At 39.3% G+C, this 72,089-nt stretch overlaps 2 long non-coding RNA genes across 2 annotated transcripts; both read left to right on the top strand.

Moving 5' to 3' along the window:
• The first annotated feature begins 12,881 nt into the window (after nucleotides 1-12,881).
• LOC114143932 (uncharacterized) lies at nucleotides 12,882-35,802 on the top strand. Its single transcript, XR_003595357.1, has 3 exons — nucleotides 12,882-13,386; nucleotides 22,159-22,162; nucleotides 35,791-35,802. It is a non-coding gene; the product is annotated as an uncharacterized LOC114143932 (long non-coding RNA).
• Nucleotides 35,803-66,195: 30,393 nt separating this feature from the next.
• Nucleotides 66,196-66,894, top strand: LOC114145320 (uncharacterized). Its single transcript, XR_003595659.1, has 3 exons — nucleotides 66,196-66,489; nucleotides 66,563-66,660; nucleotides 66,761-66,894. It is a non-coding gene; the product is annotated as an uncharacterized LOC114145320 (long non-coding RNA).
• The last annotated feature ends 5,195 nt before the right edge of the window (nucleotides 66,895-72,089 follow it).

Raw genomic sequence — 72,089 nt, 5'->3', positions numbered from 1 at the left:
TATGTTCTTTTGTAGGTTTACAAAAAGGACAGCACTGCAGACGTGCATCCAGGTCAGTAAATGCAATGTTAAAACCAAACTTTCTTCCATTCACGTGTAAGAAAAGTTCAATATTTCATGTCAAACTTGTTCATTTGAGGAAGCATCGGTCAAAGGCAGAGAGGATATCACTGTGACATCATTCCTGTCAGCCACAACAGCTGTCATGGTAGCATTTTTTTTTTTTTACTTCAATATATTCTGCTTATTTATTCCGCTCTTCAACTCCTCCCCTCCTCCTCCTTCCAGACTTATCGGTGCCTTTGTTCCTGAATTCAGCCCATTGGCCCATCAATACACTATCAGAGAAGGTAGACTAGATAAGAATTCTGCTGCTATCTGTCTGCGGTGAATAAGCTGTCTAGAGGTCTGAATGGTCCAGGTCAACACACGTACACACACACACACACACACACACACACTGAAGAAGATGTCTACAGCGTTTCTTTTTTGTGTGTGCGTGTGCGTGTAATCCGGCACATGCGCGGCGTTATCTGTGAGAGAGAAAGGATTCAATGCAGCAAGAAAGATATTGCTGCATCTTGTGTATCTCAACTCACACATTGTGTTACTTTAATACTTAACTTGGTGTAAAAGAAAAGTTGTCTCTGAGATAACACACAGCGTGACTGGAGGCGCCGCCCTGCTGGTGCTGAAGATGGGGAAAATCCACGAGTTTCCAGCGGCAGCTGCCAACAGACATTTATTTCAATTCACACCAAATATGGTCTTATTGGGGTTTTTTCATGTTTGCTAAAACTGTGGCCATGTCGTGACAGAATGTTACGAGACAGATGATCTGCGAATACATCTGTTATTGAATAATCTGAAGAAATGCAACCAATCGGAGCCAGGAGGAGGGTCCTAGCGCTGTTAACCATGCTTGAGTATGCGCTGCTCAATGTGCTACTGGCAGAGATACAACTTGTTGTTGTAGTCGGTGGCCATGCTAGCTAGCCTGAACGAAGTCTGTGTGGATGCATAGTCAGAACCAGGAGTGGTGCGACTGTGATGTGCTTCAGTGGAACAATCTTCTTTCATAATTTCATAATTATGATTTTCAGTCAGTCCTTGCATCCAGATTTACCAGGTTACCTTGTTTCTTCTGGTACAGAAGTATGATGCATGTCTCATGTCAACAATATTAAAAGTCCGATAAAATGTGACGTGACCGTTCAGACTGCAGAAGCTTTTAACACATTAGGATACATATTCAGTCCAGTACACATAAAGAACCGGCACACATCTGATTTTTTTAGGGGTGAAAAGATCAGAATTAGACCGTTGGGGATGCTGTGAAAAAGTTGATACGAGTGACATGAATGCAGCTGACGTATATAAGTGCAAAAAAAAAAAAGGCAGTGAAGAAAAGATGTAGCTGCTAATCTTTCCCCTGACACCTTATCCAAACAGTTAGTTGTTCCTTAAACATATAAAAGTAATAGTAGAAGATAATCCATCCATCCATTTTCTCTACACTCTTGTCCCTAGTGAGGTTGGGAGGGCTGCTGGTGCCTATCGCCAGCGAATGTTTCGGGCGAGAGGCGGGGTCACCCTGGACAGGTTGCCAGTCTTTTGCATACTAAAAGATGTCAAAGAAAAAGTGACATACCCCAACCTGATGCAGTTGAATTCTCTGAATTCCACACCATTGATCCCAATACACACACACACTCTGTTTAAAGACAGAGTGTAACAAAAGTCAAACACGCTTCTAAGACATGAAAAGACTTGTGCCATAAAATCCCCTTCATGTCCTCAAGCGCAGACCTGCTTAACATGGCTTTCAACCTGCAAACATACATGACACATATGAAAAATAGTGGAACAGCAGCCAAATAAAGTAAATAAGCACAAGCATTGTGGATTGCCCCCCCCCGCCATATTATTAAACATTTTAGAAACATTTGTGCTAATTCTTTATTTTTTTATTTTTTATTTTTGAAACTTCTAGAACTTTCCGTTTTTGAAATTCCTTTTGGAAACCATAGAACAAAAAACAAAGGTCACAGAGCGCCGGTCCAAGTATGTTATTTATTACCTCCAGCTATACAACGTAACCCCCTTAGGCTAAGGAAAAACATGCAACGTAAAGGTCGTTTTCCTGAATTATTCTGGACCCGTTCCCAGATGTTGAGAGCGTCTTTTATTTTAGCTGCTAATTTTAAGCTTAGTCATCAATGTGTCCCATCTGTGCTGCGTTAAACAAACATCCTGGGACTGTGAAGGTGAAGAAGAGATGAGAACTCTGCCGCTACAGCCACAGAACGGGAAGAGAAAGAAGGATCAGTAGTTAAACAGACGGCAAGACACTGACTGAAGACGGTCAGATGGGGAGCTTGAAAATGTGCAGGAGGAAAGAAAAGGAGCGAGGATGAAAGGAGGGAGAGGAAGAGGAAGAGGAAGAGGAGGGAGGATATTGTTCGCTCTGACCTGAAACAGCTGTTTCTCTGCGGTGCGTTGAAGATGGATCCTTGCTCATTTCCTCTCCATCTTGCAACTCTATTTATGTTGCCAGATTATGGTCTTTGGTGGGACAGAGACCTACTTCTTTCAAGAGAGAGAGAAAGAAAATCAATTTGACTGAGCAGAGAGCCGCCGCAGATTTACACGGATGCAATCCTGCGAAGAGTTTCTGCTGGTGAGAGAGCTTCTTCTGCACGGAGGTGCCCTCACCAGGATGCGGCTTTGACGTTGAAGATTTGACATTGGTCTGAAAGACTTTTTCCAGACTGGTTTTACTGGCAGCGAGGAGGCTTGTGGCCTGACTTCAGCAGATGAAGACTCCCTCCTGTTCACCACAGCTGTCACCCTGAAAGCACCGGAGGACCAGCAGAGGCAGAGGAACCCAAAGCCACTGGATCTGTCTCACTGCTAGGCTCAGAGGTTAATGGGAGGTACACCTGAAGTAACTAGAACACATTCTTTTCTTCATTCTGAACATGTTTCTCACGTCTTTATCCACCAAAGTTCTACTATTAAAAGTGGGGCACGTTAATAAGAAAGGAATTACCACCTAAACAATAATAAATGGTGGATTTAAACTAAATCAGCTGAAACTAGTCAGAACTCGTATCAACTTACTTGATTAGCCGGATTTAGTAAAACTACACCCTATTGTGAAAAGTTTTCTTGCTAAGATATTTTGGGATAGAAAGTCTAACAGTAGTTTATTTATAATTTTATGATTTGAAAAACTTTTATTTGGTTTTTGGTAGATGATATAGGTTTGTGTTTGTGACCTACACAGACTAAAGAAATTGCAACGTTCTAGATATAAACACTAATTTTAATGAAAAGGGATAATCAGACATTACTTTTTGTTAGACCAAACTGCACACTGTTTGCATTATTATAACACAAGAAGATTTTAAATTTAATTTAACTCAGGTTTGAGACAGTTAGCTTTAGTCGGAATGATTGTAAATCTAAGGGCATTAGAGTTGGTGTGTCTCCAAAAACACGTTTCAGGTCACAAACAGGGTTGCCAGGTTTGACTGACAGTTTCCAGCCTAACCACATAAAACCTGCCCAACTCCAAAAAACAAAAAAAAAAACAGCCCTAACCTCAACTTCTAATGAAATATTTTACGTCGCCTTTTATTATGTACTGACTCTTTGAACACAATGAGACTTGAGTTTTTGGTGCTGATATGTCCTTCTATAATGATGTTGCCCTGGGATTTCTGTTTTACAAAACTAACACATAGTGGCAGGTGATTAACCAATGACTAATCATTCATAATGTCACATTTAACAGATTCTAGAGATTTCAAAATGTATTAACTAATCAGATAAGTTCAATAGCATGTCATTTCATTAAAAGTTTTGTGCTTTCCCGCCACACAATGAAGACTTTTTCAAAATAATTTTTTCTCTGAACACTTTATAAAAACCCAACAAATGCAAAAAGCCGCCCAAATTTTAACAACCCACCCAAAGTTTTTTATTTTTTCCAACCAAACGTGTTCAAAAGCAGCCCAGTTGGCAACAGCGGTAAAAAAAACAACCCCAAAACAAACAAAAAAAACTATCAAAAGCACTGACTATAAAAACAGATCAGTGATTAAATTGATTCTAGAGAGCGTATGTAGTGAAGTAAGAGCAACAAAGCAAGGAGAGATACCGACGAGGGAAGGAGGTTTGAAGGACGGTGTTGAAGAGCGGGTAGAGGACACAGCGTCAAAGAGGACTGGGCTGAGCGGCTCATCACCGGCCGTCTATGGAGGTTGATGACCGGCCTCTGTCAGTCAAGCTCACACAGAGAGAGCAGGGCCCTGCCATCTGCTCCAAAGTTAAAAGGAAGGAGACAAGGTGGGTGGGTTAGGTGTGGCAACGCAGACCAGGAGGGTTGGAGCTGGAGAAGAGGGGACAGTAAGAGGATGAAGGCCTGGTTCCAGTAGGGAGAGTGAGGGCTGAACTGGGTGAAGACAAACTGTTCTGTAGGGAAATAAAAACACCAGATACTCATTTTGTAACTGTTCAAATAAAAGAAATTGTATTTTGTGAAAGGAAAACAGACCAGTTATGATCTGTGAAATAGAAAACGTTGATATGTCCATTAGTGGATGATGACAGGATTCTGACCAATCAGGAAAATCAGGACGTCCTTACAGACAACCAGACAAAGGTTTTTAAGATTTCTGCGGTCAGACTTTGTGTTATGTTACTATTATTATGCAAGATTATTTACTGCATCAATAAATAACACATCCATCCATCCATTTTCTGTACACCCTTGTCGGGAGGTGCCGGTGCCTATCTCCAGCTACGTTCCAGGCGAGAGGCGGGGTTCACCCTGGACAGGTCACCAGTCTGTCGCAGGGCAACACAGAGACAGACAGGACAATAGATAATACATTTCTCTGCAATTTATGTATGTTAGAAACACATTTGTAAAGAAACGTTGCACGTTATGTTGTGTGCTGCTGATTTAATGAGCCACAAACCAACAGATACACAGATATAAATAAACAGTTTGTCACTGCAACTTTTACTATATTTTACACAAACAGCAGACATATTGGATTTTGATGAGATGACTAACTCCTTCCTATGCATGCATGTCTTTGTTGCTGTTATTAAGATTAGAAAAAAAAACATTACATGGAGATTAGAACGAAAGATCTTCTCATACTGTTTAATATCTCGCCACATATGTTAAGGGTTCAGAAGACATGTTACGCAGGTCTAAACTTTCTGGTTTTCAGTTTGATTGTCACAATGCTTATTATGGTTATCATGAAGTGAGAGCCACTGAAATTCAAGGTAGATAGCTACAGAATGGAGCACGGTGATGGCGGGGGTCTACAGCCCATTACTCGGGTACAGTAGAGTCCCGGCCCGTTGACCTTTGCTGCATGTCTTCCTCCTCTCTAACAACCTTGTTTCTTGTCAACTCACTGTCAAATAAAGGCCACTAAAGATGAAAATATCCTTAAAAAGAGACAGATGCACAATGATTTGATGGAGGTATACGTTCTAAGAGTGTTCACACCAGCCCTGTTTAGTTCACTTCAATCCATTTGGAGACGTGTTAATGTGTCTCTGATGTGGACCATAAAAGGAAAACTCTGGTCTACATAAACCCTAAGTTTTTGTTTAGTTGACGTGAACTCTGCAGTTCAAATGCATATGCAAATACAAAGCAGACCCGACAACGCTCCAAAAGCAGGAAGTGAACTACAGCACAGGGCATTCTGGGTAAATGCAACCAAAACAAAGATATGAGTCTAGATGTGAGGAGAAATGCCTTGTGGTCTTTTACCACAGACTAAACAGAAATCCTACAACGGCTAAAGTTCCATGCCACCCATTTTACATTTTGTGAGAAAGGAAGCTGTGCTCAGTGTCTTCTTTCTTCAGAGGTTTTCATGTTGTTTCATTCAGTGGTTTTTGGTGCAGTGCCACCACAGGCGAGGAGGGGAGCAGGTTTCTCAAAGGGTTTGGTTGGTTGGACACAGTGCAGTGTGAAAGCAATACGCAGCATCGGAAAATGTAACAAATGTTGCAACTTTGGACCCTGACTGAACCGAGTCTACCAGACTCTCATGTGAGAGACTTTATGGATGGAGTCCAGGAAGTAGGCCACAGCTACACAAAGTCACAGGCAGTCAAAGTCAGAAAGCCCTGGGTTAGAATCCAGGTCTGAGTCCAAGGCTTCCCTCTCAGTCATCCAAAACCCTCCACCCCCTGCTGTTGGACATGAGCAATACCGGGAGTGTTTTCTCACAGGTTCACTCCCCCCTCAGGTTAACCTCCTGACTGGGCAGCAGATGGACAGAGGTGGAGCCCAGACATCAGCACCACCTCCTGCCCTTGTGTGTTCATGTTTATGTTTATGTCTGTGTGCCCTGCTGGCTAGCTGGCTGTGTGTTGTCAGGTCACACATGGATGCAGGTGCAGGTGTGATCCTTCATGTCGGTTGCTGACACCGTCATCACTCATTAAACATGGACGGTCCAGTTTGCCTTTCTTTCTACTGAAACTTTTTTTTTCCAGAGATAGCTCAACAGTGAGCCCAACAAGCTGAGTACTAAAGCGAACTAGATTTCTGAAAATAAAAAGAATCGGCTTATTTCCCTTAGCATCCAGTCAGAGAAATATGGCAGAATTGTTTTTCCCTTTTTTTAATCTCAGTGGAAATCCATTTCCCTTCATTTCTAAAATCAAACGTTCATTGAATTAATCAGTTTTACTGGATTTAGATGGAACAATGTTCTCATGCTGTTAGCACTGCATAAGAGGGCCCGACACGTGAAGGCTTTCCGCTGTTTTCTATAATAGTACAATCATGATCAGGTATGGATAAAAATGGGTTTGAAAACAATGAAACACATCAGGTATTATGAACTTAGCATTTAAGTTAGCTGCATTATAGAAAGTAAAAACTACATGAGATTAAGAACATCTCAAACCCAGAGCACGTCCCAGGTGGGTAGATCATTTTTATTGACAACAGTTTGAATGATCAAAATGATCTGTGATGTTTTCAGGCAGAAAGGTGAGACTGGGAGGAGAAACAGGAAGTAATGTGTAAACAGGAAGTAAAACTGTCATGTTCTGTGTTGTCTGTGTATTTATTTAGAGTTTTCCTTGTCCTTGAGTCTCTTCGTTGTCCTGTCTTCCCCTCGATTGTTCCCAGGTGTGTCTCGTTTCTGTGATTACCCTCCCGTGTATTTAACTCCACCTGTGTTCCTTGTTCCTCGTCGGGTCCTTGTCGTCGTCAATCTCTGTGCTATTCGTTGTAAGTGTGTCCTTGTGCCTGCTGCTCGTTGTTTGGACTGTGTTGTTCTGGACTTTATCCATTAAATCATCATATTCCTCTTACCTGGGTCCGCTGCGTCTGCCTCACCACCAACACCGAACTTCATGACAAAAACTGATGCAGTTTCCTGGACCTCAGTAAACTGAGATGCTTAGAATAGATTTGACATGTCAACCAGCAACCAATAAATTTCCATTATAATAAAGCTGACATGACTTAAAATTTTGTACATACAGAATACTTTAAACAATTGTTCTCAAACATCTTAAAGCAAATCCCATAATACCCGAGTACCATCGTACTACAACATGATTTTAACTTTTCAGTTCATTGTGTGATGTCATAAAATGACAAAAACAAACAAAATTGACTCACTTATCCGAGGATGCTGCTTAATCAGTTGAATGATGACGTTTAGTTATACTTTCCTTTCTAATCAGAGGTTAAAACTCTCTTGTTTGTGGTTTTAATGCCTGACAGACGTCAGGATTAGATGTCGCAAAGTCGCCAACTCTAACCTCAAACTCTAATATGTGTGAAGTGAGAAAGGATGAAACTGTGATGTGTGGGTGTGAACGGAGTTCGAAGTGACAAAACCTGTCTGCACCCAGAAATCACAGAATAATGTGAATAAAAAATGGCAACATACTGTTTAACCTTGAGTTTTATTATTTTATCGCCCTTAAATTGGAAGGAACTGGCTGGGAAAACAAGACCATTAACAACGAGGCTGGCAATTTATTATTGACTTTCCTACATTTCTAAACTATAAAGACAATATTTCTATTGTTGTATTGCTTTCCTTTTTATTGTTTTATTGCTTTGCTATTTATTGTCTAAAAAGCAAAGCAACTTTGCTACTTTTTTTTTTTTTGTCATGCTGTAATACTGGATTGAGTTGGTTCCTCCGTGGCTGTGATAATGAGCTTTGTATGTAACATAAGATTATGTTAAAACAACTCACTTTGATATAACATTATACGTTTTACAAATAAAGACAGATGACAGCCATTGTACATGATAAATGGAGACACTGACTGTTAGATATAGCAGCTGCCTATCCATCAGTCACTGTCAGTGAGTTCATCCTCCTGCTGGGTGCATGCTTAAAGTTGAGAATATTTGCCATTTGGAGCCTCTGTAATGAGGGAAACAGTCTTCCTCAGTTCGCCATGCATAATCAGCACTCAGCAGCTGAAGACATGCATATGTTGTGGCAACAAATTAGACATTCAGAAGAACAACAAACATTTAGCACCTCGTCAAACGGAGCAGCTCTGTCTGCCGTGGCTCACGCTGCACGCTGCTGCTGTTCGCAGGCTGCTGTACATACACTGCTCAACATACGCACAGGGAAACATGCTTAAAGAGTGATGTTGCAGTTGCAAAAAATAAATAAATAAATAAATAAAAAAATGTGTGCACATACACACAGAGACAAATGCAAACACTCCCACACAGACTGGTCTCCAACCGCGGTGAGAGTCTATCAGCACTTGGTGACATCTGGCAGGGATGCTGCTTGTGAAGACGGGATCTGCTGAGCCCGCTTCGTTGTCACTTTGTGCATGGGTGTTCATGCAAGTGTTATGGTGCGTGTGTGTGTGTGTGTGTGTGTGTGTGTGTGTAGGTGGTTGAGTGGGTGAGTAAATGCTGGGTTATGTTTTTGCCAACATCTGGAGTCTAGACTAAGAGACTCTGGCACAGGGGGTAGAAGGGTGGCTGCCTATCCCCACGATGTGCTGACACAGTGGGGGTCCAGGGGGCCCAACGCTGTCAAAGGTTGTGTATTTGTCTTGTGTTTCAATGGCATAGGAAGACAAACTGCCTCAATATTAGTAAGTAATGCTCCATCAGCACCTCCACACCTCCTCTCTGCATGTTTGACAGTGTAGCATTCATAATTTGATCACCAGGAAAGCAAAATTCCCAAACATTTTTAGGAGCGGTTAAAGAATTCTGCAACTACATCAAACATGCACCACTGCTTCAGCATTTACACAACCGCAACTCAAATATTGCAGCAATGTCCCTATAAAAAAATATATATATATATATATGGTTATTTATATATATATATATATTTAATTATTTTAACTTCTGATCCAAAGTGGTGGAAAGACTGCTTTCTGATTAATCGGGCTGATAATTATCTGGCTACTTAGGGGGAACAAATAAAATATTTTTTATTCCATGCTGGTCAGTTGATCCTTCAATATGAAAAATTTTTAAAAAAGTACAAGAAGGTGATGCCAAAGCAAAAGTATCAAAACTGTCCTGATAAAAGCCACAGATTTCACACCCTTCATCCCAAAGCACATGCCCTATTCAACACCAACACCTGCAAAGAAAAGAACAAGGAGAAAGTTTCATTACCCGTCGTACAACTGTAAAAAAGTACAAATCAGAAACATTACAGCAGTTTTACTGCAATGCATTTTTATTAAATTTTTGCTCCCTGTTATTTTTACCACAGTTTATTCTTGAAAACTATTCCTACACATTAATTCAGTTCCACTAAGTTTATTTGCGTCTCGCCAATTCACAACAAATGTGGTCTCAAGGCCCTTTTCAAAAAGTCAATCCAATCATACAGAGATTCTAAGTGAAGTAACTTCCACTCAGGTTTGATCCTAGTTATCAGACAACGCAGTCAAGTTCAGTTTATTACTCACGTTGGTTAAAAAGTCTCTAATCCAGCAGATTGCATGGAGTCACTAACTTCACTCCTCCTGAATGAACATGCAGTGACTGTTTATTGCTGCAAGTATCTGTTTACATGCAGAAATGCACAATATGCAAAAGTAATGAATGAATTTGATTCTGAAGTTTATTCCAGTAAATCAATTCACCAAGTAACGTATACCGTAGATTTTTTTCAACCTTTTATTTAATTAAGATGATTTTACACTTGCAGTTAATTAAAACACAACATTTATTATTAGAATATTACATAAGACCAATAGAAAATGTTAAACTAAAATGTGGCGTAAGGTTTATTTTCAAAACATACTTTTAATCTGACAAACTCGCCTCATCGGAATACACACCTTGTGTTACTAAATATGACATTATTGCTGGGTCTGACTGTACTTTGTGGGACCTGTTTGAAGTTACATTATTATAGAATCTTTCAGCTCATTTTTGTTAAATCCATAATCTATAAATCACAAATCAGAATTTCAGAATCTGACGAGTTATTTCCAGGATTTTTGAAGTTGCCTTCAGGGTGCCGCTGTAGTTTCAGAAACTTAAGGTAAAATATGTAAATATGAACACCATTTTAAAACTATTGCTAAAAGTTATTGCCACAATGTACAGTCTTATTACTGTTTTGTCCCTTCCTAGTTCCATTTCCTAGCCATAAATGTACTTAATCAATTATTAGTTCAACATTATATACAGAAAACAAAAACAGTAATAAACAAACCCATAATTTACCAAAAGAAGGAAAAAGGCTGAAGCCAAAACGTATTCTTGCCTGCCTTGTTCATATACTCAGCAGCCTGTCGCAATTATTACTTAAGTGTTTAATCATTTTGCGTCTCTAATTTCATGAAATACAGAGAAAATTTGCAAAATTACAGACATGGTTAATCTAATTTTGAGTTTAGATTGTTTGATGATCCCAAAGTCCTGGAGATTTGGTCGACAATTTAAACCAACAAGTCGCCAACGAGTCATTCTACAGAACTCTAGGTTATACATTATGTTGTTGGGTTTCACCTGAACAAAAGGTTTAATCAGACTTTGCTCTGTTTTCATATGGACTACAACAAATAATTTTATAAACAATGCATTTTGAGACACGACCAAGCAGTGGAGGAACATTCGTCTCTGATAAAAATCTATAATGTACTGAAGATCAAAGCTAAAACAAACTCGGCCAGGAAATAAAAAGACTTAATTGCAGCCCTGAAGGCCGCTATTATTGACATTCTGCTCGTGAAATTCATTTGTAAAACAACAGTCCTCAAAAAGAGCCATTTACTGTGGCATTTAAAACGAGCATGTCACTGACAAGAGCTCGCTATGCTAATGACACGAAAAGAAGCGACGTTAAAGACAAAGTGAAAATAAATTAGCATAAATTATTTTAAAATGCATCTTTTTTTTTATTAATATCTTTTAAGCAAAGCTGGAAGCACTTAAACGACATGTGTAACTGTCGCACACACACACACACACACCCACACACACGCGCAAAAAGTCACACATTGATACCCTACAGAATCAGCAGGAGAACCTCTCTGACTTTGGTCTTTCCGTCCCCGTGTTCCAGTGAGGCACTTGAGTTAATTAAGTCTGTAATTACGCAGGATTGTGTTTGTTTACTCTTCCAAATACCAGAATGAGCAAGTGGTTTCAGGGGCGCTCTCTCAAATGTCATGTAATGAACAGGCCAGTTGACATTTGGCCATCCACTTCTTTTCTTCAACCTGACTGTCTTAGTTCTTGTATTAGTTTCAGATTTCACATATTTGGCCAATTAATGTTTTTGAGGTTTAAGTGTCTTCTGGTTGTAGCCTTTGGAAAAATGTGAGAACCATTAGTCTGTGACTTAATGATCAGTTGGAAAAAGTGCAGAAACGCGGTGGTGAGATGCCTCATTATCCCAAGGTTCATCAAAATCCAATCAGCAGTCCTGGATTTCTCTGTGACACATGTGACAAATAGAAGCGTGAGTCATGGGGGGTGTTTTCCTCCTGTCACTTTGATTTCTTGCACACTGTTCCGAAGGTTTGCGTACTACTCTTTCATTATTTTTCTTCCTGTCATTGGAGTTTCACTGTGGGGGATGACATATGCTAATTCTTTAGCGAATAACTGAGGACTGAAGGCAGAAAAAGCTGTCTGAATCGTGCAACATGAACCCCATTGTTCAAGCCTTTCAAATGAATAAAAGCAGGGTTTCTTCCTATTTCCATGGGAACAATTTGCACTTGACAGAGAGCAAAGACGCTGCAAAGGAGGAGGACGGTGAGCGGGGGTAGAGCCAGCCGCAGGGTCTGCCTCCAGAATGCCTCCACATGCTCCAGGTCTGTGGATTTATGGCCGTGCCACTGCTGGCCCAGATCCCCCACTGGCTGGGGGTCAGAGGGCGCTGCAGTGCCCTGTACACTTAGCCAGCTGGTCCTGCTAACCCCTGCCACCCACCATCTGAAAGTGAAAATCACACACACACACACACACACGCCTACACACACACACAGGGCATACAGTAAACAAACACATACATGTATACACTGGGGGAGTGCCCAAAAAAAAAAAAGAATCCTCATTCTCATGAACTACAATTCAGGAGAGATTGAAAAAGATTCAAATAAATCCGGGGTCCACTTTGTGGGTACGCGGGACAATCTGACGTCACCAAGCAGACGGTCCTGGAACGAACAAACGCCACAATACAGAGGAAACAACTAAAGCAAAAGACAGAGAGATCCAATTGACTCGTCTTAGTTGAAGACAAATACTTGGAATTTCACTGTGGTTTTTGTCTTGACTTTGGTTTTCGTTTTTTTACCAATTGCCCAGGAAGATTGAGCTTGACATGTGGAGACCAACCATTAGGTAGTGTGGAATAAAATAATTATTTACAGTGTGTTTACTTTTATTAGAAGTTTATTTAATATTAATCTTACAATGTTTAATCATTTATTATGTCTCACTCAGTCTTACAGAGTCATTGTTTCTCTTTTTAGCCTTCACAGTTTGCCTCAGTGTGTCAGAAGCTTAGCAACAGGCGATAAGTAAATAGTTGTCATACCTTGCGGAGGGACAAGACCAGACCGACGGCGGAGCGATTATTATTAGACACAGAATATTCTGTCTGAAACCCATTTTTAACTGAAAGTTGCATTTTTCTCTGTGTGTGTATTAATTTGATTAGCTCCTTGGGAATGTTGGTGGTGACACTCTGTCTGCGGGAGAAGGACAGTATACAGTATATATAGAGAGGTGATTCCTTTGTCTAGTTAGATCTCTTCTGAGTTCTCCATCTGTGCAGATGTGAAATAAAGCTGTGTTTTGTTCTTTCTCTTTAACAAGGTTTGGACTTTGTTAATTTTTCTCGCTCCACAGTAGCACTCACACATATAAGCTAATAAAGTGACATTATAGCGTAACCAACCAAACTTTGGCTGGAAGACTGAGGCACTCTGATGCTGAACACATTGGTGCAAAGCAGACCTGCCTTTACTCTTCATTCAGTACCTTCAAGTATAATCGAATCTCTCTACCAGACAGAAACTATGACAACCAATCATCCAGAATCGTAATGTTGTGAAGTGACCTTCACGTCATGCAACTCTCCAACACGGAGAACGCGCCGCCACGAAATAATATCAAGCTGTCGATAAACACACAAAAACATGCTTCTTCAGGTCAGCTCTACATGTCCCAGATAGTAAATGAGTTTCCCTCAGTGATAAACCTTCTCTAATGGTGTGTGTGTGTGTGTGTGTGTGTGTGTGTGTGTGTGTGTATTTCTCTGTCTGGCTGAAGGGGTGTACGTGAGTCACCAGCACACCCTGCTTGTCCTCTGGCTCCGGCAGGTCAGCGTCTTAAACCTGGCATGATGAACGCTGACTGTATGCATCCCTGTTATAACATGACACTCCCCATTTACAGTGCTGTCATCATGGACCCAGTTATCGCCTCCCGTAGCGTTTTGCTGACAGACATTTTAAATTAGACTAATAAATTGCCTAGCGCTCTGCCTGGCTCTTTCTAAGAGCTCTGTTACCCGGAGACAAATTAGCGAGCCGCAGGTATCGAGGCCGGGACCGGCACGAAGCGCCACGATGCTTTTATGAGGCAAAGAGCAGATCTGATTGGAAATGTAAGGGTCATCTGAGAAGGTCGCAGCTAACAGAGAGGACTGGTGATAAAAACAAGGAAACAGACTTTCAAACAAACATTCAGGACCAATCACAGGGCAACGAGCACGCAGCCGGCACCTTGCAGAAATACAGTTCCTCCTCTCAGGTGGTTAGTTAAGTTTTAAACCTTAATGTTCTTTTTAAGTTTAATTTTCTTTAGACATATTTAAATGTGTTTGTTTCCTAAGTCATAAACTACAGCTTATAAAGTAATCAAATTGCATTGTTGCATAGGTTTTTTGAAATGCAGCAAAATTAGACATTGTATTGTATCATTACAACAAAGCATTAGGCAATGCTAAGGAGATATAAAAAGAATTATAAGAATAAAGTCATAAAACTACCACAACGAAGTCATAACATTACGAAAATAAATTTGTATTATTATGACTTTATGCTCATATTATTTTGATTTTATTCATGTAATATTCCTGAAATTTCATTACTTTATTTTCTTTATGTGACCCTAATACTCCATCGTGTTTTATTGATCCAGATGCATTTACACGTATGGACACCTTGAATGCAGCATTCATTATAAAAACCAGGAAAAAAAAAACAGTTATATGTTCAGAGAAACGCTGAGGTTTGTGATGTAAATGAAGGTAACAGCTAATTTATCCAGTGTGTCTACATCTGCACAGCAATAACAATGACTGGGAAAAGTATGTAGAAATATGTACACTAGTATATTATATTTATGTATATGTATAAATACATATAGTTACATCTGGTTAAAAAATCTGGTCTTTGCCCTGTTTTAGTTTAAGATATCTTGGTAAACAACCTGGTTCTTACAGTTAGTGAACTCTAACCTCAAATATATAAAAACACAGAACAGATCAAACAAGTTCACTGAATTCAACTGAGTTTATTTGTAGTACTGTCAGTTGAGTAAAAAACATTTTAGCACTATGCCTCACTTTGTAAAGCTTGAAATATAAAAATGCACACGGTTGTGGTTCTTGCAGGAATGGAGCCCTGGACAAGCCCCGCCTTCTCCTTTCTAACTGAAAGCCACACATCAACTAAGGGAAACGTACTTCACAACATATGTAGAAAACATGTTCAAGAGACAATTTACAGATAAAATACATTTTATTTTCTAGTTCTTGGGTGCCCCACCCCTTTCTGATGCCACCCCGGGCAACTGCCCATACCAAAAAGCGCCGCTGCAGTGAATATTTTCAAAAAAACGCTTTATTGTCTCAAACGAAACACGCCTGAAGATTCTCCGTTTTTTAGGTTTTTATATTCAGGAAGGCTAACAGGAAGTCATTCAGTCATTTAAACATTCATTTAGAAATGTCCCTCTAAATTCATTTCCTATAGAATTTGTGTGCTGAGGTGACGGTCTCTTGTCCTCACCCAGCCCAGCGAACGGCCTAAATTCAGGCACATGAAACTTTTAGCTCGTACACGTAGATGTGCACACGCGGGCTAACGAACAAGAAAGTTGAAAAATGTTCAACTTTTGTTGCTGTTGTGGAAAACTTTCACTTTTCGCTGCCATTCGTCGTGCCCATGTGTGGAGTCCATAACGCTCTGCTGTGAACTAGGAGAGAGAATTTTAATAGGTTTAATAGGTCAAAATAGGTAGTTAGGTTCAACTGTGTTATGACATAAGGAGTTTAAATGTTCAGGTTAATCGAATGTGTTAAAGTTGACAGCTCTAGTTTTTTTATATCCTCACATCGCATGTAATCTCATTCAGCTGATTTTATCACTTCCTCGTCAGAATTTCTATGTTCCAACTCCAAATGTAAAACACCATAATTCAAGACGTCTTCGTCCAATATGAGGAGATAATATTCAAAACATGGTTGCAAAACCAGAAACATAAACCAGGAACAGAGACACGAATTCTGTTCATTAAACCAGAGTAGATATACATTAGGAGGTGAAGTGATGAAGTGGAAGCTGCTAAATATGGAACAAAGAAAATGGTGGATTCTAACAGGAGGCTGAATAGAAAGTAAGGCAAATAAACCAGAAAACAAAATAATAACCAAATATAACATAACCTAACATGAGAACGGTTCACCATACAGAAAGACTAGGGAGGGAAACTTAGAAACACAACTGGCAAGAAGAAAGCAAAGGATTCTGTAAAGAGGAGCAGCAGGACTATATGAAGAAATACTGAAGAAAAGCTCCAAACCATCACAGAGAACTGCAGACCATCACAGAGAACTGCAGACCAGCACAGAGAACTGCAGACCAGCACAGAGAACTGCAGACCAGCACAGAGAACTGCAGACCAGCACAGAGAACTGCAGACCATCACAGAGAACTGCAGACCATCACAGAGAACTGCAGACCAGCACAGAGAACTGCAGACCAGCACAGAGAACTGCAGACCAGCACAGAGAACTGCAGACCAGCACAGAGAACTGCAGACCATCACAGAGAACTGCAGACCATCACAGAGAACTGCAGACCAGCACAGAGAACTGCAGACCAGCACAGAGAACTGCAGACCAGCACAGAGAACTGCAGACCAGCACAGAGAACTGCAGACCAGCACAGAGAACTGCAGACCAGCACAGAGAACTGCAGACCATCACAGAGAACTGCAGACCAGCACAGAGAACTGCAGACCAGCACAGAGAACTGCAGACCAGCACAGAGAACTGCAGACCAGCATAGAGAACTGCAGACCATCACAATGCAGCACAAGTTTTAAATGGATGAGAAATAAGCTGAAAATATTACTGTTGAAAATGACATTTCACCCAGTCATTTAACCAGCTTTACCAGCTGCCAGTAAACGCTTATTTTATGTTGTTTTAAATTTTTTGCGTATATCATTTTTGCAATACTTCAGGTAAAATGGATTGTTTCCCTCTGAACGTTCTATTTGTGATGATTTGTATTCGCGTGTCTTACTTGAACTGAACTGAAGTCAGTGCAGGCAACGAAGCTGCTACTTGTGATTCTGATTTATGGAAGAACAAACCTGTGAAATCAACTGATACTCGGCTGCAGTGAACTTCACCAGCCAATAAAGAATCTATATTTAAAGGTGCCATTACAAAAGGTCCCATCGCGTCACTTTCACTCCAGACTCTATTGATAAAATATACATAGAGGATGAAGTGCTGCTTCAGGTGTGGTGAGCTGTGTGTTTGTGTTGATGGGATTGATGTGACGCTAAGACGACTGTGTGTGGAGGAGGAAAAAAAGAAAGAAAGAAACAGCTTTAATACGTGATGAGAAGTTTGTTGAAGAGAAACGTGTTAATGAAACGTGAGGAACCGTTTCAAGTCTCATTCTATAGAGCAGGTCCGTTTCTGTGCTCTCATTCTTTCAGCTCCCAGAGCCGAGCCTTAAAATGTCCTCTCCTCTCCAGATGAATTGAGTCGCACTTAGAGAGGAGAGGAGAGGAGAGGAACGGAGCGCGTGGGCAGCGCTGCCAGGCACATGACAAAGTGGAAAGTGTTGTCTTTAAAACCGTGTAATGCTCCTCAAATGTGTGGCGACGCAGCCAAAAGCTCAGAAAGAAAGCGTGAGAAGCAAAAAGAAAAAAGAAAATGAAAGCTGAAGAGAGTGGAGGTTGGTGGGGGGACGAGACGCAGAGAGAGCAATACAGTCAGCTGAGATAATTGACACTCTCAGAGAGCGAGCCAGCACTTCTCCTCTTCCTCTCGTCGTTTAAGTGCCGCGCTGTGGTTTAAGTTATTGCCCCCATTGTAAGTCACAAAGCGGGGAGGAATGTTTGGCCGGCGCTCTGGGAAACGCCACTCCGGGCCCCGCAGCTGTCACAGCTCCGGGAACTTGAATTCTGCCACGGAGAGCTCAATGTCGGGGAGCTGGCAGACCAACATGTGCTGCTTCTTTTTTTTTTTTTTTTTTTTTTTCTGGTGGACTTTATGTGAATCTGAAAACGCGCAGCCGTGTAGCTTCGCTACCGTGACCACGCCGCGCTCCGACAGCCACAAGAGTTCAGAGTGAGTCTATGTCGGTTTTATTCACTCGTGACGTTTCTCCTCTTCCGTCCTCTTTTCAGCGGCTCTGCTTTGTGCCTAAACCTGAATGAACAATCGGTCACTGTTCAGAAAACTCCCCGTCCCGCCAAAACAGTTCACTGGGAATCAAGAGTCATATTTTATACGGAGGGAGCAGACGCTCAAAATCTCCAAAGATGGATCAACTGTTTTTTTTTTCTCTTTACTAAAACTCATTAATATTGTGTGTAAATATATATGTATTTTATAGAAGGCTACATTTATTCATCTACTGCATTCATTTCCGGTTGAAAATGAATATGTCACATGTTGACATAAGCAAACAATTTGAATGAAAAGGAGTAGTTGGGGAAAAAAAAGTCTACTCCTCTCAAAAGTCAATATTTCTAAACAGCTAAGCGTCAAGCAACCATCTTTAAACACAAAACAGGCAATGTGTATTTATAAAAATAATCAACAAAGAAAAAATGCATATTTTCTGTGCAGTGATACAGCACTCTACTGAATCAATATACTTCATTATACCGTGATAAAACGTTATATTTTATTATTTTACTAAAAGTAAATTTGAGCTACTCTCGACAGATTTGTTCCATAAACAGAAATCCAGCTCTCCGCTTGTTAAGTTGTGACTTTGGGTTTTTTCCTCATGTTTGAGATATATGCAAAAATAAAAAAATTCAAACGTGCAGAGATCATCTGGCATCATTTTACCAGCAAGAAAAAATTGATTTCACTAAAGCCGTTTTCTGAGTCTGTCACATTAATAATCCGCTTCAAACATCTGCTTTCTTAATGAAGTGATAAGGACTTTACAGCACCGCGGATAAACGGCCGCATCGTGCATCATAAAATAAACATTTGCTACAATCAGCCTGATTATACTCACATTATTTTGTATTTTCTGCTTACAGGAAAAACTATCAAATGTAAATTTTATTTATTATGTGTTTTAATTATGCCGGAAAACATGAACCCTTCAAGAAAAACTATGCTAATTTAAAGATATTTTTTCCATGCCTATTTAATGACCTGTTTTTGATCGGTTTTTGTGCTAGAAACTGCATTAATTACAGACTTGTGAGCCTTTCAAATAAAACCTTGAAATGGAATCATACTGACATTTTGAGTCGGTCACTGTAATTGAAACACTTCAGCCTTGCTTTAGGCCAGACTGTTGAAGCTTTAGCTTGTGCTGCACGGCTCTTCCTCTCACGATCATCTTATTATGATAATCAGCCTCACATTTTCCTGCAGTTATCTCGCTTTGTGGCACAACAACGCCTAAGAAAAACTATGCAGAGGAACCCAAAGGCCTTAATCAACAACAAGCGCTCTGCCCGCTGGGAGGTTCTCAAACCTCGGGAGATTAGAGAGGAAGCTAACTCCGTGTAGCCTCTGTTGTGCTGTTTTCTTCTGATGTGACATCATCGGCTGCAGCTTTAATGACCATGCGAGGTTCCTTCCCTGCAACGCTCTCCACCTCCGACAATTACAGCCCTGCAGTTTGATGTCACGCATTGTGCTGCGCGCCGCATGCATCAAGAACCGATAGAATTCATAATTAGACACGAGCTACATGTGCACCTTTGGGTTTAATACGCATGAACAAGCGGGAAAATGTACAGAAAAGGACGTGTGTGATTGTTGTCAGCTTTTGATGAAGCAACAGCAACGGCGGTGATAATGGCTCAGTAGTTCATTTTATTTTATTTGACCCTGACAAAATGTACTCCCTCAACATTTGGGAAATTTTTTAGCCAATTAATGTGCTAGCTGAGAATTACACACATTCATTGGAAGGGGCAGCATTTAGAAGATTTGACTTTTTTGAGCAGAACCTGAGTAACATACTCGCTCATCAAAAACAGACCTGGAGTGTTGCCTTGATTCTTTCCTGCATGTTTAAGAAATCCTTTCGTCTCCATGGCAACCATTCAGTTCTACAAAACGCCTGGGTGGACCTAGCTCCGCCTTCGAGACACAGCTCCTCCTCTGAGCTCCTCTCAGCTCCCTCAGACTAGCCAGTAGCAATTAGCAAACACCTGGTGGAACTGCTCATCTGCTGAGCTCATTATAGGAGCTACTTCTCAGTGAAACGCTGGTAAAAACGTTGTTAAATGGTTAATAGAGGAGCCATAATGTGACAACTTCCTAAAGACGGAGTCTCAGAACAAGTGTTCCTTAAAGAGACAGAGGCCCAATTTAAGTAAAATTTCTTTTAAGTCATATTTGATATACAGCAATTTTCTAACAACTGAAGGTAGCATAGTTAATTGATGCTATACTACTGCAAATTTAATAATTAAATACACTTTATTAATCCCAAAGGGTAAAAAAATAAACCTTTATAACTGACAATCCAAGTTTCTATGGTGATTGCTGTGGATAGGAAGGATTACCTGCAGCAGTCTGTAATTCAGCAGCTCTGTAAAAAAAAAAAAAACCTCTGACAATAGAATCTCTATTATTGCATTGCTGTCTTATGGAGATGATGCAGTCTGTTATTTTCTTCATTTTATGAATCATTCTTCTTCTCACAATCACCTTCAGACTCCACTTCTTCTCCCATGATGTAAATAAAGAAAGTTGAATATGTTTCTGTTTCTCCTTGAAGCTCACAGCAGGCAGACGGGGGACAGAACCAGAGCCAGGCCAACAGTCAGACCTCCGTCAGAACCTCTGTTCAGCTGAAGAACCCAAGACTTTTTATTCCACTTTCATTTCCAGCATTTCTGTCTTACATCAGAGTTAACATCAGAATTCAGATTTATGCCATAAAATATTTTGCAATAAGCTTTTTTTTCCCCAGTCTCACTGTTGTTGTTGGTATATTTTGTTTATTTGTTATTATTATGTGTGAATCAAAAGTAAAGCCGTTTTGATTCTGTTAATAGCTACTGTATGTTTTGATTATTTGGCTACTTTGGTTTTAGTTCATTATCAATATGAAGTTATTGATTAGTAACTAATAAATGTGATTTTACTGATTATCGGCTGTTATTAATTTTCTAATTTTCAATCCAGTGCTTTTTCCTGCATTGATTTGAAATAAAACGTTGAATCTTGGAACATATGCAGACTTTCACTTCTGCTTCTTCCGGTGTGATAAAGAAACCTCTCTCAAATGGAAACGCGTTCTCACTCTTCAGAGTGATTTTGACAGATTGTGACTCAGAGTTTTCTGTGTTTTACCTTCTCTGTAGCGTTAACGCTGAAATAATGAATTCAGGGCGAAGTGAAATACAAACTCAGAAATCTGAAGGAGCCCCCGTCCTCCCCCCTCGTGCAAACACATACATATTTCTCTTGCAAAAATGCTAATTTAATTTTGTGCACTTCCATCTTCCAACATGTCCTCACCTGCACACCCACCTTGATAACACACACACACACCCGCACGCCTTATACACATGCACACCTCTTCTCCTGCCCTTCCTCCCCCTGTGCTCTACTGTAGCTTTGCCATTAGAGCTATTTGCATCTGACTGAGAGTCCATTAGAATAATAATTAGCCTGACCCACCAAAGAGGGACGGCCTTTCGGCAGCTCAGAACTAGACACCAAACTGCAGCCACACACACACACGCACACACACACACCCCGTCAATCCAAAGAGACCCTTTCACATTCCATTTCATCTAAGGACTTCTATGCAATCCATTTGAACAAACAATGGGGGGTTTTTTTGCCCACATGGGCTTCTGAATGTTTAAACTCGAGGATTTTACGTCTTTTTTTTCTCTTCCTTGCTTGAAAAATCAGTAAGCGTGAAACCTTTGAAGTAGACTAAAGGGAATAGCACAAAAAAAAAAAAGTTGGGTTACTTGTTTTAGAATTTGTCTAAAACGGCACTCAAATTACAGAGCAGAGCTCTCTTCTCCTTTTTTTAAAAATTTTATTTTATTTTTGTAACTGAATTGTAAAACCAATAGTACTCCATGCTAGGAAAATGTTTTTCTGGCAAATGAAATGAAAAATGGATATCACATGCTTTTAGCAGATATGTGTTAATGTGTCTAATTTCCAGGGTCATTATGGTGGTAATGTACGAATCACTGGCCTGGGTGGAGATTCTTCATGTTGAAGGCAGAAATAATGACTAATAATTAGCCGGGCTTGAGCACAGCTGAGGTATTTTATGATATATATATATATATATATATATATATATATATACAATATGAAGCATGGCTAGCTGTACTTTTTGTTGTAATTACCGGTGAATTTTGAACAGATATTTGAAAGGAAACCTGCTCATTTATTCATGTTTTATTTATAGTATTCAATTAATGGTTTTATGCAAGCCAAGCAGCTGGTTTTACAGTATGATCTTGTGGAGGTGACAATGTGACCTCCACAAGGACTGCTGCAAATTTACTGCAAAAAGACAAACAAAGAAAACAGGAAACTCCTTGATTATTTGTAATTGAATCAAACAACAAACTCCACTGTAGTTTTTCTTCTCATGAGAAGTCAGTGTTTGCATGCAAGAAATGTGGAATAGAATACAATAGAGTTTATTGTCCCCCATAGGGGCAATTTGTCATGAACTCAATGGTGTACATTGCATAGTAGCAGCTGCCCAAAGAGATAATAAATAGCTATAAATGTAGACAAACACAAGAGTTTGAAAACAACAACAGAACAACTGGAAAACTTCCTTTAGTGTGAAGGAAGTCATGACTTTTTAACACATAGTTCTCAGATTAAGGGTTTTTTATATCTGGCAGTTTCCCTCTTCCTGTAGACACTCTCCAGTAAAAGTTACAGTATTTGTCCGCATCACGTTTCTATGATGATTCTACCCATGATTGAGCCTCTGCGTCTCCAAGTGCCATGACTCCCTCAGACTGAAAGCAGCTGTGAACATAGAAGCTCAGGCTCCACGGTGAGAATCACTTTGGATATCCTGCCTTAGATTTTTCCATAAAGCTGCGTTGGTGCATGCAGACTGCAGGTCAGTGATGTGTTAAAACTGCACAGAACTCAGATTTACTGCCATTAAGCACAGGAATCAACACAGTCTCTCACAACAGACTTTTTTTTGGTGCTCAAAACCTTTGGGGAACTCTCCAGAAAATGTCACCAACTCCTTGGAAAGAACATTGGTCTGATTTCACTAGGATTTTAAAGACTTACAGTGAGTTTCTTTATTTAGATATGTGGCTGGCAGATTTAGATTCAAAGAAATGTTTTACTCTTTATAACATGTCTCATGTAACCGGAAGCCCAGCCATGAGTCTCTACTCTGATTGGCTGTGCCATCACCAACACCCATCACCCATACTGCTTCACAAAGCTGCAGTATGTCACTTTTATAAAAGAAAATGATTTTTTACATATTTTTTTAAACTGTCACTGTGTTGTGACAGCATGTTATGAAACCGATAATCTGTGGAAAAGGTCTAACTCCTCTGCTTTCTCCCAGTGCTAACTAGAAACAAATCAGAGCTAGAAGGCGGGTCTTTGCGCTGTCAGTCACCCCTACCTGTGAAGCTGCTCAACCCCTCTGGCTCTCACCTTGCTCTAATGCTAAGGCTAGTTAGCACGGCCACCGATGACAGTGGATAAAAGGTTTCCCTGTAATGGTAAGTTGTCTCTCCGCCTTTAGCACATTTAGCAGTGAGTACATGAGCCTGACTGACAGCGCAGAGACCCTCCTCCTGGCTCTGACTGGTTGGTTGTTTTGGTGTAAGAAGTCAATAGTATGTCAAGGAGGAGAGCCAACTTAAAAAAAAACATTATGTGCCTCATGTATTATACTGTCAGGACATGGTGACAGTTTTAATATGGAGAAAAAAGGTTTTTTTTATATAAAAGTTACATGCATCTTTAATAGATCAACTGTTAGTCTTTAACTGGTAAATGCAACAAATTAAAAATAAAAATATAAAACACCCGATCGCCTTTCTTTACATCTCTTGTTGAAATGATCTATTAATTCGTCCTGTTCTTCCAGCCTCCCTCTGTTGACCAAAGTTTCTTCTCCACTCACAACAAAGCGTGTCTGAATCCGTACACATGTTCGGGGCTGCGCGGCTACGTTTACACCTCCTGCGTCTGAGGCGCAGCCATGAATTGTTTTCCGTACCGCGCGCGCCCGCTCGCTCGTGTGAAACCTGCGTGCGCGTCGCGAGCGTAACACCGGCAAAAGCCACAACTTCCAGTATCAGCATCAAGCTCCGCCCGCGCAGAGCAGACTGCTGGGCGGATGTGTGGCTGCTGCAGGCAGGTTGAAGATTGTCTCCCCCCCGAGGGCCCTCTCTCTCCCTGCAGCATGTGGGAAACCGTGGCGCGTTGCCAGGATACAAGCCCCTCGTCTGTACTGACAAGAAGACATGAAGAGCAAAGATTAATTATTTACAAGCAGACCCCTGTACGCCGCGTCTGGCTTGGCACTTCTCCTGCATTTAATGTCACTATCCATGAAGCCATCCGTTTTATTGCTTATTCTATTCAAAGCATTTGGGGGAAAAATCTGTTGCATCACTCCGCCCACCGTCTCATGTCCTTTCGATGTAAGAGCCAGGATACTTTTCTTTGCAGTAAAGCTGTTTTATGTGGGGGGAAATAAGGAGCTCCGACCGCGCACAACCCTAAACTCCGTTTAAAATAAAATGTAAAAAGCTGCTGTGAGCTCTCCGTAGCGGTCCCCTGAATGCATGCAGCTATTTGTTTTTGGTGTGTTTTCAAGCTGGGATCAGCCGCGTCCTCTGGGCTGCATCATCTAATATTTATGGCTCTACACTCAGCTGACTGACGAGCATATGCGCTCAGTGAGGGAGCAGGGAGCGGAAACAGAGGAAGCCGATTCATTTAGAGCCACAGACAGTCAGACCGGACATTAACTCAGCCTCAGTGATTCAGACACATCAACAAAAAAAAAACTAAACTAAAAACACCGCCCCCACACACACACACACACACACACACTCCATCAGCTTCCAATACAGTTTGGTTGAAGATCATTTAAATTCGCAGCTCCTGTTTGTGACTGTGATATCTGGCAGTGAAGGCATCTCCGCAGCCTTTCCCTGGACTACTGCTCCTTTGTTCTGCTTTCCTTCCACCTCTTCTCTTTGTTATGCCGTCTGTCTGTCTGTCTGCTCCTCTCTCTCTCTCTCTCTCTCTCTCTCTCTCTCTCTCTCTCTCTCTCTCTCTCTCTCTCTCTTTCTAGCCGGCCGGGGTTTATTTGCATTCCTCCAACGCATCCATATTCATGATGGAAGCGGGTCACTCCGCGTGAATATACGCGTCTGTGTGCGTGTGTGTGTGTGTGTGTGTGCGCGCGCGTTTCGTTTAGAAGCGCGTGCGCGCAGGATTTAATTGGGCCGTGGTCAGAGGGGATTCTCGGGCAGCGAGTCCCAGGTGGAGAGGGGAGCAGAGAGCCCACCGTTCTGAGCATTATGCATTCTCCATTGTTTCTCCTCCTCCACCCTCCTCCACCCTCCACTCCCCCCCAGCTCCATCCTGTGGCGCCTTCTCATCAGGCTAAATTCGCTCTGATCCGGCACTAATTCTGTTCATATCGGGCTGAATTATTTTGAGGACCACATGCTGGGAAGAATGTTGCAGTGTTTTTTTTTTTTGATGGAGGAAAATAACATGCGCAACCGTCCATATATATATATATATATATATATATATATATATATATATAACAGTTTAACAGTTTATAACAGTCTAACAGTTTTGATGTCGATTTCTTTTTCTCTGAAAGTGGTGAATATATTGAAGAAAAAAACAACTTTCAATGTGAAATCTTTGAAATTACATTTAAATGTGTAATTTCAAAGATTCAAAGCAGCAGTGGCTTTTGATTATAGTCAGAAATGTAATTGCTCTGTTGTTGTTGTTGTTGTCTTCACAAGCTCCACATATAAAAAGCATTAATACACAGTCCACTTCTTCCCATTATATTCCCTCTGACTTCCTTACATGACGGAGCCATTGTGTCCCCTTAACCCCCCTGTATGTCACATATCAGAGAACACAATGACTACTGCAGCCTCCTTCACCCCCAAAGTGGAAATGAGCTGCGGCGGATAGAGATTGTGAGGCAGAGCGGGGCTTGTGACAGAGGTCAACGGCTTGGATAACACCGCTGCTGCAGCAGCAGCAGCAGCAGCAGCAGTCCAAGGCAGAAGAGACGATGTTTTCTCTTAGTCCAAATTTCTCCAACCAAAAATGGATGGAGAGATTTACTGTTTAATAATCTATTTGATGCAGGGAGACAATAAAACTTGTGTTCTGTAGAGCTGAAAACTGAAATACAGGGGGGAAAATGAGAGCAAAATAAATGATCCATGTTTGTTTGTCTCTATTCCTTCTTTATGCATTTATTATTATGCATTGTTTTTTAGCAGTCAGCCTGCATCCAAAGTTATTGTTCATCCAGATTAAATATATATATACATATACATTTATTCACATCTACAACATTAAGCAGGTGAGAATGGAAAAGCAGTCTTTTTTATATACTTCCTTTTGAACATTGAAAGTGTATTTGTAATATCTAAAATTATAATTGCTCCATTCTGCATAATTCATATGTTTTTGTACCCTTTTTGGAAAAACAAAAATCTTGGGAAGAAAAGATGTGTTGTAATATTAAAAGAAAAAAAGCCATTTACTTTGGAGATATTTGCCAAATTATTCCTTATTACTTTATAACTGTAAAGAAAAGCTGTATGATAACGTAATATTAAATATGATTCAATGCTATGTTGTCTAATTGTTGCAGAACTGTTGATTCCTAATGTACAGTATATTGGTGGTTCAAAAATTGTGTGTTTTTTATCAGTTGTGAAAATTTTGTTTATTTAGTTGGAAAATGTACTTTTAATAAAATGAGCAGTTCATTGGTCTAAAGTTGCTTCTGTCTGGTGCAGGATAAACAAAAAGAAAAGCTTCCAAGTGGAAATTATGACATTTTATGATACGACTAGTAACAATTATCCTGTTATATTTGTAGAAGAAACAAGACGAACAGTATTACAGGGGAAAAGTTGACACTATGCTCACTTTGATGGCTAAAAATAGAGTAAAAGCTGAGTTTCTGTTTTTATTATTATTATGAATAACCAGACTGAGTTTTTCTCTCGCTGGTGTTTTAACAACGTGTGTTCTGTAGTTGATGGACGGTTAGTTTGTAACTCTGTGTTAACGTAAATCTTTTGCTCCATTTTCCATCTTTTTCTTTATTTTTAAGGAAAATCTTGTGTAACTTTTAGGCGACTGACATTCAATTTTCAATTTTTTTAATTCGGAACATTCCAAGGAGAGCAGATCTGAACACACATTTTACAGCGTCATTGAAGCTGTTTATTCAGATGTGCAGACAAAAGAAGTCTCATGAAAAGAAAACTATTTTCTGAACAGACTTTACAGAATCTAAAACACACGATTGATTTTGCGATTTGTGATTGTTTGCCGATAATTATCTCAAGTGCAGAAACACACAAATGATTCAAACCAGATAGCAAGAAAGACGGGGAAGAAAAACATTATTTCTTACATATTAGCATTACATGAATCTGGGAAAAACAAAATTCTCAAATTGTGCCCTCACTCTCAGACTGGTATGTAGCTTTCAAAATGTCTTGCTTGATAGTTTTCATAGATGTAAACTATCCATGCAGCAATAATACATTGCTGGCCTGTTCTCTGGCCTCTGGGGAACTACTGCATCTAAAAATCTGGACCAAACTTCCAGAAAACCGCAAAGATGCTGAAACACTGATTTCCTTTAAATCAAGGCTAAAAAAGCCACCTGGTTAGAGCTGCCTTTGATTGATAGCATCTGGATCATTGATGAATATATTGGATGTATAGTTGCTTGATGATTTTGATGATTGTTTTTGACAAATTGCTTGTTTCTTATCTGATTGCTGTGGGATGTTTTTATCATGTTCAGCATTATGAACTGTCGTTCTGATGCTGTATGAATAAACTTGATTTGGTTTGGATTTGAACAACAACTCATAATGAATCAGGACACAGTTTTTGAAACAATTAAAGCATTTCTGTCTTTTTTTTCTTTTCCTAACCTGAACTCAAACATCTGTAATCCTAAACCATCACACTTTTTGTCCCATAAACTCTTAACTGTAGGAAACTGCAGGCTAAAAATGTAAAGTTTCAGACTGGAAAGAAACTGAAACGATTCTTCTGATGACAACACGTTTGTTTCTATTCTATGAACAGCCGATGAAGCTGGTAGCAAGCATTCTTCGATGTAGGCTTTAACTTTGAAATGCAATTACAATTATGGTTTCTTACTCCCAAAGACACAAACACGTGACATTTTTCCCTCTAAACCGTTTCCCTTTTTTTTTAAACCATGAAACTAGATATTAAATTGATGAGCTGAAACTGCAGCTTTTTTGTTGTTGTTGCTTCTCCTGCCAAATGCTCAAGCTGTGTATATTATTACATAGACTCAAGGTAATTTCACTAAAATGCTCACAATGGCTGTTAAAAAAAAACAATTAACATTTTTGGTTTGACGGGAGGGCAACGACAGAGTCTCCGTGAACTGATTATTGTGGCGGGACTTCATATTGCTTTTTAAAAACCAATTAACTCTTGAGAGCTTTGTGTGTTTGCGGCAAAATGGCACGTGGTTAAAGTATTGTGAAGAAACATTGTTGGGCGTGATAATTGACATCCATTCAGAGCCGCCCTGGCAGACTCTTAGAAAGGAGTTGATTGTTGAACAATCAGACTCTTGGAGGCAAAAGCCTGACTTGGCACTTTCTCTGGCTTTTCCCCTTCGTCGGCGTCTCACTCAGAGCCAGCAGTAAAACACTCGCATTCAACACGACGCGCTCAGTAAGCAGAATGGTGGACATCAAGTGCCATCTATTGCTCATTCCTTCTCTATGACGATGACAAAATAGACCTGCTTATTGTTTAGCTGCACTGCAAAAACACAGAATCTTACCAAGTCATTTTGGTCTGGTTTCTAGTGTAAATATCTTGTTGCACTTGAAATGAGACAAAACTATTTTAAAAGTGACTTTTCAGCAAGATATAGAGGCTTTTGTTTCAAGTAAATAATTCCTTAATATTGATGAAAAATTACTTGTTCTACTGGCGGACAAATTAACTTAAGTGGGGAAAAATGTCTTTCTATAAGTTAAAAAAAATCTGCCAATAGAACTACAACCCTTTCACCAATATTAAGAAATTATTTACTTAAAACAAGTCTCTATACCTTGCTGAGAAGTTATTGTAAGTTAGTTTTGTCTTATTTTGAGTTTACTAAGATATTTGAACTGGAAACTAGACAAAAAAACACTTGGTAAGATTTGGTGTTTTTGCTGCGTAAACTAAAAAGTGATCATTTTCCCCTTTTGACTAGGTCAACATGTTCTCAGAATAGAATAGAATAGAATAGAATAGAATAGAATAGAAAGTGCAACATGGCAACTCCTGAATCAGGGTTTCATGAGCAGAGGTGTGTAACCAAAACGTTTACACACCTCTGTTAAATTGACTGGTTTTTATTTTTGCTTTTAGTCTCATAAAAATAAAGTTGTCTCTTACTATGGGCGGATTTAGCTGGGGGCCAACAGGGACCAGTCCCCCCATTGTACTGGTTCTGGCCCTTCTCATCCGCACTGCACTGAAGAGCTAATACTGAATCAGTTTCTTATTGTGACATGAGTTGGCACAGAAATGAATTAAAGTCTGAAAGCCTGAAGTGTCTCTTTGACTCACTTACTATATTAAATAGGGCCTTGTTTTGATCCTCTTTACTTCCTGCTTTTGCTCATTCTTTTGCTCTGTGACCCCATGAAAAGACACAGTCTCCACTCCATGAGAACAAAATGAAAGCTTCAGAATTACCAAGCCAGAGTCAAGAACTAAATTTGACAGAGAACCTTTTTTGTGACTTTTGTAATGTAAAGTGGGCAAACATTGTCGAGTGAAGATGAGGGTTTGTGGTAAACTCCTTCCAAAAGTGCTGAATGCTGAAAAGTATTGTGACCTACTGTATATGACTTGATTATTGGTTTCCTTTTCTCCTTCGGGCAGATTTCTTTACCAGGGAAAACGTACAAGGTCACTCTCACTTTGACTGTGGAAAAGGTTGTTAAATCATTTTTTGGTTTTCATTTTTCAGCATCGCAAAAACTTGCTATTGTTTCAATTTTTGAAACCCACTCAATTCTGATTCTGTGAGTTTTTCGTCTCATTCATTGTATCCGACCCCATTTCACCCTTTGTAGCAATTTATTCTGAAATAAAGAATATGTAATAAAAGAACAAAAACTAATATGTATACATAAAAATGTATGAGAGCCTGTATCTGTTGAAAAGACGGAGGTAAATAAAAAATGGATTATGAGTGGGAAGTTATTTTGAAAAGATATTTATTGTCTAATAAATCATTGATCCACACAAACTTTCTATTATTTAAGACTTAAAGTTATCAAAAGAACGTTGCTTTGTGCTACAAGAACAAAGTAATAATTTAAATGTTTTTTTTGGGGGGGGGGGGGTTATTTTGCTAGTGGCTGAATCAACGGAGAAAAACAAAATGAATAAAACATTAAGAAACAAAAATGCAAACCACTTTCAGCAGAACAAAAGTTTGGATTTAAGATTCTTGCATTAAATAGACATGAAACAAAAAAAACCCCAACAACTCTTGTTTACTCAAAGAAATGAGCTTCTCTTTTCATCACCGCTTTGATCAGAGTGACACACACGGATCCGGAGAGAGAAAAATAGAAGAAGAAAAAAAACCCCAACATGTCAGAGTGCTGATTGACAGCTTTAATTAACAAAAGCAGAGCAGGTTCTGTGTATTTCCTCTCGCAGCCTCTGGGGCCTGTGCTGTGATAACTGGGAAATGCCAAAAGAAGAAGTAGAGAAAAAAAAACACCTGACTTTACAAACACTTTTTCTATTCTCTCAGTAGATGCATTCATTATGTTCACACCGGGTTTGTTTTAATGAGGGTTTTCACTCTGGTAGTGTCGGGGAGAGAGCTGAAAACTGTCCACAGACACTTAGGAAAATGCGTTATGTTTTTTTTTGTTTGTTTAATGGTTCATGCTTCACAGCTGAATCAAGAGTTTTTTATAAAATTAGAATTTTCACCTCCACATTCTAATGTAACGTAATAATGTAAAAAGTGCAATTTGGAAGCTGCTTAACAAGCACCATTCTAAAAGTTAAAAACTAATTATTTAAGCATCTCTTATATATATATATATTAAAAAAACAAAAAAACAATGACCATTCTGGATTTTATATTTTAATTTTGGAAGTTTCTATTTAAAGATGATTTTAATCATTGTGACGAGTCTTTTTGAACCGAGTCGTAATCAAAACCGCCATAATGAATGATGTATGGCTGAATGGAGGACATAATTGCTGGTTTAGACACAGGAGGGAGGCAGATAAGGCGGCTGACTGACTTTATTTAATTTAGAAACTTAAAAAAAACACACTAAAAAAGTTAACTCAGACGGGTTTAAATTTGATTCCTCAGACATAACACTGTGAATAAGCAGCAGAAAATATAACAGGGACATAAACTGAACGAAACAGAGTTAAGAGTAAGAAATGTAACTTTGACAGTGACTAACTCCAATGTCCACCTGGTTCATGGCAGTGTTGTTGTAGGACCGATCATGTCTGCAACGTCTGGCAATGTGGATGCTGCATGAAGTTCATGTTTTGTGTATCTGTATCTCTGGGAAAAAAAACAGATCTACTAGCTGGTTTGTAAAAGATGATGAAAGCTTAAAGAGAGGCTCATCTTTCCCAATATAGAGCAGAAAGAACTTCAAATTGATCTGAATCACTGCTTGGCTTATTAGCCTAAGAATACCTTTTATATTCAAAATCCACCATAATTGAACTCCAGCTCAGTTACAGAGAAAGCCTGGTGAGTTTGGGGAGGTGTGAATGTGAACCAAACCAGCAAAAGCTGGTCCCCATACAAACCAAGGTCTCGGTTTGGTTGAAGTGGACTCTGGTGTGGTTCAAATGCAAATGTGAATGTCAAACCGACTGGAGCAGACAGCAGGAAGTGAACTAGAGTGAAGGGCCTTCTGACTCACACATTTGCTCACACAAAGCAAATGTGTGAGTCTAGCGCTAGTGGGAGAAATGCCTTGTGGTATTTTGCCAAAGACAAAAGAGAAATCCTACAACCACTAAAATCAGTTTGTGAAGAAGGAAGTTGAGCTGAGTGTCATCTTCAGAGCTTTTCATGTTGTTTCCTGGTTCTTGGTGAAGCGCCACCACAGGTAAGGAGGGGAAACAGGTTTTTCAAGGTTTTGTTTGACAAAGTGCATGTCACGATTTGCGGGTGAGGGGTGGTGAGGCAGACGCAGCAGACCCAAGTAAGATGAATAATTGATTTTAATAAAGGAAAACACAGTCCAACCAACGGGCAGCACGGCCGAGCAGAAGCCAGGGCTGGACGCCGGTAGCAACCGTTAAAACGAATGACGAACACGAAGGACTCGGAACACATTAGACGAGGACCCGGCAGAGACACAGAGACACAGGTGACACTAAATACACTGGGGGTAATTAGGGAATGAGACACACCTGGGAGTAATCAAGGGGAGAACAGGACAACAAGGAGCCACAGAGACACAGAAAACTCTAAATAAACACAGAAAAACACAGATCCTGACAGTGCATTGCAAAAGTGAACCGCACAGCTGAAAATGGAACAAATGTAGCAACTTTGATCCCCAGTCAAACCGAATCTACTGACTATCAGGTGGGAAAACACCCAAGCTTTGATCAGAGAACAAATGACTTGTCATTGATATCATGAGTAATGACAGCTTTCTGAGATAATCGAGTTAAAAAGACGTGAACTTTTCATGATCTTTGTCCATGATATGTCGCACATGTTGCAGGAACCAGGAAAGTAAAATAAAAACTGAATACAAAGTAACATTTTGACTGCTTTAAAGCCACATAAGCAGAAACATCCAGTATTTTGTGCATGTAAATTGCCCATGAAAGCAATAAAAACAGTTTAATTGAAACACAAAGTAACTTTGTGGTCATAGTGAAAAAGCAGGTAAACATGCTGATTTGAAGCGGTTAGAGTGAGTTCTCATTCATGTGAATGTACTTAAACTGTCTGAACCATTATGAGCAGAGAAGAGGGGCGGGTGCAGCCTCTGCGGTGTAGAGGAGCAGAAATGGCAACCAGGCATTAGCACAGCGACATTAGCGTTGTCCCGACAGCCTGTTAGCTGAAGTGGGCTTTAATTAGCTATTTTCCAGTTAGTAAATGGAGGAATTATCGGTGGCCCAAAAGCAAGAGTGAAACTAGGCATGCATGCACTCCGAACACAAACACACACACACACACTAATCTGCTGAGTACAAAAACAAACACTCCAAATAAATGGCAGATACAGGCATATCACATTAGCATAATACGTGGCTCACAAATGGGAAAAGCCATTATCAGGTTTTAGGAAGTGGAGGTTTTCTCATAGTCATGCTGCCTAACAAATCCCAGCCTGTAGGTGATTCTGAATGCCAGGCTGCTCTTACCTTCCATCACTTATTTATGGCCAAGTCCTGAGCTGTCATGGCTGCAGCCGCCACATTAGGACTGTTAACAGAATGTGAAGGTTATTAGCCAGCTTTTTAATTAGTTTCTCCCCTACCACACGTGACCCCGGTTATTTCTTTTCTTCTCTTTTCGTTTTTTTTTTTTGCATGTGTGTACACACCATCAAGGCATTATTAATATTTAGATTAGAAACACCCGTTCCTGCCTTCCAGGTTGCTGGTAACGGCAGCCTCTCCCCACTGGGGCCATGTGGATGGATGGATGGATGGATGGATGGATGGATGGATGGATGGATGGAATAATTCCCCTGATGGTCCTTCATCTCTTTGGCTGCCACAGCTATGCAGCCCTGCTAAAACAAGAGACAAGGGACACAAGGGACACAAGGGACAAGAGACAAGGGACACAGCTTTTCGTAGGGTACAATAACATGTTGTGTTGGCCGTATAGCCAATCTCTGAGCTTTCTGATAATACGAAACAACATTGGTATGTATTCTGATGAGACTGTATTTATGCTGAAATACAGAAAATCACTGTGTAGAATATAATATATAGTAATGTCTAACTAAAGTGAGCAAGGCTTGAGTAATGTCTATATGCTATATGTTTATAGGTGAACATGTTCAAAGAATGATGTGCAGACAACAGTAACATTAATATTTTGAGTAAAGTTTGACTTTAGTTACAGTGAGAGCAGATATTTGGACAAAAGTAATCTGCATACAACCATGGAATGCATGCATGCATTTTCTGACCTTCCTTCCAAAAATAAAGCAAAATCAATTTAGCAGCGTTATAACTGAGTTAATTGCAGAGTTTGTAATAATTAATTGCAGTTGATCACATTTTAAACACGAACTATACATGTTCAAAATATATCTTATCTTCAGCTGAAAATCCATTTTGCTGCCAAATTATTGAATAAATAGACAGATGAGCTCAACAACAAATATATTTATTGTTTTTAATCTGTCATTCAGGTTATTAAAGCATCAGATTTGGATCACAGTTCCTTTCTATCCATTCAGCTCCACAGTGTTTCAGGAACTCGTGATCATTCGTGGAACTTCTTTAGAAATGTGGACTGTGGACATTAGCGCTAGCGTCTGTGCTGCTGCTACATGTTTAGCATTGAGATGCTATTTTAGGCTTGAATACCTTCACTGACAGGCTAACTGCTTTTAGCACAACTTAAGCACGACAATAGTCTTTTCTAGCTTCCCATCAAATGGTTTTTTGAACCCAAACCTAACACTCAGTGAGCCGACAGAAAGCTGCTTTGTATGTAAATAAAAAAAAAGGTGATTATTTGCATTTTAAAAAATGATCCATTAAAATCTAGGCAAGGCAGCTTTATTTATATTTGGCACCTATTTAATAAGAAATTAACATGTTAATGTCCCAGATCTAGTTTAAATAAAATCAAGATTTCTACCCAAGAAAAATGCCAAATATGTGAAATATCGCCAATAGTGATGGGACAGTGGCTGGTTGACATATAACATGTCACCCTCATACAGAAAATTCTTATTATTTGATGCTCTGTATTACATCCATGAACACTGGACTGTGTTCAGATGGTTTCTGCAAATTGGACCCAAAGAAGACAAAGCTGCTGTCCCTGCCTTGTGGAATGGAAACAGTGAGGTTATGATAGCACAGGCCTTACTGTAGAATAATTAGACTAGGAACTAAACTTAGTACCACACTTGAACTTTTTCATGCCATGAATGCAAAAAGGTACAGCCAGTCAAAGTGATTGAACATTTTATAAGCTAAACTGATAATTATCAGTTCTGCTTGGGTAAGTTTGGATGAATGCGTGATGTTTAAAAGATGTAGAAAATTGTGGAAAATAAACACCTTTTGTTCAGAGTTCAGCAGCTTCTGGTTAATATTTTGGTCAGAATTTCTCAGTGAAGCCCCCCTGTAGAGGATTACATCTTCTGGGTCTTTCCTCCTTTGGGAAAGTCGCGTAATAGAGGCTCCATTCAGAGTCTAAAGCTCTCTGCCATCTTCATATAAATGGGTAAATAATTTTAAATAGGTAGAAGACAAGCAAACTCCCAAAGGTCTCATGGTCAACCCTTTGGGCTTTTACAATTTTTCGGTAATTGAAAAGTTTCCAATAGTATCTGAAGCATTGCAACCTGCTTGGTGTAGTTCACAAGCAGAATTCATTCATATCATGAAGTCTCATAAAAACTGTTTAGATCTACTGTTAAGATCTGAAAGAGATTTAAAAATATCACCTGCTTAAGGTTTAATTTTTGAGAATAACTATTTTTAGTGCTGTCACGCTAATAATTCATGTGGTTTGCCACCAAATTCAAGGTATTTTTGCCTTTAAAGCACAAAAGCTCTACAGATTCTATCAGAAAATATTCAATTAACCTAAGAATTAGAGAGATAAAATAGCTTAACGTTTTTCCACGTCTAACTGAGCATTTTGTTTTTCAAGTTCTGATTATTCTGTTTTGTCAAGGGAGGATTGGAGTGACATGCATCCTCTGAAGTAAGCTCTAAAAGTTTCAAGTTGTAGTACAGGAGAAATGTCATTTTTATCAACGGTTTCAAATGACTATTTAGAGAATGTAGCATTTATGGGACGTTTGGAATTTAATCTCAAGTGTCTCTGAGGTGTTCTCGCCAAGTTTAAGTGCAAACACAGGGTTCTGATTAGAGCTAATAATGTTATAGTATTTTGCGTCATAGAAAATGATATAGTTGTGCTAGAGAGTGAAAGGAAAAGTCACTACTTAAGACTTCCTCCATGTGTTCACCATATGATTCCACCGGGCTGCTTTGGAAGACAGGCTGGTGGAAGCCATATTTACTTAGTTGAAGACCTAAGTAAATTACATATCATAAACCAAAGGTTATATTGTCTTGCTGTCCTAATTTCCCACACAATTCCAGATTTTGACATTTGGGTCAGAAATTATGAACCAGAAATGCTGCATGATCTTAAAACTATGTATTAATCATCTTAGTTATGTAAATATAGCTGTTCTAGAATGAGCGATCTGGGATTTACTACAGCTCTCTCTCCTCCCTCTTGTTTGTTGTACAACCACGATACTACAGTGACCCAAATGGGACAAACCAAAAGTTTACTCTTTTTCTGGGGGAGTGAAGAGGAGAAGTGGGCCGACTGGAGTTCTTTTAATGTTACAACATAAAACACACATGACCTTTAAGAAATCAAATTAGGTCTTTCCATCTATAGTGTAGGCGTGGCCTATTTCAGGCTAATTCTGGTTCATTGAGTTGTGGGGAATCAGGACGCCGTCTTTGAGCAACGTTGGTGCATTTAAGTTCTCAAGCATTAAAGGCCAAATTGAAGAGACAGATTAACCCAACAGTTTGTGTTTTTGTACAGTGTGAGGAAGACAGAGAGAGAGAGAGAGCCTACATGCACCGGGAGAACATGCTGCCACTAATCAGGATTTTAACTCAAACAGTAAAATCTACAGGGTTACCATGGCTATTTGGTCATAGCAACGACTAAATACATGCTCTGCATTATGTCTTCTTGCATTATTGGGCACTTTAATAGAACTGAACATCACACCTTCAATATATAAACAGATCAAATATTTAATTAGATGATTTCCAGAGCTGTAACATTTATCAAAAAGTAATCTTAGTAAAAATCTAAGTCAATATGCAAAACTCTGAATTGTTACCATCATACCGTCACCTTCCTAAAATAATGGCCCATGTTATTTTTGGACAAAAGTTTTGTTGTTTGTTTGTTTGTTTTTGCCTAAACCATCTTTTGGTGGAAAAATAATAATAATAAAATAATAAGAAAAAAGAGATGGTGATTTAGACACACAAAAAAAATCACTTTTGGCAAAAAATGACTTAGGCCATTATTTGAGGCAGGTGATGTATGTATTGTATTAAAACTGTTCATAAATGCTGTGAAGGAGTAACGGTTTGTCCAGGATGCACTCTCCCAGCAATTATTGCCTCTCGTCCAATGAGGTACCACTCCCCCACCTGCTCCCTGACGACCCAGCGAGGTTAAGCGGGTCTACATAATGACTGAATGGATGTTTATAAATGTTTCGGTTGCATGACCAAAGGCAGTTCATTTCTAGCAGGTCAATATCTCTGCCAGCCCACACAGTGGAGTCCCTCTGTGACTGCAGCGATGTACGTTCAAAGGAGAAAGTTTTCCAGAAACAGCAGAGGCAGAAATTCCTGAGGCTTTTTTAGACTGTGTGGGGTAAACTTATTGGAGCGAACATCTGAAGCCTTTCCAAAATGAATAACAATGAGGGGCTTTGGAAAAAAAAATCAAGTATCGTCCCACTCCAAATGGTGTGTAGGAGAGACATCTGTTCCTGCAGGTTGGCTGAGGCGAACAGAGGATAGAGATCCAGATGCAACGATGCGAGTGTCAACATTACCGCTTTCAACTCTCCAGAGGTTGTCGAAATAAGAACCATTACATCTAATATTTTAGGTCATATTCAAAACAACAAAAAAAACCCCCAGAGATATTTGTATTGTTAGAGGTTGTGTAAAGTTTGAATCCGAAACATTTGCAAAAGTTTTCATTTCAGTTTATTCATAAAGCGTTAATTCACAGCAAATTTCCTCTCGAGGCACATTATAACGGAATCTATTTTGTGTACAGAATCACATGCAATTAAACACCAAATTATTAATACCCCTGGCAATTTTAATTTGAAAGTAACCTTTTAATCTTACCATCATCTTGCTTCTCCAGCTGTGTTTTCCCTGTTCCCCCTCTAGCCTGTGGGGGCGCTGCACCAAGACCCACCAAAGGAAACATAAAAACTTCTGAAGAACACACTGAGCACAACTTCCTTCTTTACAAAATGCAAACAAAAGATGGAGTTGCATCAGGTTTTAGCAGTTGTAGGATTTTTCTTTTCTTTTTGGTAAAAGATCACAAACTATTTCTCCCGCTAATGTTAGACTCACATGTTTGTTTTGGTTGTATTTGCCCTAAGTGTCCTCCATAATAGTCCACTTCCTGCTTTCGGAGCGGCCTCCGGTCCACTTGCCGTTCACATATCCATTCCATTCAGCCTGACCAACACCTAGGCTTTTTGGTGGACCAGAGTACACTTTTTTTTTTCCAGAGTTCAGCAATCACAGATTAAATTTGATATTATGACCCACTCTCATAGGTGTCAGCAGTGAATAGAGGAAGGAATGAGCAATGTTGGGCAAAGGTCGTAGAGTGTGTGTATGTGGGGGTGTGCGTGTGTGTGTTGTTCTCTTCAGTCTTATGAGTGTGAAGCATAGACTTTATGTAAAACAGTAATAGTCACCCTTAAGACTGAGACGTAGAGCTGTAAGTTAACACCTTTTTCCCACAGGCATAGTGATGTTTAATGTATCTTTATCCATATTTACTTACTAAAATATGCAGAGGACAGTTCAGAAAACAATTGAGAAGCAGATATTAAAGATTAGACTTCATTGTTTTGTTGGAAGAATCACTGTCCTTCTCAACTCTGGCTACTTATTGATATTATCCACAGCAGTAAAGTAACACCGTGCAGCCTAGACAAATATAACAGGTCTTGTAGGAGCATGAGGGAGAGGGACGGATGGAGCCAGGAATATAAACCAGCAATCAATAATTGAGGGGCAGGATAGACACTGCAGAGGGAATATAGGGTAAAAACCTTTCCTCTATAATGTCAAACATTTCATTTTCCATACACATATTTCTGCAACCTGAACTTCTTCAACAAGGTTGGTAGTTTCCTCAATAACCTTTAGACTCCGGTACTAGAATTATCTTTTGCCCTCTGGCAGATGACCTAAATCCAAGATGGCTGAACATGCGTTCAAAGAAGCAGAGTGTTCATGTAGGGTGAAGTCCTTCTCTTGATATGGTTAAGAACACTAAATGTTAAAAAATCAGCTTAAAGTATTACAGAGTTTCATAGAAAGCTTGAAATATTAAATGCTCTGTAGAAAAACTGGCAAAAATGTGTGTATTAGTTCGGGGCGCTTTAGATTTTTCGGGGTAACTGATTTCTGCCATGTATTTTATGAGGCCTAATATTAATATTCTTTTGGTTTGGAGCAGAAAATCACACTGAATTGCCTGCTACAGCAGTTATGTTACTAAAGAAAAAAGAAGTTTAATAACATCCAGACAAAGTTCTCTTTTCAAAATGTAAAATTCTGTCCTTCTATAAAAGAGAACCACTGATGCAACAATAAGGGGTCACAACCCCGAGGGTCTTTGAGTCCAGATAGATGCAGATAGTTGTGTCAGAAAAGGCAACCGACATGAAATCTAAGACAAATGAAATGTTCGCATCACAAACATGGACTCCATAGTGGACCAGAACCTACACGGCGCCAGTGGAAAGTGGACTAACGTTGGTTGTGTGTCATTTCAGCAGGTCACTTTGTCTCATCTGTTTGTTTTGAATTGTCACTTCTGACTTTTTTATTCTGTTGTAATTCATTGACCTCTTTTATTGCCATGCCTGTTTAAATGTTTGTTTTCTTAGCTATTTGTCATATTTCTGGGTTAATGAAAGCCTATATTTTTGAATCAAACTCATGTCCTCCATGCGTTTCTGCTCGGCACCTGACAACGAACGTGAAATCAGTTCCTTTCCACACTGATTTTACTTTCCGTATGCAAACCTAATATGGAAAGTTTTTAAACTGTAATTCTTCGGACCCATAAATTAAACAATAGTTTGCTGCGTAAATTAAGCCTTTCCCTCGCTACCGGTTTCCATGTAAACATTCTCCGTCTTCCCTCCCCCAGTTTTAATCGCCTTTTGAAAAAATCATGCACTGATTCACGGCGAACTCTCATCGACTGTGACATCTCTGTGATTTAAATGGAAGAGCCGTGTACCGCTGAAGTTTACCAGCATCAAATATAAAACAAAACAAAACCTCCTCGTTACACCAAGGCCGCCTCGCTGTTAAATATTTCAAAAAGCCCCCCCCCACCCACCCGCCCTTTTTCCCTCTTGCCAGCAATCAGGAAACAATCTTTTCACGTCTCTCCCCGGTATCTTCAGGGACTCCGGGTACGGAGTGTGAGAGCAGACATCTGCATGCGAGATGACTGCTCCAAATCCGACGACGATGGGTGTAGCCAGTGGAGAGCGGTTTAATTGGAGCTGTGGCTGGCTTCTCCTGTGGAGGGGGAATAGGAATATGAGGGGACTCCCAGTGGCTCGGAGCATCACATAACCAGTGACCTAGAAAAGGAACACTGATCACTCCCCGGAGCTGACGGCACAAGAGCTGCACGCTTTCGGAATGCACTCAGCCAAAGTTTGCTGCTGATCACTGAAAGAATGAGAATTTATGTGGGACAGGAAGAGGCAGCGCACACACACCAAGTATCCACCTGTTCTTCGTCATTCCGATGGATCAGTGTGGAGGGCTGCTTAGTGTTCTGAGAGGAAAGGTGAAACTCACCTGTTGCCATAGTTTCCACCTTTGAACTCCTTTCCAGATGAAGCTCTGATGGCAGAAACTGACACACGTGAATAGGAACACTTGTATAGTTTTGTGCTAAAGCATTCCTGGTGGTTGGGAAACGAGTTAATACTTTACCAACATGCTGTAGTACTTTAGTTACTAGCCCGTTGCTAACCAGGTGACTGGATAACAGGCCCTGATACTATGGCTGTGTCTTTATTTCTTTCTTCTTTTTTTTTGCAATGTTTGACCACCAGCCCTGCTGGTCAAACTAGGTATGGTATGAATCATGTTGCAAACCACAATGCAACACCATAGGGCCCTTTCAAAAAGATATGAAGAGGGCCATCAGAAATAGTGGTTGGACAAAGTTCACCTGAGTTAGATGTCCTCAATCGGTTGGACAACAAGGCAGTTGGTCATATATCCTCTGCAACGGTGTGGAGCCTGATGATACACAAAGAAGAAAGAGAGAAGATTTCTCTGGCAGTCGCTGAGTAAAACACCAACATGAATGGGCTGGACTCATGGGAGCAGAAGCTGATTTTCAATAAACCTTTTTTGTGTTTATCCTGTTTTTCCTGGTATAAAATATCAAACTTTCACTGAATGACGGGGCAATCTGACATCCACTGGAAAATCAGTTTATAGTTCAACCTGTTGCTAGGTTCACTGTGCACAGTTATTAAGGAAGTCTTACTTTTGAGGATTATTTTTATTAATCACCTACTATAGTGACTTTGGTTAATCCAACATGTTAATGAACCTCCAACATGAATGTCTAAGAAAGTAAAAGAAAATATTCTTTGGAGAATATCTGTATGTGCATAATTATCGGGCAGCTATTGTTGTGCATAATTATTACACAGCTAAATATTTTCCCCTCTCATTTTTTTATTTTCATCTATTTAAGTGAGAATTTTAAACAAACTCCAAACTTTCCAATAATTTCCATTTCTGACTTTTAAAAAAATATCACTTTTTGCAGCCAAACATTTTAATATCCCAATGTTTTATCCATTCTTAGAGTGCTGCATTCTTCATTTGAAACTTTTCAGAGTTAGTTCCAAATTCTTTGGCTCATTTTACCAAAAGAAAAGAAGCTGTCTGATAATTATGGACACCTCGATGTGGTGTTGGCCTCTTTGGACCTCCTGGGTGATTCTCATCACCTGCCAATTAAATCCATGAAGCATTCCAGTCTATCTATCTATCTATCTATCTATCTATCTACCTATCTATCTATCTATCTATCTATCTATCTATCTATCTATCTATCTATCTATCTATCTATCTATCTATCTATCTACCTATCTATCTATCTATCTATCTATCTATCTATCTATCTATCATTATTTATATATAAATGATCAATTTTCACAAAACTACAGCCGATTGTTTAGAATGTCGTGTGATTTTCAGATTATCATTAGAGAGAACAAATCTTTTTTAAAATATCCAAAATATGTTCATGTTCACTTTAAAATGACTCCAGTATGATGTTAATCTTTGATTTTTTTAGCCTGGCTAGTGTTCTGATGATAAGTGTGCAATCCATTTACTTTGCGTTTACCCTTTCAGTGTTTAGAATGTATTTATTTATTTAAATTTTTTTTTTTTTTTGAAACAAAAGGTGGAAAGGTGGAAATGTTCCGTTAATGAATTTGAGAACGGATCTCTCGGGTTTCTGGAGAGGCACGACTGTCTCGATAAATCCATCCATCCATCCATTTTCTGTTCACCCTTGTCCCTAATGGGGTCGGGAGGGTTGCTGGTGCTGTCTCGATAAATACGGTTATTAAATTTGGAGAATAATTGGCAGATTGATGAATTATAATCTGTGCAAAATGCCAGGGGTGAGAGTCAGAATCTACTTTCACCTATTCAGTCAGATAATAGCATTTTAGTGTGAGATATGCTTACAATAGGTGAGAATCACATTACATTTTCATATATACATTACGTGTATATATACATATATATATTTAGATACACATATAGATGGCTTCAACTGGTTTTAAAGATTTAAATGTGGCCAGCCTGTGTTCCCCCTCTCTCCTCTCCATCCCTCCATTTGTCTCCCGTTGATGTGCATCACAGCCTTCACATTAATCACCAGTCTGTCGCTCCTTTCTCTCCTCCTCTTGGTCTCAATTTATTCACATTCCTCTCTTTTCCCTTCCTTTACCGTGAATCACGCCTAATTAGGCGCTCTCTAGATCTGATTTTCATAAAAGGCTGGGGGGGAGGCGGAGGGCGGCGGGGGAGGTTTGGTTATGACAATTATTTTTCATAGAGCTGTACAGAACAGGGACAAAGGATAAATGGTTATTAGTATTCTGTGCCTAAAAGAAGACCGTCCAAAAGATTCTGCTTTGATTCTGAAACCACAAAGAGATGCTGCAGTTTTTTATTGTATTTTTTATTTTATTTATTTATTTATTTTTGCAAGACGACGGAGGGCGACTGCAGCCACGGCAACGTTGCTGCAACGTCGGCAACTTGGGAATCAGAACGTCGGATGTGATGAGAAAAATAAAAACGCATGATAATTTGTGTCATAATTATAAGTAACACTTTTAAAATTGCACACATGCAAGAAAAGGTCTACAGTGCACAATAATACAGCGTAATAATGAGCAGCATGGAGAAACGCACAGATCGTATGACTTCGCCGTGTCGCTCTGCTGCTGCAGCAGACTTGTGCTGTTCCAATTAGTGGCTTCTGAAGCTGCAAATGCAGCAACCTTTTAGTGGATCCTTCATAAAAACAAAAAATTCTAAAGACTGAAGGGGTAAACGCAAAGTAAATGGGCTGCACACTTACTATGAAAACATTAGACACACTAAAAAAATCAGCCTACAAAGATTAACATCATACTGGAGTCGTTTTAAAGTGAACGTGAACCAGACATATGCTTTGCATTTTGGATATTTAAAAAAAAAAAACTTTCTTCTCTCTAATAATAACCTAAAAGTCGCACGACATTCTAAACAATCGGCAGTAGTTTGGTGGAAATGTATGATTTTCTTTCTATAACTGTGATCCTGTTGTCCAGACGAGACCCACCTCCTGTCTGACCACCAGCCCTCACCTTTCAGAAAGTTCATGCTCATTTCTTTCTGTCATTTTTAATCATTGAAAAACTTAAACTTGTTCATTTTGTTAATACAGTTTTTTTTTTACATTACCAGTCTCATCTACTCTTAGAACTACTGCAGCAATGTGTGAAAAAGTAAAAATATCTCCACTTATAAAACATATTTCAAGATTTCAAACTTTAGTTAATAACATTGTATTTCATTCAGACAAAATGCAGTATCGCATTATATGTTTAAAACATTCTTTTTGAAATTCAATAAACAAGCGCATGTTAACATTCTGTTTACCAGAAGTTGCTAGAACTGGAAGAAAGTATTAAATTATCACAATTCATAACTGTTAAAATGACCTTCCCTCAAATTATCAAGAAACCCCAAGCTGTTGCAAAGCAGGCTTATACCTCAGGCCGGCCCTGCTTATGTGTGTTTTTTAAAAAAAGGAAACTCTTAGTTTGTCTGCGGTGTGGAGGGTTAAAATGTCTTTCCTTCACTCTGAAAACCAACTGTTTGAGACATGGATGCACTGCAAAAACACAAAATCTCACCAAGTATTTCTGCTCTATCTTCTGGTGCAAATATCTTAGTACACTTGAAAAAAGACAAAACTTACAAGTACCAACTTTTTGGCAATACATGGAGCTTGTTTAATGTCAATAAGCACTTTATATTGATAAAAGGTATTAGTTCCACTGGCAGATAATTTCACTTATTGTAAATCATTTTTTCACGTCCAGTGAACCTAGTGCTTTTTCATCAATATTAAGGAATTTGTGACTTAAAACAAGCTCATATCTTGCTTAACATTTACTTACAAGGAACTTTTGTCTTATTTCAAGTTTATAAGATATTTGCACTAGAAACTAAAGAAAAATACTCTGTAAGATTTTGTGTATTTGCTGTGTGAAATCTGCCATCAACTAACACAGAGAGAAAAGAAAAATAAAAATTTGTACAAAACAAGTATTCACATTTCCACTGTCAAATAAAAGCATCTACATTATTCAGAATATATGGAGGCCCTGAGGTGCCAAACAGCCCCGGGGTGAGAAAACATTGGTTTAGGAGACCATCTTGTTAAACTGACAGCGCATGCATCCACGTGAGCTGATTACGTCTTCCTCCATATTGACTGGCCTCTATTGTTTATGGCCCCCTGGACAGGGTCGCCAGATGGCAGGGTGCCTATTACTGCGGCCCCTACTGTGAGGGCCCGAGAGAGGATGTGTGCGTGTGTGTATGCACATGTGTGTGTGTGTGTCAATGCGAATGCATCCAGATAGTGAGAAGAGAGTGACACGTTCCTCTCTGTGTGTTTCTGGCTGCGTGTGTGTGTGTGTGCGTGTGTGTGTGTGTGTGTGTGTGTGTGTGTGTGTGTGTGTGTGTGTGTGTGGATGAGCCAGAGGCAGCACAAAGGGAGACGCAGCAGTGACATTCCTTCAAAGCCGTCATCACAGCTTTTCCCCTACAAAGCCGAGCCGTGCTCATCCCCCTGGGGGCCTGGCCGGGCCGCGGTCATTAGGCTGCAGCCCAACGCCCCTGAGGAGACGCTGCCCGGGTCTGTAGCATGAAACACATACAACCAGCTCCCAACCGTATGGCAGGCCCAGCTCATAAATATCACATAATGCAGCGCAAGTAGGCAGGGAAAATAACTGGTGTGGCATGTTCTGCTTCTTAAGGGTGGATGTATGGATGGCTTTGCAGGTGGGTTTGTGGGTTTTTAACACATTTCAGAGTTGGAATTTAATATCTGCGTGGAATTGGAGACAGGGGCCCTCAGAGAGAGACTCGGGGGAGGGAGGCTGGAACACCGTCCCTTTTTCCTCTGGACAAAACTGTGCCCTTCTGAAATCTTTTGTGTTGTTTTTACAGCTTAAGATGAGATATTTATCAAAAATAATTCAGCATTAGTGGCTCTGTTACAGACAGTTAGTTAGTTGGACTGAGGGCAAAAATGGCTCTTTGGCTTGGATTGCCCTGATATTTAAGGGGAAAAAAAGACAACACTAAAGAGAAATAGAGAAAAATAAATGTAATATTTTATATATGTATAAACAAGCGGCATTCACCCCTGACCCTTTACACTGATTCAGTCTACAGATCAACCTTACAACACATTGATCAGTAGAAGAAGAACTAGGGATCAATGCTGTCATCAATCTCCATAGATCACTGATGCTTAAACCAAACAGGTTTTACACAAAATCATTTGGATTCACAAAGAGGAGTAAAGCGCTGATTTATTGCAGTAATAAACAAGAGAGGAATTTAAAAATAGAGGAATGATTATTTCATGCCAATTCATCACATTATGAATGTTATTGTTTTGTTAAAGTACAACACGAATAAGCTACCAGCAATATCACATGCTGATATTGCTGATAGCTTATGATATTGCTGTAATGAACTTTTCCAGCACCATAAACAGTATTAATATTATGTATTAACCATATTATTAGTACGGAATAGTATATGTCTTTATTTTTATTGCAGCAGGTACAACCAGTTAGTGTCTGCCCTCATTATTGTTTTATTATTTACTAACGTAATTGATAACAGTTTTTGTATTAATATTGCTAAAAATATTTGTCAAGATTTCACATATCGACACACAGAGAATATCTTGACTATTTACTACGAGATTAGCAGATTAAGCAAACAAAAAAAATGTGTTGTAAATAACTAAATAGTGCTTAATAATGTGAATGGTAACCATGGACATTTTTCAAAATGTGCAAAATATTCATTTAAATATACCATGACAGCAATGTCATTTTCACTGAGGTAAGTAGTGCAGATCAGTCTGGAAGATTGTTTCTGGTGTTTTTACAAGCAGCAAGTAGCAAAGGTCCCAAGTTTGCTGACGATGTCACAGACAAATTCAAGAAGGTAAACTGTTTTAATCCTTCTAAATGCTACTTCAAGTTCAGAGAGCTTCATGCTATCTGCTATTGCTAGGTCTGTCTCAGTTTATTAGCTGTGCTGATGTAGAAAAAACAAAGATGGTTGTCCAGGTTCTACACTCATACAGTCTCAAATTAACACTGCTCAGTCTCATCAGCTACTGTAACACTATAGCAGGAAATATGACAGTGAGGAAGGTTAAACAGATTATTCTGCAGGCTATAGGTGGCTAGCTAAAGGTTAGCTTAACTAGCATTTGCCACTAGGCAGCTAGAGGCAGAGGGCTACATGTTTTTGTGAAGTCAATAAAACACCCAGAGTTTGCAACAGAAAGGATTTAAAAAGGATGTCTAACAATTACAGTTAGACAGGTTGTTATGGTAACAATAAAAAAATAGTTAATTTTACACCCCTATATCGTACAGTCACGTTTCAGGAAAAATAAATGAATGAACAAAAAATGTAGACATTTTTCTCTTGGAAAATTGTGATTTCTTATCATTCTGCAAATAAAATTTAACAACGAAACTTTTTTTTTTTTTTTGCTTATCAAATACATTTTTAAACATTTCCCAATACATTTTCAATACCCCTAGTGTCAATGTCAAATGAATTTATATAGCACTTTAAAAACAGGTTTAAAACGGCACCAAAGTGCTGTACAAAAAATGATAATAAAATAAGTTGATAAAAAGAAAAAGAGAAATAATACAAGAAAAAACATATAAGAGTAACAATAATAAGTAAAAACATATATGTTTTAATGTTTTTAACATTAAAAACTGTATTTTTCAATTGTACCACAATTGTTTTCTTTGTCTTCTGAAATAAATATTTTAAAGGAAATCCAATTTTTTTTTTCTTAATTGTCTTTTAGTCCTAAAAGTAAAATCTGTAGCATGTGCACACACACAACATAACACACAACATAATATATATGGAGGCTGTAAGCAGATCAGTGTATATTTCCTGTCACTGGAGTGAGATATCTTTACGGTTGAAACAATTCATTACCTGCAGGATATCTGACAGGGCGTGCTGCGATGCTTCTCTTCGCACGGCTCCCAGACATGCTGACATTTCAACATAATGGTGCCAATAATGCATTCATCTGTTCACTGTTTATGGACCAGCAGTCAGGGGTGATATGATGAAAGGTACAAGCTGCTGCTGCTCCATCTTTGATGGGGAACATTTGACTTTTAGCATGTGGATAAACAGAGGAGCACAAAGAGTAAAAAGGAGGGGTACGGCAGGTTTTCATCTCTTTGTAGATGACACATGAATACGGCTAAATGAATGCCTTTAATATCGTTCTCTTAATGTCACAAAAATGGAAAACTCCATCTATTGTTTGCAGTTGTTTACTCTGTCACACGTTCATTTTCCTTTAATTCTCTCCTTCCTGTCCCCCTCTTTTTCAATCTGTTATGAATTATTAAGACAGGAGTACAGGTGATCTCAGCGTACTGCAGTTGCTGAGCTGCGTTGGCCGCGGGCGCAGAAAGGGGGGTGAGGTGTGACGGGTGGCCGGGCATTTTCACGAAACAGCAAGCAAGCGAGGCGAAAATGCAGTGTTCTCCAAAGGTCACCGCCACCCACCGGGTCTCCTGTGATATTTTCATTACTGAAGTGGAAAAAAAGAGGAAGAAAAGAAGAAAAATAAAACGCCCACCAGGCCCATCCCACTCATCTCTCTGTGTACGTGCACCACCTTCAGGTCTACAGCTGTAATCCCCGGCGGAGAACGGGAGTGAAAGGAAGGAGATGCAGGAGGAGCGAGGGCTTCTTTAGGAGGAACCATCAAGTCAAAAAGAGCCGGGCGGAGAAACAGGGAAAAAGGAACAGGAGAGGACAGAGGAGAGCATGTAAAAAGGTGGGGGAAAGAGGAGAAACAAGAAACTTCAGTACAGCAATCTGTCTCCTGCTAAAGCCTGGAATCAGATAGGCTCTGATTGTTTTTCCTTAGATACACTGTAATCTTGCAGATCTCCAAACCGTGCTGTAATTGGATTCCTCTGGGAAGATTGGAAAGGAAAAAAAAGTCCTACAAACTGCTGTCCTTTATGTTCCCAGAAACAGGAACAGCAGCGTCACATAGTAATAAGAACAAAAAGATGGACAAAAGTTTGTGGAGATGTTGCCGTTATTAGAATCTGGATTATTAGTTTGTTTTTTGTTTTTAAAAAAAAGCTCCCATTGCGAGCCACACACTTTAATGCCAAGATAATCAGGCATTATTTTCAACGTTGTTTAAACATGGATGATAAATTTACCTGTGATTTCATGTTTACTCAGACAAATGGGACGCTCCATTAAACATCTAATGACAAAGTCAGATTTCAGATTTGGGTAAAAACTCAAAATAAAAACTATGAAAAACACTAAAATACTGATTTGTAGAGACCAAGAGATTTATTTTTTTTAATTGCGAGAATAAAGTCACAATATTAACAGAAAAAAGGTCATAAAATGATGAGGAAAAATAGATGTTTTAATGAAAGCAAAACTTGGCCAGAGATCCCAGCTGGTCTACTCTGATTCTTTCTTCAAAATAGTCTCAGCCATCATTTGACCAACCAATTCGAAGTCCTGCTACTGACAATGATTTGATACTGATGTGTTAAAATATGAAGTATTTCCTCATTTGTTAAAATTGATACCAAAGTGAAACTTCACAAGAGGATCAACATTCCTCATTTTATTTTTCTGAACTTATTTTTTGTGGAGAAATTCTTATAAAATTACTGCATTACTCTCCTAATATACAACCTTATTCTAGTAATATTATTACTTTCTTCTTATAATTTTTATCACTTTATTTTTTGTTTACTATGACTTTATTCTCAACTATTATAACTTTATTTTAGTAATATCACTTTATTCTTTTATTACTACAACTTTATTCTAGTAAAATAATCGCTTTCTTCTCATATTAGTATTGCTTTATTATCATTTATTAGACTTTAAACTGGTAATATTATCACTTTCTTATCATTTTGTTACAACTTTATCCTGGCAATATTATGATTATTGTTCCAAATTTCTTCTTGTGTATTGCAACTTTGTACTGGCAATGTTATCACTTTATGTTCACATATTTACGTCTTTATTCTCACATTTTAAAATCGTACGTTAAGAACCACAGTGACAAACTAAAGACAAATTAAAGTTCGCAGACACGTTTCATGTCTGCGATCATGAAATAGTTGCAGAGAAAAACAATCTCTTCATGTGACTGAATCAGCAAATTTACATGCAGGGAAGTTATTTCATTATTGTCACTTTGTGGGGACAAACAACTGCATTATGAATAAATGTACTCTCACCGACTCACACAATAAAGCACCAAGTTGAGAGTCCAGAAGGAATAGTCCAGATGTAATCCAGTAGACATAGAGATCAGCTGCAGGTCAGTCAAACCTTTACTAGTTTGACTTTGACCAAATGGTGATGCTGAGAATCACAGGACATGTCCGTCATCTTAGCATCTCTTATCAACGGTGAAAATGAATCATTTTCCATTTCTAATTAACTTTGAAAAATGACTTTGTACCTACATGTATGCATGCACATGTATGGAAGGTTTGAACAGCTGGAGTACATTTACTTACTCCATGGAAATAGATGGAGCTTTGAACATTTTCATGCAACCTAGAAGCAATTACTGTTCCAGAAGGTGTGTGAAATTGGTGTAAAAATGCCAGGGCTGACTCTTAATTAATTCTTCCTTTGAAATAGCATTAAAACTCCATTGAAAACAGAAATCCCTAATTGCTGAAGTAAACTCTTACAGGGACAGTTTGGAGAATACGAATCAGGCCGTGCTAAACAGCTTAGCCGGCTGAAAGGCTTTCATCTGTGATCGCTTTTTTTCCCCTACGCTCTCTTTCTGGCGGATCCGAGCGAAGCAGGTGGGTGGAAAGGTGGAGAATGGAGAAGAGAGGGTTCTTTTTTTATTTTACCATTCCTTAAGTTCATGTTTTCTTTCTTTCTCTTAATCACTTTTTCTCATCCATTTTTCCTCTCTCCTTCGGTTTCTGTGTCCCGCAGCGAGGCCTTTTATCGCCTCCATCGGCGAAAACCAGCCGACCCTCTGATGTCGGCTCCCTTTGGAAATCCTTTTCAGGCCATCGATTGATCCTTTCTTTCACCTTCTCTTCTGAGTTGCGAGTCTCTCTCGGTGCCCCTTCGACATCAGTGGACAGGGTAACAGAAAGTTTCTCCGTCCCTGCTGGCTTAACACTTCAAAAGGACTGGCACCTCATAGCTTCAAAGTGGCAACGTTACCTGCTGGATCAACAGGCAACTGCTGGAAGGTTCCAGCTCAGTCCTGTCCTTCAAGGTAGTGAAGTAATTCTGATGTAATACCTTAGGTCATTTTGGAGCTCTTTGTACGAGGCCTGTTTTTTTTTTCAGATTGTTGGCAGGTCTGTCACAGTAACAGATTTTGCTGGATGATAAATTGTTCCGGAAATTATTGCGATAAACGATAATATTGTTGTTTTGAGATCATTTTTACGTGACATAATGGTAATGGAAAGATAATAATGCAAGAACACATTCTCAAATATCAATAAGCTTTAAATTCTAACGGACATTTAACACTGGAACTGGGTCACATTTTAAATATCCTAAATAAATAAATAAACAAAACAACAAACTGAAGATGTTTACCATCTACAGTAGTTTATGGTAGAAAGGATAGATATACGATCAATCATGCCAATGGAAATTATTGGGTTTGTTTTAATTTATCACACAATTAATTGATTTATTGATTATTGTGACAGTCCTAATTGTTAGTACAAGGTGGCTGAACATTAAGAGCCTTTATTTTCACAATTTATCTTGAAACAACTTTAGTGTTGGACAACTGATCATTCAGCATTCATGAGTAAAATTTGCCTGTTTTTAGTTTAAGATGTATGCATATGGATATGATTTATGTTTATGTTTCTTAATGATGCAATGAATTTACGTTTGAGAAAAGGGGTCGACTATTTTTCTTCAAACTACTTCCTTTCACTCAAAATGTCAACATGTGACATGTTCATTGTAAACTGCAAATGAATGAAATAATCCATCCATTTTCTGTTCACCCTTGTCCCTAGTGGGGTCAGGAGGGTTGCTGGTGCCTATTACCAGCTACGTTCCGGGCGAGAGGCGGGGTCACGCTGGACAGGTCGCCAGTCTGTTGCAGGGCAACACGGAGACAGACAAGACAAACAAGCATGCACACACACACTCACACCAAGGGAGAATTTAGAGACCAATTAACCTGACAGTCATGTTTTTGGACTGTGGGAGGAAGCTGGAGAACTGAAGAGAACCAAAGCATGCACAGGGAGAACATTCAAACTCCGTGCAGAAAGACCCCGGGCTGGGAATCGAACCCAGGACCTTCTTGCTGCAAGGCAACAGTGCTACCAACTGCGCCACTGTGCAGCCCATTGAAATAATCCAATAAATAATAATTGTTTAAAAGTTGCATCTTTGAAACCAGTCATTCAACGTAAGATCTATTTTAAAACCATTAGTGCCAATTGTAAATACTATTTGGTTAGGCTAAACTAGTAAATGTTCCCTCATTTAGTAGTGGGATTATTTTTAAGAATTATAAAATATTAGCCTGGTCACTGCCTTTCTACTCAATTCTCCATCTGGGATTTCTCCAATAGAGCTTGATTTCTCAGGATGGATTTTATCCTGGCCAATCAACAAACAGAAGGAGGAGTTGTGAAGGATGAGGTCGATTTTCTGTGCTGTTTTAGAATCGTAGTCTGCTTCTGCATATAATTTTGGCAATGACATCGCAGGAAGTGAAATAAGCCATTCAGTCCGTGTTGACCACACTTTCAAATACGGAGCTATTAAAGTCAGAGAAAGTGGAATGTTAAAGACATTTTACTGGTCGTAAAGATGTCGTTTCGCTCATCACTTCTCTCTTTGCAGTGAGGGATGGGTGTTTGCATTGCGTGCAATACCTGATAAGCTTCGTAGCGTAACTTCAGTCACAGTTCAGCTGGCGCGTTACATACATCGCGGCTAAACGTTAGCGATTGGGTAAAATCAGATTCAGTGGCTTAAAACTTCTACATAGTCCACACAATCGTTTCTCAGTACCTGAGGGTCCGGACCCACTGTACGAGATAACCTTCATCACAACTTGATAAAGGTTATTGGAAATTGTGTGTACGGTAAACTAACCCGTGGGAAGTATAAAGCCACATGTCTTTGTCTTAAACACTCCTCTTTCTTTGACTTTTAACTGCTCTAAATTTCTAAGCGTGGCACACAAGGACTGAATGGCTTCATTCACTTCCTTTGTTGACTTTGCTATACCACAGTAAAAGCAGACTACAATTCTAAAACGGTACAGAAAATATCAATGTGACAGTTCACAACTCCTCCTTCTGTTCGTTGATTGGCCTGGTTGAAATTCAATCAGAGAAATCTACCTCAGTGGATGAAACCCCACACGGGGCCCTGAAGGGAGCTGAAAATCAAGCAGAATTGCGTAGGAAGGCAATGATCAGTCTAGGCAGTGGTACTCGAGACCACTACCCAGACTGCTTGAGACAGTCTATGTTCCATCTCCAGTCTCCAGCTGTTAGCTTCCACCGCAAGGACTTACTTTATTTCCAACTCAGTGATATGTCATCTTTTCACAACAGCTAAGGCAACTATTACTAGTAATTTCATGTAATCTGGCTTCAAAATCACTACACTACTGTCTGAGATTTAGCTGTCACGGAGCTGCCAGGCGTTAGTTCTCCCAGTATTTACCATAATCAGGAGGAATACCAGCACCTAAACTTCATGCACTGTCCAGTGGCAAAGCCCCCGATGAATTTCACCAATGTTTTGGTGTCTAGCCAAAACTGAAGACCTTCTTTGATGGTGGAGTAGCATCAGTCCTTCTCCACATGATAAAAGATTCTAGAGGACCTGTAAAGAAGGAAGGTGAAAGCCACTGCATTAAGAAGGCTCATAAAATATCTATCCTAAATGTCCAAGGAGACATTGCAACAAAGGATTTAAAGCCACAATTCATTTACTTTACTTTTGATTTGTCAACCCAGTCATTACCTGAAGGTAATGTACAGTTTGTGCAGTGTGGGTGGCATGCTGCAGCTGTTGGAAATAACATGATCAAGATAAAGAACTAACCCTTTGTGCAAATCAAACACTAGAGTTATTTCTTTTGTCTGTGTTGAACTTCAACTTGTTAGAAAAATATCTTTGATCAAAGGTAAACTATGTTTTTTTTATATAGATGGCACAATTTGTCAAAGCCTTTTCCTCCACCCACTGTTCCATCTTCACCTTCTCTGCTTTTCATTTTCTCCCTCTTTTCCACGTTTGTCCCTCTCTCCCTGCCGCGTTCGGCCCTCTCCGCTGCTTTATGGCTTTCTGCCCTCTGCCATCTCCTTTGATTGACCACTATTTCAATAGCAGTGGCCCAGGTTATTTGGCAGCCTCTGCAGAGCCCATTTGTTTGACCCTCTCTGCAACTGCGGAAGACACTCTGCAATTCTAACAGGCTCCACAAGACAGAGTCCTTTGAGTTGGCTTCATAAGGAAATGCAGCAGAGCTCCCTCTCAGCTTCTCTCTGCTCCTTCTCTGTCTTTGTAGACACCGACAGAGGAATCTCTCTGTTTGCCACAGGGCCAGATGTACTCAGACTGTTGACAGGATGCTAAACTTAAACAAGCTTTAATGTTCGCTTTAGTCTACGGCGGTCCCTACATTGTGTACACTTCGACAAAACATATTAATTGGAATATTTCATATAATTTTAAGTAATTGAAGAACTATCATATTTTTATTGGATGTTTAAATGAGCGGCCATCTTGAGCCACACCTAGCTCCCACGATCTCTAGTTGTATGACAGTTTAGAGCAACATATTTGGGCATTTGCATCCAACGTCCTTCAGAATTTAATAAGTGAATCCGATCAGTTTGGATTTGAGACATTTCTCTAGGCAATCCACATGACTGGCTCAGTTATCTGTTGTTTCATACATGTGCGGCACAGCCAAATGTGCATTTTCTCCTTCATGCACATGTAGGTTTCCTCCAAACCTCTAAATGCATGTTAGGTTATTTGAAAATGCTTATTAGATGTTTGAATGTTTTTGTGCTGACCCCGAAGGACTTGAGTGTATCATCATCTGCCACCATCTGATTTTCTGAAAAAAGGCAATAGCTAATAAGTGATTCTGAACAGGATTAAGCAGATAGAGACAAATAAATGTTTTAAGCTTTTACGTTGCACTAACTTGAACCAGAATACCCGTGCTGCACTATTTCATCCGGTTTCTGTCAGTAAGGTGTTTGTGTCATTCAGGTTGTCTGTGAAAACAGCTGCGTTCCCATTTACATTTACATGACATTGAGCAAACTGCAATTAAATTCGTTTAACAGAAATATGCCAACAGGATGAGGTAGTTTTTCAGCCGTATAGAAAATTTGTATTTTGCAAACCTGCAATGGAAACACTTGAGTCACATGATCAACAGCCCGGATGTTGCTACTGTCAAAAACCACAAAGAAGACGACAGGAAGTGGTATGCCTATATTGCTGTTCATTATGATTGTTTTCCACTTTAGGTCAATGAAAACATGTCTTTGAAAATCAGAATATTACATAAATTACGTACCAATAAAAAAAGCAATTTCTGAGAACAGAAATGTGGTCTTAATGAAAAGTATGTTTAATATCTGCTCAGAGGTTATTATTTTCCATAAATACTTTCTGACAAACTCATCAGGATCATTTATTGGGTATGACTGTATCCAGTAAATTAGAATACATAACTACACATACTAAAAATGACATAATATTAACATTTACATTATGTAAAAGTAATTAAATATTTTTACATAAAAATATATTTATTTTTCATGTGTTTTTTTTATTATCTGAGACTATCAAATGCTATTAAGGATTCTTATACATAACTTACTACATGAAGGTATAATATAAACTATTCATGGGACAGAATTAGCAGTAGTTTCTTAATGAGTCCTGCAGAGAATAAAGACTTGAAGTAATCCCAACTTTTAAGGTGTTGCCATTCGCCCCAGTCAGGTTCTTCTTCCCTCTGCCTGTTTCTCATGCGAGTTAATAATCCAGCTCAGAGAACTCGTAGTCAGTTATTTTACACACAGCTATGAAATAACAGAATGGCTGATTTTCAGATTAAATTCTTGTCGTCTCCATGAGTATCTCATAGTGATGACATCTCCTGTTGCTCCTTTCTGGATGTTTTCTCCTCTCCCGCAGCCGACAACAAACTCATTAAACTGCGAGCAGAGTGACATTTCACCTGAACTTCTCTCCGCTCGCTCTTGTTCACATCATTAAGAGGCAGCATCAGCCCCAAAGGTAGCCGGGCAAACTCTCTGAGAGAAATGGCATGCCTGGCAAGCGGGCTTTTTGATGAGCTTGTCACTCCCTCACCCCAAACATGCCTCATTAGTAGTTCAGTCGATACACCTATCCATACCCCCCTCTGCCTGCTACTTCTCTCTCTCTCTCTCACACACACACGCACACACACATTTCTTTTGCTTTCAGTTTTAGCCTCCATCTTCCATCTCGCTCCCCGGCCCCCCTTCTGTTTTTCAGCACTAATTAGCTGACTTCTCCCTCTTCTGCGCTTCCCCAGTCACATCTCAAAGGGAGACGGATATGATTTTTCTTTAACCCAAAGGCCAACTTAATCAGCTGAATTAATGACTTTATTACTCGTTAGGCTCCAGGCCATGCAATGCTTTTCTCTCCAATGCCCAGCGCTCCTCTCTCTGTCACTCCCACTTCTTCTTCTATACACCCTACAGGAATTTCTGCTTTCAAATGGGGAAAAGGAGGAAAACAAAACAACGAGAACGCTGGCAGAGAGACAGCCTTTATAATAACTGTAGATTTGACGTAGATGTTGTTAAATAGTAGCTGTAAGTCATCTGTGTGTTTTCGGCGAGTCATTTAGCTTTGGATATATTTTTTTTTCCAGCGCTCGTGTCGGGCAGAGATGAGAAATGGCAACATGCTCAGGCACCATGAAAGCCCTGCCAAGCTCAACGACGCGGCGCTTCGTTTTAAACGACTAAAATACGGTAATTAGTTGATACATCAGTGTCTGTCAGCAGATATATTACCACTGCTGAAAAACACCACTGATAAGGAAATGCGCCATTAGTCTTCTCATTTAGGAGACAAACTTAAACAGAGCCCAAGGCCCGGCACGCTAACATGGAATTAGGTTCATGTAGTGACAACGAAATAATGAGGAGGTTCTGCAACTTCCTCCTTACTGAAGTGACCAGAGGAAACGGCAGAGCTCCAATATTTCTCTGCTCACTAACTAAAAGCTCATTTTACGCGCAGGTGATTTGCTGTTACTGTCGCATATGAGCTGGTGAGAGGATATCCTGTTGTCTGACTGGAAGGAAATGTCAGACAATTTGAGATTTAGGTGAAGATACCATTCGAAAAATGTGCAGAGAGTTTGTAACCATGTTTGGCTTCACACACTGAGCTCATCACAGCAACTACGACTCACTCTAACGCTTGTAAGAACTGAAGAAAACGGCAAAATGGAGGAGCATTGTTGTGATGATGTACTGAAGGCAGGAGCGTCTGAAAGATGAGGAGCTTCTTAAAGACATAGAGACCTAATTTGAAGTTGTCAAATTTCAAAGTAAAATGTATTTTTAGCTCTGTTGGATATACGAACCATTTTTATAACAACTGATGGTAACATATAGTTACGTGATTGTGCTATAAAATGGCCATAATAAAGTAACTGTAAAATAATGTAGCTGATCTGTACACAACACATTTCATTATGTCCACTGGGATTATTTTACAGATAAAATGACTGTAGAATTAAAAGGTGATTTTTGCAGAAAGATGTCAGAGTGAAACTTGCAAATCCACAGTAGCAAACGTGAAGACTTATCTGTTTCTCTGACAAGCAAACGTGGATCCATACTTGTTGAGAATGACTTTGATGGTCAGAAACAGCTGTAAGGCTTTGGGATGATACCACAGTCAGAGGTTTTATCCAGAGATGAAAAATCCATAGAGCAGTGCTGAACAGGGCTCACCTTGGAGGTCACAGGTCAGCCTAGAAGAGTTCAATTAAGACTCACTTGCCTAAGTTAAGTTAGGGACAGAGTTCATGATCCAGAAAAAATAAGAAATCATCCATGGGAAAGTTTCACCATTTCACTACAAACCATTTTTGCGAAAAGATTCCATGCACTGACCAGACTAAAAGTGGACCGATAGTTGGAAGGTGTGTGTCCTGTTACATCTGGGTAAATACTAAACACAAAGTGGAGGTGTGATGATAAAAGGCTGCTGTGGGTCTTCAAATGCCAGATGCAATAATGAACGATAAACACGGCGGTGTGCATTAAGTCTAAGCATCTCAGCCGGCCTCATCCGTTCAAACAACGTCGTTCCAAAAGTCTTTGCTCTTTAGCATGCAGCTTTGCAGACCGTCGTCGTGCTGCTGTTACTTTTAAATAAAGGAAGCTTCCAAACAAGTCATATACTCTTCTTTAATTCTTCTGTCATAAAGTTAATAGTACATTTTGCCATGCTAATTGAGGCCTGAGATGGAGCTCTCGGGTTTTTTGTCATTTGAGCATTGCATGGCCTGATCAGTGGTGAGTTTGGTGGGACGTTCCCACCAGCACAATTACTAATAAATTAATTCTTCGTTTTAGCCCCAATGATACTTCAGTTTTCGATTGAAGACACAATATTGCAACTCTTAAAATAAATAATTCATTTAATGGTTTAATCAATGCCGCTCTGAATTATGCAATGAGAGAGCTCCCGGTAAAGAAAAGAATCTCCTTCAGACAGATTCCTGTGATCTCCTCTAAATGTTACGGCTGGGATTTTCTGTTGGCTGAAAGAAAGAAAGAGAAGAGATGAGAAATGTCTGAAGTGAAGAACAGAGCAGAAAAATGACACCAGACCCAATGGGAACATCGGTATGGCCCCATAAACCAAGACAAAAAACTGTCAAATACTGATCTTGACAAGAAGTAAGAAATAAAATAAAACTGTTTCCTTGGATGTGTGACTTAGTACAGTCAGTATAACACGGAAACAAAAATCGTCCTAACCTGATACAATTTATTAGATATAAGCTACACTAAAGATATTTGTTTTATGAAATAGTACTTTATGAATACTCCATGCATTTGTCTGTAATTTCTAAACATCCAACCCAAAAGCTTTGATTGAAACTCTTTGACTCCAAAATTAACGTTTTGTTGTTTTGATTTTTCTTTTTTTTTAAATTACAGTTCATGTCTTACGAAGGTTGAAAAGTCCTTTGCAGTCTTATCGACCAAAATGTGCTTACCTGATTAATAAGGGCTGAAAACGGAGCTGATTTCCCTGCATCAAACATCCAGTGAAACACAAGAGGGACAGGACAGGAGCGTTTATACGGCTGAATGACATTCTGGAAAAAAGGGGAATAATTCATTAGTTGTGATTTTCCTCTTTCTTCCTCCCTCCTGAACCTGATGTTCAACAACTCTGGGGCAAATGCAGAATTGCAAATTAGATGTTGGAAAAATCAAATTAATTGGCCGTCCTCACAGCGTTCTAGTCAGGGTTTGGGCTGATGTGTCAGTCAAAAAAGAGGGAGGGGGAGCAAAGTCTTCCACATTCAATACCATACAATACTGTGCTATTTATATATGTATTACAAATAATACACAAAGGCTAGTTTCTGCAGCTCTTTTAACTGTTTTCTTGGAATATTTGCCCTGGTGTCTACAGCATGAAGTACAAGAAACATTTTGGTTTTTGTTCAGTCATTTTCTTTGTCATTCAGTTGCAAACAGTGTGCTTTTCACTCCTTCATTTTACATTACATGCAGTCTGACAAAGGAAGTTATTTATTTATTGCAAGAAAAAAATTAAAGTAAAATTGCGTTTAATCATAAAGCTAAATTTATGTAGAAGGCAGTTAGAGTTTAAGCCTCTTTCAAAAGTCCTGCAGATTTTGTGGCAATAGATACTTTTGATTATAAGTAGTGAAGGAAAAAATGGCTGTTTATACTGTAAAGGTTTTTGAACCCTTCACTTGAGACACATGCAAAATAAAAATTATATATAAGATTTTGTGACATATCAGATTTTTTATTTTTTGTTAATTTAGCATAATCTTTTCAAATTATTTTGGGACCAGTGAAAACTGGATCTCTACAGTTGAACGAAGACCTGCAAGTTCATCCACGATGCCATTAGCAGGATTCCTCTGCCATCTAGAGTTTCACTTGTGCATTACAAGTTAATTCGTGTGAGCTTTATTGATTTTTTGATCATGAAAAATACTCTTTTGTCTTAAAGTTGAAATGATTCTTATTTTAAAATACATACATTTGAAAAAAGATGTTTACATAAATAACCAGTTCTCTAAAAAAAAGTATTTAATTGGGCATTCATTGTGATTGGGCCTTATGCTGTTTCATTGATATTCGTACTGATATTTCATAAACTTTGAACTGTATATGAAATGTTGTAGATTGTTTCTGTGTTTGTGTTTAAATTCCTATTTTCTACCCATTTTCCTTGCAGGAAAGGTTTTCTCAGGGGGCAATAATAAAGTGATACGATAGGATTTATTCTTGTAATCATAACTTACCTTAGCAAGGAACGTTTTACTCTGATTTAATGTCAAACACTCGATACATTTCCATCATAAATGTGCGCTTAACTTTGTTGATATTCCGCTAATGTCAATTTTTAAAAAAATAACTAAAATCACACGTAAATAAGTTCACACTTCCACTTCCTGTCGTCTTCTTCGTCTTTTCCGCCAGGAGTAAAATTGCGTTGTTGATCACATGACATGGTGTGATGCGAAAACAAGTGTTTCCATTGCAATTTTGTGGACCATACAAATTTCGCACAATTTCTTTTTTACTCAAAAAATGTGTTTTATGCTCCCCAACCCTCCACCCCCTGAATTGCCATATTTCCATTAAGCAAATTTATTTTCGTAATTCCAATATGCGCAGTTACATGGTATTAAAAAAGAGGATCAATTAATGCTAGCTTTGGACAAAAAGTTTTGGCTCTTTCCTCTTTTAATCTCCCGAGTCCTTGGCGAGTGACGTTCTCCGTGGGCGACGTGCAGCGACGGCGTGCTGCTAAAACGAAACAACAACAAAGCGTGTTGACGTCACAGATCACAGAGTTTAATCTCATACAAAGCAATGAACAACAAAGCTGCAGAGGAACAGAGATATGCATTTTTCTCATAATTATAAAGACACACAAGGGGAAGACAAACACGAAACAAAGACAAAAAGGCAAAAATCGCGGCCGCTCTCTCTCTCTCTCTCTGGTTTTTTTCTTAACACGGAATCTTAAACTAAAGAGGTGTTTCCCTATTTAATATATGCAGTCAAGGCGTTCCGTTCTTTGACCAATTAGAAACTCCCTCAGGGACTCAGAAAAACTTGGAAACTCCCCTCATTATGGCAAAGGTGTCTGGTTTTTGTCTAAGTAAAAGGGCGGACCACTTCGTGTTCATCTCTGTCTGGTACGGGGAGATCCCTGGCGCCAAAAAGTCTCTTCCCCCCTATCGGAATGTAAATTTTATTGCTGTGTCTGTCAGCGGGGGAGGAAAAGGGCCCTGCTTTGTCTGCTTACCGCATCTCAGACGAGACCTGTTCCAAATAAGAGTATTGTATATAACTGTTACACATGTCGTAGATTAACTGTATTAAGCACTAAAATTAATCCTTTTTCTTAACAATGGTCAATGGAAATGTAGCTGGTGAGAAAAAACGTTTTTGTATATTGTGTATGAAAACATCTGGTCTCAACAAGACTTCTCTGGGAATGGACATAGTGTCATCTGCGATTTTTTTAAGGTTTGATTTGCACACTTCTGACATGATGGGGTTACCATGAATGTCATTACCTTCTGTCTCACTTGATGCCACAGTGGCAATGCTGCGTATTAGGACCTTTGCTTCCTCCAAAGATTGTGGAGGAAGGCACATAGAAGTCTTTCACCCGATGCGGTTTTTTCCTCAAACAATCCCACTGGGAAATCATTTTGATCAGGTGTGCCACATCCACTCGGATGAAGCATGGGGGCAGTTTGCTGCGTTTGTTTTGAAGCAGAACACCAAAGCACTCATTTACATAGCTCTTCAAATCAGACAGTTGTGTGAAAGCCTTAACTAAAGCACCAAGTAAAGCTAAAGAAAAATCTGAAATTGCCTCTTTTGGGACTGGTGCTCCAGCGCGAATCCATTCTGACAACCATCTTGTGATCGCCTGGACATCATGTCTCTCTGACAGCATTTGAACCACAGGGATGTGGGAGTTGTCGCTTCCTGTTAAAACTCCTTGATACAGGAAGATATGTCCAGAGAAGCCAATCTAATCCAATGTCACCAATACTTCCACTCTGAGGACAACTACATTTTATTGCCTGTACTGACAATATTGGGTTTTTATGAGCCATTTCAGATTCATGTTGTTCTTGTTTGGCTTTAACTATCATTAAACCATTAACTGTCATTATTAACTATCATTAAAAAGTGATAGCTATCTTGTTAAAACGTGATACGTATTTTGTTTAAACGTGAAAGCTATTCGTTAAAACGTGATATGTATTTTGTGTAAACGTGATAAATTTTTTGGTTAAACATGACAACTATCTGTTAAAATGTGAGTTATTATGTTAAAATGTGATACGTGTTTTGTTTAAATGTGATAGCTATCTTGTTAAAACGTGAGTTATCTTGTTAAAACGTGATATGTGTTTTGTTAAAACGTGAGTTGATGAGCCAATCAGATGTTGATTGGCTCATCAATCAACATCTGATTGATGTACAAATTTGAAATATACCAGGGCTCAGCAATTAGGGGTCAGAGCAGTGGTTTGGGAATGGCTAGAGATGTAGTGATACGCCTTTGTGATGAGATAAAGCACAAAAACCACAAGGTGTTTATTGGCAGCTTCTTCTGCAGCATTCCACTCCTTGAGGCCTTGAAAGACCTTGGCATCTATGGCATAGGTACATGCAGAATAGAGTGAAAGGAGCAAGTCAGACACTTAAGAGTGAAAAACAACTGAAAAAAAGAAAGCAGAGGAGCCAGACGTAGAAACAAGCGGTGGTACATCAGAGTGTTCTTTCATTTTTTGGATGTGACTGTTGTAAATGCCTGGCGACTTTACCTGATGTCTGGGTTGGAAAAGATGAATCTCCTCATCTTCAAAGCTTCTGTGGCCTGTGCACTGATCAATTCTGGCTCCAGTCAGCAAAAAAGAAAAGGAAGACCCAGTGGAGCCCCACCTCCGGCAAAGTGCAGAGCAGTGACCAAAGTACCCAGTGAAGTCAGGTTCAGCGCAGGAAATCACTGGCCCGAGCTCACCCCAGTCAAAAATGCAAACAGATGCCACAATGCTGCATGCACAAGGAAGACCAAATACATCTGCATGCAGTGCCATGTGGCACTGTGCCCTGGATGCTTTGCCAATTTTCATGTAGCCTAGGAGTTAGGAAAATGAGTTAGGAGAGAAGTTAGAAGAGGAGTTGTTTGATGAAGATTGTTCTCTTGGTTTGGATTAACAGAAGGGCTATAGAAGGTTAGAGTGTATGAAAGCATGTTCAAGTGCTTTTCAAAGCCCACAATGGAATATGTGGCCATGGATTTATGATCAAACTCAGATGAAATTATTCTTCAGTTAAGTTCATACTGTTCTATGTTGAGTGCTGAAGCGCAACTTCCTTTAAAAAATAAAAATTTTGACAAAACAGTTCATATTTGGTCTTTTCATGCCCTAAGAAGAGGAAAAACATATTTTAAAAAATCTTGACTCAGGGATTCATAATTCATGCATCAGAGGGTTAACAAGATAGCTATCACTTTTAAACAAAACATGGTTTTTAGCTGTGGTTTTTGTGCTATATGTCATCACAAAGGCGTATCACTACATCTCCAGCCATTCCCAAACCACTGCTCTGACCCCTAATTGCTGAGCCCTGGTATATTTCAAATTTGTACATCAATCAGATGTTGATTGGCTCATCAACATCTGATTGGCTTGTAATCCTCTGCTGGTCCAATGAGGACCCTGCCCTGACTACGATCTCCCCATCGTAGCCCGAATCTGGCCCGTTCGAGTCTATGGATAAGGGGATCCATAGCCAGGTTGAAAAGCAATGGTAACATGGGATCACCCTGCTTCACACCCAGTTTCATGTGACTAGGCTGTGTGGGGCCGTCCACACAGTTCACCATGGTCACACAATCCACATACGAGTTCCTGACCAACTCAGTAACGTGAGGGTCGACCCGGCGCTCACCCAAGGCACTCAGGATGTGCTCATGGGCTATTGAATCAAAGGTCTTTGCAAAGTCTACAAAAACGACTGCTAGAGGGCTCCCGTCACAAACACACGCTTCCCGTTAGCTAAGTACAGCATAATGGCAGAACTGATACAACTTCTACACCTTGAAGCCTGTCTGCTACACAGTCTTACGTTAGCTAAACAGATCAATATCCAATGTGTACTGTATCTGACATACAGTACACTTTAGATTTTATTTTAGCAGAAAAGGCTTTGGACTAAACTGTTACTCATGTTAGCCACTCTAGCTCCAAGTACAGCTAGTCAATCAACCATGGCTGTGGTCAGGGAAGCGCTGATTAATAGTCAAGAAATAAATATCAAGCCTGGAAACTTGATATTGTAACAGACTAAATGTTATGTTTTTAACATAATCTTTGCTCTTCTTGCAGGGCGCAGGCAATTGCCACGGTAACAGGTGTGCTTAAACTATAAAGAGAGAGCGAGAGTAAAAAGGTAGGAGTGGTTTTGAGGTGATCACCTGTTCGGGTTATTTTACCTTTGCTGTGGCACATTACAGCCGCTGTAGTTTCTAAACGTTGGACTAATTACCTCGTTCGTTTGTGAGTATACGTCACAAGTATACGTCCTTCAATCGGATTCAGGTCTGGGGAACGGGCTGGCCAGTCCATAGCTTCAATGCCTTCATCTTGCAGGAACTGCTGACACACTCCAGCCACATGAGGTCTAGCATTGTCCTGCATTAGGAGGAACCCAGGGCCAACCACACCAGCATATGGTCTAATAAGGGGTCTGAGGATCTCATCTCGGTACCTAATGGCAGTCAGGCAACCACTGGTGAGCACATGGAGGGCTGTGCGGCCCTCCAAAGAAATGCCACCCCACACCATTACTGACCCACTGCCAAACCGGTCATGCTGAAGGATGTTGCAGGCAGCAGACCGCTCTCCACACTCTGTCACGTCTGTCACATGTGCTCAGTGTGAACCTGCTCTCATCTGTGAAGAGCACAAGGCGCCAACAACATTCAAAACTGACCAAAACATCAGCCAGACAGCATAGATACTGAGAAGTGGTCTGTGGTCCCAACTGCAGAACCACTCCTTTATTGAGTGTGTCTTGCTAATAGTCAATAATTTCCACCTGTTGTCTATTCCATTTGCACAACAGCAGGTGAAATTGATTGCCAATCAGTGTTGCTTCCTAAGTGGACAGTTTGATTTCACAGAAGTTTGATTTACTTGGAGTTATATTGTGTTGTTTAAGTGTTCCCTTTATTTTTTTGAGCAGTGTATATGTGTGTGTGTTTTATGTTGGAAGATCATTGTTAACAGACTGACTGGTTAGTTCCCTCAGCTCTTAGTAGAGACGACTTAACGCTAGCTTAGCTAGCGTTAAGTCGTGTGTTTGCGTGTGTGTGTCAACGGTTCACTTGCAGGATTGGTTCACTCAGTTCACTAAGAAAAACATTTTGGTTCTGTGGAAATTATTATTAATATTTTTTAATTACTTTTAAAGGTAAACCTTACGTTTTTTCTGTTTTCTAATCAGGCTAATCAGCCTCAGGTCTCCAATAATTCAGAAGACGATGATGACGACGACGCAGAGATAACCTGTGATCCTTCGGATCATGTAAGATGCAGGCAACACACATACATACTTTTTTGTATATGCCATATATATTATACATAGTGCACGCATACACATATACAAATAAGGAGCTTTATATATATAAATTTTTCCCCTTGTTTGATGGTTGAGTCATACTAATAGTTTTTGTTCACAACATCAGACAGACGACAAATCTCAGATTACAGAGTTGGAGGATCACATCAAAAAGTTAGAGGAAATAATTGGAAAGAAGGATAAGGAAATAAAGAGACTTCGAAGGGCAAATTTACTACTACAAGACGGTAAGTTCACAAATCTCTTACAAAATGGTTGCCAAATAATTTCTTATGTCTGGTGTCTTATATTGTGATTCAGGACTGTCAGACACAATATATAAATGTGTCAAGGAAGCAGTCAAGGCTGTCCAGCAGTCATCCAGTTCTTCCAACCAATTACAGTCTAAAGAAGGAGAGGTATATCTATGAGCTGGTGTTAGAAGTCATGTGAATAGTTTCAGATAAAAGACATGATATATTTTGGAGTTTATATAAAATTATTTTTTTATTTTTGCAGAGTGTGTCTTTGAAAAATCATACAGCAAACTCTGTGGGACTTGACTACACTCAGCGGTACAGCGGTTTCAAAAAAATGACTAGAAACGTGATAGACTCCCTCTTCCCTCTTGAAGAAATGTCAACATGTTCAGTGACTGGAAAGAAAGGAATTCTTCCTCACACTCCTTCCTGTTGGCCTACTGTACAAAAAATACAAGCCACTAGCGCCACAAAAAACTCTTCGGAGGACAAAAAAAAAAATTCTATTTTTTTCTTTGGTCAAATATATTTGTCTCACATGTCTTTATTCATAGCAAGTTTTTTGTAATCGTTTGGTAAACAAAATGAAATAAGAAATACTTGACCAGATGTGGAAAATTGGAATCACATGTGATTTTTTTTGTGGATTATGTGATCACATGTCATCACATGAAAATCACATGTGACATTGACAGGCCAAGCCTGTCAATGTGATCACATGTGATTTTCATGGGATTTTTTTGTAAGGGTGGACTAAATGTACAAAAGATACAGAACCTGAAAAAAAAATGACGGAAAGACTGCTGAGCCAAAGACCTCCCTACGCGTCCACAGCTTATTACAACGAGGTTTCTGAAAAAGACAAACGGTTTAAAAAGCCTTTGTCATGTAAAACCGAACAGAAACCCGTCACACAGGACCTAAAGGAAAAAGAAGTTGCCAAAGACGATTTAGAGGAGAAAAAGTTTTCTAAAGAAATGGCTAAGCGGGAGCCAAATGAAGGCTTTCCGCCTATATTTCAACACAAGCGTCCTGAAAAGGTTCCATCTCAACAGGATTGCAAGAAAATTGTTTATGACAATCTGGAGGAAATAAAGAAAAAAGAAACTGCTAGTTACATCCTTTTGGAGAAAAAGCGTCGTACAGAGAGGGCCAAGCAGCAGTTACAGCAAAAGTTACAAGAGGAACAAGAGAGGGAGAAGAAAGATTCAATGAAACAGATTCTGACTGATACATGGGACACCCAGCTTAAATATAAAAAGCAGAAAAAGATGGAAAAGGCTGAAATTGAAAATCTCCAAATGGCTGCCATAATGGAAGCGGACAGGTTGTGTCAAATTGAGGACATTGAGACGAGGAGACACAAGAAGGAGAAAGACAGAAAATTCTTCAAACAGGATGAGACTGAACAAAACTCAGAGGCCAAAGTCGCAATGCAGTCAGAGATACATGAGAGTGTTAGTGATAAAAAGGAAGATGTTCAATCTGAGTCAACCTGTCCAAAACATGAGTGAGAAAAGGCTTCCTGAAAAGTTTAATTCTCTAGAGGATTGTAAGAAGGTTGTTTTTGAAAATCTGGATTGTATAAAGAGGAAGGAAGCTGCCAACTTTGTTATTTTGGATGAAAAGCGTTGCAAAGAGAGGGCCAAGCAGCAGCTACACCAGAAGTTTGAAGAGCAACAAGAGAGGGAGAAGAAAGTCAATTTAAATAAGTCTCTGGCCGAAACATTGGATGCTCAAATTGAAGGTAAAGAACAGAAGAAGAAGGACAGAGCTGAAATTGAAAGGCAACAAATGGCTGCCATAATGCAGTCAGATAGACTGCATGAAAATGAAGAAATGGAAATGAAGAGACAGAAGAAAGAGAAAAGCCAGAATTTTTTGAGACATAATGAGACTCAACTTAACAAAAAAAGAGCAAAAGAAATCTATTGATGACAGTTTAAATGATATATTAAAGAAAGAAACTGATTATGATGTTCTTTTACAAAATAAGCATTGCAACAAGATGGCCAAGGATAAGATTGCCAAATTGTCACATGAAATACAGCAGCAGGAGAAAACTCCAAAGCAAAAACCTCTGGCTGATGAATTGGCTGCTAGACATCAGTACAAACAGACAAAGAAGGATGAAATGGACAGGAATGAAAGGCAAGGGGTTCTTCCTGGATATCGAGGTGAGGAAATTTGGGCCAGGAGACAGAAGAAGGAGGTTCAGCAGAAGCTGCAGGACAACTTTAGTGAGCAAAGAAGAACTGTTCTTTATCAATCGGTTGTTCCAGATAATGACTGTGACATTGATGACAAGGACAGGAGTCGTGAAATACATCAAAAATTAGTGTACAACCAACTGTCCCTTATAAAGATGAAAGAAGACGTGAAAAGGACTATTATGGAAGACAGGTCATTGAAAGAAATGAAACATCGGGAAGCTGCAGAGCAGAAGCTTAAAAAACTGGCGAAAGAGAAAAAAGCTGCAGCTACCAAGTTTCTGACCGACTCATGAGATTATCAGATACGACGTAAACAGCAGGAGAAGAAAGAACTTTGTGAGGCTGAGAGGAAAGACTTGCTGTCCTTAATTGAGTTAGAGAGAGTGTGTGGAGGTGAAAGTATTAAAAGTATCCATCTTGGGAAACGCAAACAGCCTGTTTATGACGACGTTAAGGAGACTCTGCCAGCAGCAAGACCAGAGAGAAGTTGCTCCAAGTCCTGTGAGGGAAGAACGACGTATTCTGACAAACATGATGACGGAAAAACCTGCAAGGTTTGCAGACCTTCACTGAGCCGTCAGAAAGTTACCAATACCAAGTCTGTCAAACTTCCCTTACTGAACTCCAAATCTGTGCACTTCTCTGAGAATTGCCAACAGAGTTCTAAAAATGGAAAACTCCCATCCAAGGAAGTTTGGGAATCCATTCTTAGGCTGCCGCCCACATGACCCGAAAAGCAGAGGAAGACGGACGGACGGACGGATGGACGGCTCTTCAAACCAGTCTTTCCTTTTCTCTTCAGCCTGTCTGTGAGAATCTTCAGGTACTCACATAGCAATTGATGAGCAATTGGTGAGCAATTATCTTTCAAACTGAAAAAACATAATTATTAACATAATGATTATTCAAATAATTAGTAATTGCTGAGAATTGGTTTTCTATTCATAACCTTTGCTTAATTGGTGTGAGTTTGTTTAACCCCTATGTGAAACCAGATTCACCCTGGTGGATATTTTGTTATGTTTTGGTGACGCTAAAAAAGAATATAGATCGCATCACCGAACAGTTCATGATTTAAGCTGATTATTATCCTTATACGTTGTGTTTCAGACAAGATTTGTTCGTAAGTTTTATTTTATTGTAAAAGCAATAATTGTTTCTTTGTTTTATGAAACTGGTGTAAATAATTGTACGCTGGAGTCATTTAGGAAAAGGTTTTTTTATTTTTAGCTAGCAGCTAGAATAGCTAATTTGCTATGTTCGTTGACTAATACTCAGTTTTGTATGTTTCAGTTTACGATGGCCAAAGTGATGGCAGCGGTCAGAGGCCACTCTTCAATAAACAAGTAGAAAAGGAACAGGTTTGGTTATTGGAGCGTCGTTGTCTGGCTGTCTAGCTGCTGAAAACTGGAAATCGCAGGGCGAGGACAGCACATCATTCATTTGTGTTTAGTGAGAAAAAGGACACATTACTAAAAATATGTTCTTACCATTTACTTTGAGAATCTGAGCCGGAAAGGCTTTCCAACCATCCTTCGGTGGTTTCTTCCCAATGACCCCATGTTCCACCCAGCTGATCCTCTTCGGGTCAAAAAGCATTTTTTTGTTTTTCACAAATGTGTCACTGCCCACACTGACCTTATTTTCTTTAACCCACCTAATTAAAACATACATATTTTCTTTTTAGTTCTGCTACCACAAAAAAGCTGCAGCCTCAGGTACGATTTCTTTTCTATGTAAACTTGCACGAGATTTACATATATGTAATGAGGAATTCAAGACGTCAGCAAAATGAACCATGATTGGATGGGCATTTCAGCTCATCCAATCACAGATTAATTGTATGCAGATAGGTATGAGCTAAATACCATTGGAAGCGGTACTGACCATATTACATTGGTTAACAGCAAAACTCACAACAAACACATTATCTTTTGTACCAACTCTGTCATATTTACATTGATTTTTCTTTCTGACATGTTGCTTAATATGCATTGTTCAATTTTTTATAAACAAAAAAAAATTATTTCAATGTTAAAAAAAGAAAAATTTAATAACATTACAGATGGGTGTGAGTGTTTACTTATCAGATTTATTCCATTGTTGACATATAACATTTCAAAAATATTAAATGTGAATATATATGTTGTACATTCATTAAATATATCTTAACTGTATAACTATAATACATTCAAGTACTTAAAAATATTGAGAAATGTGGGTATGACAGGCAATTTAATGATATTGACATGTGAAAAAAATTATGTGATCACAAGATGCAAGGAACATTGAACACATGAACAAAATACTTGACCACATGTGGAAAATATGACCCACATGTGGGAAATGGGAATCACATGTGATTTTTTTGTGGATTATGTGATCACATGTGATCACATGAAAATCACATGTGATTTTCATGGGATTTTTTTGTAAGGGTGGACTAAATATACAAAAGATACAGAACCTGAAAGAAAAATGACGGAAAGACTGCTGAGCCAAAGACCTCCCTACGAGTCCACAGCTTATTATAACGAGGTTTCTGGAAAAGACAAACAGTTTAAAAAGCCTTTGTCATGTAAAACTGAACAGAAACCCGTCACACAGGACCTAAAGGAAAAAGAAGTTGCCAAAGACGATTTAGAGGAGAAAAAATTTTCTAAAGAAATGGCTAAGCGGGAGCCAAATGAAGGCTTTCCGCCTATATTTCAAAACACGCGTCCTGAAAAGGTTCCATCTCAACAGGATTGCAAGAAAATTGTTTATGACAATCTGGAGGAAATAAAGAAAAAAGAAACTGCTAATTACATCCTTTTGGAGAAAAAGCGTCGTACAGAGAGGGCCAAGCAGCAGTTACACCAAAAGTTACAAGAGGAACAAGAGAGGGAGAAGAAAGATTCAATGAAACAGATTCTGACTGATACATGGGACACCCAGGTTAAATATAAAAAGCAGAAAAAGATGGAAAAGGCTGAAATTGAAAGTCTCCAAATGGCTGCCATAATGGAAGCGGACAGGTTGTGTCAAATTGAGGACATTGAGACGAGGAGACACAAGAAGGAGAAAGACAGAAAATTCTTCAAACAGGACGAGACTGAACAAAACTCAGAGGCCAAAGTCACAATGCAGTCAGAGATACATGAGAGTGTTAGTGATAAAAAGGAAGATGTTCAATCTGAGTCAACCTGTCCAAAACATATGAGTGAGAAAAGGCTTCCTGAAAAGTTTAATTCTCTAGAGGATTGTAAGAAGGTTGTTTTTGAAAATCTGGATTGTATAAAGAGGAAGGAAGCTGCCAACTTTGTTATTTTGGATGAAAAGCGTTGCAAAGAGAGGGCCAAGCAGCAGCTACACCAGAAGTTTGAAGAGCAACAA

The sequence above is a fragment of the Xiphophorus couchianus genome, chromosome 5, assembly GCF_001444195.1.
Source record: "Xiphophorus couchianus chromosome 5, X_couchianus-1.0, whole genome shotgun sequence".
Taxonomy (NCBI): Eukaryota; Metazoa; Chordata; class Actinopteri; order Cyprinodontiformes; family Poeciliidae; genus Xiphophorus; species Xiphophorus couchianus.
The sequence above is the reverse complement of the archived record's forward strand: the minus strand, read 5'-3'. Positions and strand labels throughout refer to the sequence as shown.